The sequence below is a fragment of the Lepidochelys kempii genome, chromosome 6 (genome assembly GCF_965140265.1).
Source record: "Lepidochelys kempii isolate rLepKem1 chromosome 6, rLepKem1.hap2, whole genome shotgun sequence".
NCBI lineage: Eukaryota > Metazoa > Chordata > Testudines > Cheloniidae > Lepidochelys > Lepidochelys kempii.
Genome location: NC_133261.1, coordinates 133,680,347 through 133,752,435, shown reverse-complemented (window position 1 = coordinate 133,752,435; position 72,089 = coordinate 133,680,347).

Here is a 72,089-nt window from a genome sequence, read left to right as displayed (position 1 = left end):
TACCCACCAGCAGAGTGTGTCAGGGATGAGATTTTTGCTGAAGGGCTGATTGAAGAGGAATGTTGCAGCAACAATAAGTAGAAAAGTCTGATTGGGAACATGTCAGTCTTATCCGGGCTACAAGGGGAATTTTTGAACATGTCCCATGTGGCCCTGTTAAATGGTGCATCCTATGCTGTGAGTAGGCTCACTTATGTGTGTTACATATAGTCACCTACCAGAGAGTCTCAATTTCCTGGTCTTCATCTTAATTTACTGTAATAAATTAGGGATCAGATGCGGATGATTGAAATGGAGTAACACTGATCTACACCAGTGGATGATCTTCACCTGTATCCTCATGTACAGGAGTTGTGTGTGTGGGGGTGGGGGAGACTTCAGGGCACCATACTCTAACCCTCTAACTTTGTTGTGGATGGGGGGGGGGGTTGTAACCTAGTAACCAAATGGTCCATCTGTTTGAAATAAGGACTTGCTGCTGATTTAACATCTCTAAAAATGATGTCAAGTTCAGAAAAATTCATTCCAACAATTTAAATGGGCTGAGTTTTTAATAACCAGAATTATTTCCTGAGGTTTGAGTCATCCCTCATTTTATTTCAATGGGGGTGTTCACCACTGATAAAGGGGGAAAGGAGAAGATTTACATTTGCAAAGTTACCCTAGGAGATTAGTTTAAATATTGAAGAGATTTCCTAGAAAGCTTTGAAATTAAATCTATTTGTCATCTTGGAAGCAAGTAAAAAGCCAGGAAAAAGTTTTATTTTATTAGTCACAACATTTCCCCCCATATACATAGAATCATAGAACCATAGGGTTAGAAGGGACCACAAGGGTCATCTAGTCTAGCCCCCTGCCAAGATGTAGGATTTGTTGTGTCTAAACCAGCGGTTCTCAAACTGTGGGTCATGACCACAAAGTGGCTCGCAACTTTGTTTTAATTGGGTCACTAGGGCTAGCACTAGACTTGCTGGGGCCTGGGTCCAAAGCCTGAGCCCCACCGCCTGGCACTGAAGCTGAAGCCTGAGCCTTGCTATCCAGGATGGCAGGGCTCAGATTACAGTCCCCCCACCCGGAGGTGAATCATAGAATCATAGAATATCAGGGTTGGAAGGGACCCCAGAAGGTCATCTAGTCCAACCCCCTGCTCGAAGCAGGACCAATTCCCAGTTAAATCATCCCAGCCAGGGCTTTGTCAAGCCTGACCTTAAAAACCTCTAAGGAAGGAGATTCTACCACCTCCCTAGGTAATGCATTCCAGTGTTTCACCACCCTCTTAGTGAAAAAGTTTTTCCTAATATCCAATCTAAACCTCCCCCACTGCAACTTGAGACCATTACTCCTCGTTCTGTCATCTGCTACCATTGAGAACAGTCTAGAGCCATCCTCTTTGGAACCCCCTTTCAGGGAGTTGAAAGCAGCTATCAAATCCCCCCTCATTCTTCTCTTCTGCAGGCTAAACAATCCCAGCTTCCTCAGCCTCTCCTCATAAGTCATGTGTTCTAGACCCCTAATCATTTTTGTTGCCCTTCGCTGGACTCTCTCCAATTTATCCACATCCTTCTTGTAGTGTGGGGCCCAAAACTGGACACAGTACTCCAGATGAGGCCTCACCAATGTCGAATAGAGGGGAACGATCACGTCCCTCGATCTGCTCGCTATGCCCCTACTTATACATCCCAAAATGCCATTGGCCTTCTTGGCAACAAGGGCACACTGCTGACTCATATCCAGCTTCTCGTCCACTGTCACCCCTAGGTCCTTTTCCGCAGAACTGCTGCCTAGCCATTCGGCCCCTAGTCTGTAGCGGTGCATTGGATTCTTCCGTCCTAAGTGCAGGACCCTGCACTTATCCTTATTGAACCTCATCAGATTTCTTTTGGCCCAATCCTCCAATTTGTCTAGGTCCTTCTGTATCCTATCCCTCCCCTCCAGCGTATCTACCACTCCTCCCAGTTTAGTATCATCCGCAAATTTGCTGAGAGTGCAATCTACACCATCCTCCAGATCATTTATGAAGATATTGAACAAAACCGGCCCAAGGACCGACCCCTGGGGCACTCCACTTGACACGGGCTGCCAACTAGACATGGAGCCATTGATCACTACCCGTTGAGCCCGACAATCTAGCCAGCTTTCTACCCACCTTATAGTGAATTCATCCAGCCCATACTTCCTTAACTTGCTGACAAGAATACTGTGGGAGACCGTGTCAAAAGCTTTGCTAAAGTCAAGAAACAATACATCCACTGCTTTCCCTTCATCCACAGAACCAGTAATCTCATCATAAAAGGCGATTAGATTAGTCAGGCATGACCTTCCCTTGGTGAATCCATGCTGGCTGTTGCTGATCACTTTCCTCTCATGCAAGTGCATCAGGATTGATTCTTTGAGGACCTGCTCCATGATTTTTCCAGGGAATCCCTTGAACTTTGGCTGCCCTGCGCAGGGCAGCGGGGCTCAGGTGGGCTCAGACTTCGGTTCCCCTCCTGAGGACATGTAATCATTTTTGTTGTCATATGGGGATCGTGGTGCAGTTAAGTTTGAGAACCACTGGTCTAATGGTCTAAACCATGCAAGACAGGTGGCAACCCAGCCTCCTTTGGAAAACCTCCAGTGAAGGAGCTTCCACAAACTCCTGATGCAGCCTGTTCCACTGGCCTGCTGCTCTTCCAGTTAGGAAGTTTCTCCTAAAATTTAATATAAATCTGCTCTGCTGTAGTGCGAACCTTTTCCCTCTTGTCCTGCCTTCTGTGGCAAAAGAGAACAATTTTTCTCCATCTTTTTAATGGCTGCCTTTAAAGTATTTGATGACTGCTATCATGTCCTCTTTTCCAAACTAAACATACCCAGTTCCTTCAGCCTCTGCTTATATGGTTTGATCATCTTTGTCACTTGCCTCTGGATCTTTCCAGTTTCTCTACATCCTTTCTATACATTGGTACCAAAATTGGACACAGTCCTCCAGCTGAGGCGTAACCAGTGCTAAGGAGAGTGGTGATATCACCTCCTCTGAATTGCATGCTAAGTCTCTGTTAATAGAACCCCAAATTGCATTTTCTTTTTTTACAACAGAATCACATTGTTGATTCATGTTGAGGTTGTGATTCTCCAAAGTCCTTGCAACCTCTCCCAGCTTTGTATCATCTACACATCTGATATGTGTACTCTACACTCCATCATCCAGGTCATTAATGATAATACTGAATAGTTCCGGACCCAGGACTGACCCCTGTGGACCCCACTAGATATGCCTTCCCAGTATGATAGCAAACCACTGATAACTACTCTTGGAGTACAGACTTTCAACCAATTGCGCACCCATCTTAGAGTAGTGTTCAGAGTAGCAGCCATGGTAGTCTATATCTGCAAAAAGAAAAGGAGGACTTGTGGCACCTTAGAGACTAACGAATTTATTTGAGCATAGCTTTCGTGAGCTACAGCTCACTTCATCGGATGCATGAGGTGGAAAATACAGTGGGGAGATTTATATATACAGAGAATATGAAACAATGGGTGTTACCATACACACTGTAAGGAGAGTGATCAGGTAAGGTGAGCTATTACCAGCAGGAGGGGTGGGGGGAGGGACGCGGAAACCTTTTTGTAGTGATAATCAAGGTGTGCCATTTCCAGCAGTTGACAAAAATGTATTAGGAACAGTAGGGGGGAAATAAACATTGGGAAATAGTTTTACTTTGTGTAATGACACATCCACTCCCAGTCTTTATTCAAGCCTCAGTTAATTGTATCCAGTTTGCAAATTAATTCCAATTCAGCTGTCTCTCATTGGAGTCTGTTTTTGAAGTTTTTTTGTTGAAGAATTGCCACTTTTAGGTCTGTAATCGAGTGACCAAAGAGATTGAAGTGTTCTCCAACTGGTTTTTGAATGTTATAATTCTTGATGTCTGATTTGTGTCCATTTATTCGTTTATGTAGAGACTGTCCAGTTTGGCCAATGTACATAGCAGAGGGGCATTGCTGACAAATGATGGCAAATATCACATTGGTAGATGTGCAGGTGAACGAGCCTCTGATGGTGTGGCTGATGTGATTAGGCCTTATGATGGTATCCCCTGAATAGATATGTGGACACAGTTGGCAACGGGCTTTGTTGCAAGGATAGGTTCCTGGGTTAGTGGTTCTGTTGTGTGGTGTGTGGTTGCTGGTGAGTATTTGCTTCAGGTTGGGGGGCTGTCTGTAAGCAAGGACTGGTCTGATTCCCAAGATCTGTGAAAGTGATGGGTCATCCTTCAGGATAGGTAGAATAATTTCATTTAATGCACATTTCCCTAGTTTGCTTATGAGAATCTCATGTGGGACCATGTCAAAAGCCTTAGTAAAAATCAAGCTATATCATGTCTACTGCTTCCCCCCTATCCATTAGGCCAGTAACTCTGTCATATATGGAGATTAAGTTGGGTTGGCATGATTTGTTCTTGACAAATCTATGCTGGTTATTCATTATAACCCTATTATCCATTAGGTGCTTACAACTTGATTTAATATTTTGTGCCAGTATCTTTACAGGTATTAAAAATTAGGCTGACTGATTAATAATTCCTTGGGTCCTTTTTGTTCCCTCTTTTAAAGATAAGTATGTTTGCCCTTCTCCAGTCTTCTGGGACTTCAGCCATTCTCCATGAGTTCTCAAAGGTAACTGCTAATGGTTCTGAGATTGAATCACCTAATTAAGTCCCTAGGATGAATTTTATCAGGCCTTGCCATCTTGAATGCATTTAATGTATCTAAATATTCTTTAATCTGTTCTTTCCTTATTTTGTCTTGTGTTCCCTTCTCCCATGTTGTTAATATTAATTGTGTTGAGTATCTGGTTGACATTAATCTTTTTAGTGATGACTGAAGCAAAATAAGAATTAAACAACCCGGCCTTCTTGATTTCATGCATTATTAGCGCTCCTTCCCTGCTAACTGGAGGACCTATGCATTCTTTTGTCTTCCTATTGCTCCCAAAATATTTTGAAAACCTCTTTGTACTGCTTTATGTCTCTTGCTGAGTGTAGCTCATTCTGTGCCTTAACCTTTCTGATTTTGGCCCAACATGCTTTTGTTATAGTTAGTACTCCTCCTTAGCAATTCATCCATGTTTCCACTTTTTGGAGATTTTATTTTATTTTATTTTCAGGTCATTAAACAGCTTCTGATGGAGCCATATTGCCCTCTGACTATTCTTCCTATTCTTCTTTCACATTAGGACATTTCATAGAATCATAGAATCATAGAATATCAGGGTTGGAAGGGACCCCAGAAGGTCATCTAGTCCAACCCCCTGCTCGAAGCAGGACCAATTCCCAGTTAAATCATCCCAGCCAGGGCTTTGTCAAGCCTGACCTTAAAAACCTCTAAGGAAGGAGATTCTACCACCTCCCTAGGTAACGCATTCCAGTGTTTCACCACCCTCTTAGTGAAAAAGTTTTTCCTAATATCCAATCTAAACCTCCCCCATAGAATGATCCTCATAGAATCCTGATAGATCCTCATAGAATCCTGGAATCATAGAATATTAGGGTATATAATGATCATCAAGATATATCATGTCCACCACTTTCCCCATATCCACAGAACCAGTTATCTCATCATAGAAGGCAATCAGTTTGGTCAGGCATGACTTGCCCTTGGTGAATCCATGTTGACTATTCCTGGTTACCTTCCTCTCCTCCAAGCACTTCAAAATGGATTCCTTGAGGACCTGCTCCATGATTTTGCCGGAAACTGAAGTGAGGCTGACTGGTCTGTAGTTCCCCACGTTCTTTGTTCCCGTGCTTTAACACTGTCTCTTTGAGAAACTGGCATCTCTGATTAAATTCATTACCCCTTAGATTTTATGCTCATGGTACGTTACCTATCAATTCTCTGTATTTTTAAAGTCTGCTTTTTTGAAGTTCATTGTCTTTTAATTTGCTGCTCTCACTCCTTCCTTTCCCTAGAATCATGAAATCTCTCATTTCATGACCACTTTCATCCAAATTGCCTTCCATCCTCAGATTCACACCCCATTCCTCCCTGTTAGAATCAAGCTGGAAATGGCTGTCCCACTGATTACTTCCTCCGCCCTCTGGAATAAGCTGTTGCCCCCACCACATTCCAAGAACTTATTGGGCATTTTGTTTTTTCCATGTTACTTCTCCAACAGATGTCTAAGTAGTATTGTATTGTATTTTTGATATTTCTGTTATTTGTCCTAGAAATGCCTCATTCAACTCCTCTTCCTGACTTGGTGGTCTGTAATAGATGCCTACCCTGACATGACCCATATTTTCTCCCCTTTTAACTTTATCCAGAAACTTTCAGCTAGTGTGTGTCTCACATCCTTTTGGACCTCAGAATAAGTATAACTGTTCCTCCCTTTTTTGGCCTCTCTGTCCTTCTTGAACAAGTTATATCCTTCTATACCAATACTCCAGTCATGTTTTATCTCACCAAGTCTCCCTGGTGCCAATTAAGTGATATTACACTATGACTGAACAGGAGAAGGAATAACAAAGAAGCTAATTTTGCTTCTATGGGGCGAATTATTTAGCCAAACATCATTCCGAAAGTGTATTAATTGTATTGAACCTCCATCCTATATATATATATATAATACACACATACACACACCCTGAAGATTACCACCAGTTTGAATACAATCAAGCCCATTAATTGTTGAGTTCACCAATAGAATATGTGAAGAGTATTTTAATAGCTGCTAATTTATCACAACACTATAGCTTTGATAGGAGAGTGATTGAAGAATAAATTCTCATTGCTATTAAAACAAAGGAACGGATAGTTTTGTCTTGTATTGCTCTTTAGTTACATTTTGTCTTGAAAAGCTGTTCTTCCTGTGTAAATATGTGAAAATTTCTATCTTGTTCCATTTTTTCCCCAAAAAGAGAGGCATTTGTATATGAAAGTTCACAAAATGTTTACATGTAAAATATATTAAGAAAAACTGATAATTTGCTCAACTATTTGTGATGCAAAAGACTCCCACAAATGTGTATATAGAATTGCCAGTGCAACTAGCAGGGTGCAACATTCCTGTGTTTCTTCACATGGTCTTCTATAATTTGAACCCACATTCGTGGCTGCCCATCGTGACATCAGCATCAATACAATCTCTCATCACCCTGAGGTTTCTGCCCCTTTCCTGAGGGAATGGTTGATAGAGGAACCAGGACCCTCCCTCTCCACCAGCCCCTGGCCCAGGACCCTATGAGGGGCAGCAATAACAACCATCCAGAGTATTCCAGGACTGCCTTCTTGGGCCTCTTGCTACCACTTACTTTCCCAGTCCAGGGCGTGACCAAGAGCAAATGATCCACCAGGAGTTAGAGCGAAGGATTCCCTAGTCAGAGGGAAAGGCTAGTTCCTCTTCTGCTTGCTGGGGTAGCTGCTGCTTGCTGACCTGTTCCCTGCAGCCAGGACTGCAGCTTTGTCCTTACTCAGGAGCTCCCAAAACAGGTCTTTCCTCCTCCTGTCTGCTCCTCTTCTGCCTGGCTCTCTTTTAGGCTCATCCTTCAGCTCTGCAGGAAGAACCCCTGGGCCCAGAACGGCTTCTGAACCCCTTCCGTTTCAGTGTGGGGCTTATACACCCCCATCACATCCTACAAATTATCACCCCGCTGAGTTTCTGTGACAACTGCAGGTTTTCCAACCCAAAAGGTGGAGTTTGAGGCCCGCAAACAGGTGTGTCTGCAAAGGTTACATTTATAGAGACCCCCTACATATCTGACCCAAGAGAGGTCTCCTGTTAAGGAGATCTCTCATGCTTCTCTCTACTGTCCCCCCTGTTCATAGCTAAAGGGATTCTCTGTTCCCATCATCACAGCATTAAATATTTACCAGGATGAGAGTCAGGAAACCGACCTACAGGCTCCATGTCAGTGGAGGCTGGGAGAACAACGTCCACCCCCTCATGGTGGGAGCTGTAGTCAATAGATCTGCCTGTGGGGAGAGGCCAGGTTCAGTGTCCTCTTCTCTGTGCTGTTACTATCCAAATGCTCAGAACCAGCACGCCAGGGCCAGCCTCAGGAGGACACCGAGGGGTGCCAGGGCCACCTGAGCACCTGCTACAAGGGGCCCTACACAGCAGGGAGAATTTCACTCACCCCTGGGACATTTTATCTGCAGCTCACATAGGGCTCGATCCTGCAAAGTGCTCAGCACTCTCAGCTGCTTCTGACATCTGGACGTTTTTTTTTTTCCTCCGATAAACTAAATAACCAATGGAACAGCAACGTAGAAGCAATTCCAACATCTATATAAACTATCATTTGTTCATCGTTCATTTCAGGGCATGGTATGAAAGCTGCCTTGTCCAAATTAGACCTCTTGGATGTCTCATAGACCACAAGTTGACACAAGTCTTGTTTCCACCCCCATCTGGGACAGCACTCCCAGCCACACTTCCAATTTACACCCTACTTAGGTGACTGTTTGCTCTTCATTCCCTTTTTTTGATTTGGTCTGACTGGCTGCAACCAGTGTGGGACAGGAGGCTGTTTTCACGGACAAAAGCCTAGGCACGGAAAAGAACACTCTAGGTGCTGGAAAAATTAACAAAACCCACAAAGAACCAAAATTCACTCTATCAGTGGATGTTCTACTTCCCAAGAAAAATAGGACTGCCAAATCACCTGTTTATAGTTTTGCACTGTAATATCTGCTTGTAGCGAGTTCCTGTACACACTTGCCATCTACTGTGTTTATGTATATACGGAATACTATAAATACCCTATTGAGCATTATTGCTAATAATCAGTAATCATTGAAACAGTTAAAGATGGTAACAGCAGGAGTTTAAAAGTCTGATACAAAAGCCCTTGAAGTCAACGGAAAGCCTTATTTTGACTTCAGTGTCTTTGTCCTTCCCCTTATGCCTGCCCAGTGAGAACCTGCTTCCTACTCATTAAGAATTGGAGATTTTAATCTTCTTTCAAAATGATTGTTGACATTGGTGAGTCATAGAAACATGGGAATGGCCAGATTGGATCAGATCCGAGTTCCATCTAATTCAGTATCCTGTCTTTGAGAATAGCCAGTATCAGATGTTCCGGTAATGAATCATCCAGGCAACACTTCTGTTCTTTAAGAGGGGGTGACCCACATATGGTGAAATCCAGTTAACTTTAGCCCTGTCTTGGATTCTATAGTACACAGTGGGAAAGTATTTGTGGAATTAGGGGAACATTCTCTTTAAACTTGAACAAAATCTATGAGAATTCTACATCTCATCTCCCAAAGTAACCCTTTCCTCTCAATGCTGTGGAAATACCATCAATATCTGCTAGTGATGTGGGACCCAAGCTACTTCAGGCTTTTTCTGATAGTACAGGCTTCACTAATTGAAAAGGACTTCAGTGATGATTCTGTCACTTTAATAACGCTGCCCTTATCAACACATATGCCATGCGATTTCTGTACTACCCGCAGTGAACCTTTGTGTAGCTCCTTGAGCTTTGTTACATGCCATGAATAGCCTTTAGTTGTATTTATTTTTAAAGAAATTAAGCTGTAAAGATCTCAAAATCCTTTGGAAGAGTAATTCAATAAATAAAAAAAACTTTGTGAAAAGAACATCCAGTGGGCACAGTGATCCAGCTCCAAGTCCAAGCTAAGGCTGATCAATACGTCTTCAGTAGATGCAGGGTGTAACAAGTTCATTTTGCTGGTGGAACTGGAGCATGCTTTTGCACCCCTTGGCTCATGCATCGCAGTACTTAAACCTGTGTGCAGGGCCAAGGGACTCATCTGAGAGCAGCTGCAGAGTGAGGCCCAAAGGAAGAATCTGCCATTTTGCACCGTTCTCTGCCCTGTGGGCACCACTGTGATTTTTCAGGCATTATCCCCAACCAGACACTTGCCATTGTTTTATATTGAAAATAGCTTGTTGTGGCCAAATAACACTTTCCTGCCTGTAAAAAAAAAAAAAAAATCCTTTCCTTTAGAACAGAATTTGAGGCAAAAATGACAAATGTTCATTTTTCATAAACCCACCATAGAGTGATCTGGTAGTTTTGACACCAGCAAGACTCAGACAGAAACGTCAAGCCACAAATAACATCCTTTGACCTTACTGGAAAGCAAGCCTTGACTTTAGTTAGCTAGCAGTGCCATGCTCTTCTCTGTCTCAGTGGATTTATGGGCTCTCTTATGAGTCATTTGAATTGAACCTGGCATGAGAAAAGCAATAGCACCATCTGGCCTGCCCATTATCGGCTGTAGGTGATGTCTCAGGTGACTGAGAGCTGCCCAAATCAAAGCATATTTTGCAGGATCAGGTAGAACATGAGTGGTTGTAACGAGGTGTGACTCACTCCTGCGGCGCCTCCTGCTGGCTGTCTGGGAATTAGCTTGTTTTCCAGCTCCGGAGCGCCCTCTGCAGACCAGTGTCATTGCCGCCGCTGGCCCCCATGTCCCTTCCAGACCACGATGCCCCTTTGTCTGGGGGTTCTGCCCCAGCAGTATCCCCTCAGTCTCTGGGTCTCCTATCCCTAGGGAACCCCTAACCCCCTAATCCCACCTTGCCTCAGTGCCCACTGCCAGTCATCATTTAGCCCCTGCTCACTGGAGCTGACTGCAGCCCATAATGGCCACTCATCATTGGCAAGGGGGTTAGGACCTGCTGCCTCTGCCTAGTCCCCGGCTGCCCCTTTGCAGCCTCAGCACCTGGTTTAGGGCCCGCACAAGGCCCTGCAGCCTGGGGGGTTGTCAGGCTGGAGCTCCCCAGCCCCTCTTGCCTTTCCCCCAGCGCTACCCTACCTCAGGTCTCTGCTCAACTCCCAGGCAGCCAGGTCCTTCCCTCTCAAACGCTAGAGAGAGAGTCTTAAGCTCCTAGCTCACTGGTCTTTTACAGGGCCAGCTCCAACCTGATTGGGGTGTGGCCCCAGCTGTGGCTGCCTTCCCCATCAGCCTAGCCACTTCTCGCAGCCCCAGCCCTCTCCCAGGGCTGGCTTTAACCCTTTCCAGGGGTGCAGCGGGTAACCACCCCGCTACAGTGGCGTGTATGCTTCTCTGCACAGGGGCCAGCTTGAATCGAAACTGCCAAAGTTCTGTTCTGGAATTCACTTTTTCTTTTGAAAAGTAACCAGTGTGAAATTCTGGGTGCTCTTCCCTTTTGAAAATCCGGTCACTTATTTAAATGCCTAAATATGGCTTTAAGAGCCTAACTTTAGGTTCCTATTTTTGAAAATCTTGGTTTGGGTTGTCCCAAATTCCGGGTCAGGATGTGGGAGGGCTGACATGACATTTGCATACACTATAAAAGAAGTGGGGGATGCTACCTTCCAGGAGAAAGTTAAAGTGCCACAAATTCTCACAAAGAGTTCAATATCATAATGGCATAAAGTTTGTCCTTTTCCTTTAGTCTCTGAGACAGCTAGTGTGAGTGCAATACCATAACTGGCTCCTTTTAATGTAAGCCACTGTAGGTGAAATTTGTCCAGTATTTACCATAATGGAGTGGATTTCTATTGCATCTGTGCAATACGTTTTTTAAGGAAGATCTACATGAACTGAAAATGACAATTGGTTATAATCACTCTTTCCTAATAGTTTGTATTAAAAACGTATGAGATTATCTGGAAATTATATTTTCTTTAAGATAAGAAGTATTATGTAATAAGCATGGTGATTGCATGTTTTACAGTCTGACTTGTTTTATCTTCCAACATAATATTATGCTAAAGTCTTCCCTTATATAGCTTTTATTTCAAATGTAACAGAACAGTTCTAATCTGTTTCTTCATTTATATTAATGACTAGAAGATCAGTCAGGTACCACAGGAGTGAAAGAGCTAGAAGAGTGGACCTCTTCTTGCTGGAAACTATTAACATATTACCTTGGAGGAAGTAGGATGCTGGAAAGTTATTTTTTTAAAAAAGCTCAAACATAACCAAGATCAGCTCCTCTGGTTAAATCCAGTGTGTTTCTTATGTTAAAATCACATGCACGAGGGATGACGAATTTTTATCTGCCCACTGTTGCTGGGATATATTGCAGTTAACCTTTTCCCCTCAGCCTAGTTATCTTGTGTGATTGAGTTTCCCTAACAGGGATCAGGAACTAGCACAGAAAGAACAATTGGATGTTTTCGTGCTATATCCTTATATGAAAGTGCCTCATTATTTTTAAAAAGAAAAGGAGTACTTGTGGCACCTTAGAGACTAACCAATTTATTTGAGCATGAGCTTTCGTGAGCTCACGAAAGCTCATGCTCAAATAAATTGGTTAGTCTCTAAGGTGCCACAAGTACTCCTTTTCTTTTTGCGAATACAGACTGACACAGCTGTTACTCTGAAACCTGTCATTATTTTTAGTCACTCGTTGGTGTTGTCAGCCAGCATCTCCAGTCTGTAACGACTACTCCGAGCAGTCTGGTTGATATCTCAGACCACCATTGTACTTCACATGGTTTGGGGCTGCTCACAACCAGCCTTGATTCCCTTGATCTGCTAGTTGCTTGGGAGGAGGATGCCGAGTCAGGAGCACCGTCAATGCAGTAACTGGTGGTGGTGAAAGGAAGATGCTCCTAGATACTTTAGTGCCCTGTTGACCTCCCTCCTCATTAAGGCTGCAGAGGGCTCCTCAATTTCCACTTTTAGTCTCTTCCATGTTGGTACTTGGCTGCTGTCCCGGGTCATAGCTCTGGCCAGTCCATCAGGACCTCTGAGAAGCCGTAGAGCTTGGGCTGTGCAAGATTTGATCTACTGGACACTCCAGCCTCACAGAGAGAGGGAAACATCCTGCCACAGACATCTGTGCCCCTGCTCCACAGTTCCTGCTCCAGCCCCACAGCAATGTACTTCCCTCCACTGGCTTAAAGTCTGTCAGGGCCAAAGTCATTTTCAGACTTGGATTCCCTTTTTAATCGTTTGCATATGAATGAGTCATAAAATGCTTAACGGATTAGAAACCACTGATCCTGCTCCCTTCTTGCAGGTTCTCCATCTTCTATCAGTAGCACTAGTGCGATTGCAAAATACATACCAGGGTGCGGAGCGCAGCCTCTCGTCAGTGACTGGCCGGGTACCTTTCAGAACATATTGAGTCTTGAATGAAAAGCTGAGGTGAGATCTGCATCAACTGTGTGAGCACTGAAGAGCACGTGGTGTATATTGGAGTAAACCATTGTCTGACTCCCTCACCAGAATTACTTTACCAGTCATTCAAGTATCACACTCAACAAGGAGATTGGAGGCAAGAACGGTCTGTACATAGACCATAGCTAGAGTTTTGGATTAGGGTACTTTTTCTGATTCAGTGTTTATTTCTAGGCAAACAATGCTTGATTTCTTTTAGGAAACTTTTATTTTTTAGCTTTGTTCAGTGGTTTTCATTCAATTATATAAAAAATTCCAGCCCCACTCTCAGTAGCTTTTTCTTCCCAGGATGAGCCGTGAGCATGCAGGAAGATCTCCTCTGGTTGTAGATGTCTCCTTGTGTTGAAGGTGCACACGCACAATTGATCCATTCAGTCTGTCATTCTGCAGTGATTCTGGATTCCATGCTGATGCTAAACAGCGTCTGGGATTAGTGCTTTGTACCATCCCCGATTGGTTTAGGAGACCCCATCCAATCCTGGTGATGCTGACCTGGCCTAGCTTATACACACTTTTGTTACCTGTTTGCTGCTCTGGACTGGAGCAACACAACATACCTGGGCATGATGCCATCAGCTCTTAGGAAACGCCAGCTAAGAATGCAGTGCATCTCCTCAGTAGCACAAACTACGGTGAGCATGTCACTCCTGCCCCCCACTCTCTATGCCGGCTCCCATAGAATAGTGAGTGAACTTTATCTTCAAGGTGTGTAAGGGCCTGGGCGCAGTGCGTCTAAAGAACCTACCAGTCTAGCTCTGATAGCTTTGTTCCTCTGGCCCAATGGAACACTCCACAAGAAGGGTAAAGCTCATCTACACAGGAGAACTTTCTCGGGGATCGGCCTGAGGCCAGGCACCTTCACAAACCTCACTACCTTCTGCTCAAAGTGCAAGGCACATTTCTTTCACTTGCCTTGACTAATACAGATACAAAGCAACGTGCATAGAACCAAGATGTACATATTCATTTAATAAAGAACCCTCACAAAACAAAACACTCTACTTCACCTCCAGTTATACCCCTGGGGCGCAACTGATGGAAAGAATGAACCACACATGAGAGACATTAGTCACATCCCAGAATGCACTGCGGGAAGGTGATCAGACAGTGTGCTGATGAGGGTGGTATAAGAACCCCGACAGAACGGAATAGTATAAGCCCCTGAGGAGCGATCGTCCGTGTGATACAAACTTCATATTTGGGGCCATTTGATCTTACCTGTGTAGAGCTTGGTGAGCATGGCTGGCTTACCGCGCAATGTGTGCTACAAACTAATAAGGGGTGATATTACCTGCCACCTGCTAATTCCGGGGTACGGTCATTATACTAGCTTTGTTCTCTTGTTATGAGAAAACATTTACACTGAGGCTGTTTTTCTGTTAAGAGCTGAACACAGCACATTCCTCTTCTAGAGCCATTCAGATACGAAACAATTTTTTGTTCTAAAAAAAAACACCTCCACATGGGATGGCCCTAAACGACTCTTCACAGGTATTTGGATTTACTGCCTGTTTAAACTTGTTTAAAAAAAAAAAAACCCAAACACTCTCCTGTGATTTCACTTCCGATACAATGACTGCGGTCGACGGAACCATGGTTCCTAGCAGCCCAAGGAAAAAGAAATCAACTAAAAAAGATTTGAAAGAAAAACCAATTGCCACTTCTCAAGTGAATGGGGCCACTGGTATTGCTCTGAGTGCACCCTGGGCAGCTGGGAGAGGCCTTCCCAGCCCACTCCATCGAGGTCCTTACTCCCATCATTGAGCTCCTCCGAAAGCACAAAACTAAAATCCCCCTAGGCCAGCACCACTTCCCCCTAGGCCAGCACTGTTACTCTTGTAGTCACTGATTTCCTCTCTCCTCCTCCTCCTTGTCTTTCTTCCTTCTTGCCTCCCCCTCTTTTCCTTCCTCTCTTGGTTTCGTCAGCTTTGACCTGCAGCTGTGGGGGAAGCTGAGGTGAAGCAGTGAGGGCGACCTTCGGCCCTGAAGGCTGTGAGACTCGCGTTCGTTATTGTCTCTGCTGCGGAGATCCAAAGCCCAGGCCCTGCACAGCTTCAGAGTCCCCAGGGAGGGAGCTCATCCTTGTGAAGAGAGTGCCACTCTCTGAGGTATCTTCCCTGGAGGGCCTTTAGGGTTAACTCCTACAATCTATGGGTAGCCAGTGCAATGAGTGGGGATATAGGGGTGATGAGCTGCCCATAGGTGGTGTATCTCAGTCAGGACCCCATTCCCAAACTGCCTAGAGTTGTGGTGTCTTTGCTGCCTGTGACACGTCCCTTTCTGTAGCCAGGAGTTGCCCCCGTGCACGCCCTCTGCCTCAGTTCCCCTGCAGCCCAGGAGAACATGAAAGTGCTCCCAGTCTCTCCCCAAGAGACCAGGATAAAGAACAGGGAATCCCTAGCCAAAGTCGCTTCTCTGATCCCTTACTCACAATGGGATTTCACCAGAGGGTTATGTCTGCACGTCCCTTTGGACACAGGTGCCCTGAACTAGCTCTGTTCTGACTCAGCCCTATTGCACTCATATTTGGGCACAGCCCAAGCCCACAACCCAGACATTACCGTCCCTTCTACCCACACATCCCTGGGGGAGATGGCCCAGGGGACTCTGGCTTTGCATTGCCAATGACAGGGAAATATAGCAGGTCATGGTAGAAATTAACTGAGCAGGAGTTCCGAGCGTAATGCGGCAGCTAAGAGAGTAAAGTGATTCTCAGAGGTACAAATGGGCATGAAACTCAGGAGCGGGGAAGTCTTATTACCGCTGCATACAGCACTAGTGAGACCACTGCTGATATCTAGGTGTCCGCACTGGTGTCCACACTTCAAAAGGGATGTTGGAAAATTGGATAGAGCTCAGAGAAGAGCTACAAGAATGATTCAAGATCTGGCAAACCTGACTTAGTGAGACTAAAGATGCTCAATCTTTTTAGCTCACCAAAGAGAAGGTTAAGAGGTGACTTTATTATGGTCTAGAACTATTTATTTGGGGGGAAGTTTCTGATAGCAGAAGGCCCATTAATTTAGCAGATCCAGTGGCTGGAAGCTCCAAAAAGACAAGTTCAGACTAGAAATCAAGTGCACATTTTTACGAATGAGGGCAGTTAGCCACTGGAATGACTTACACAGGACATGGGGTGGATTTTCCATCACTTAAAATATTTAAATCAAGACTGGATGATTTTCTAAAAGATACACTCTAGTTCAACCTGAAATTCTGGGCTGGGTGCAGGAATCACCTGATGAGCTCCTCTGGCCTGTGTTAAACAGGAGGTCAGACAAGATGATCACAATGGTCCCTTCTGGCCTTATAATCTGTGAATAGTTCCAACATTTTTCCAATCAGTTTTGTAAAATATTTGGCCGACGCTGTTTCACTTTCTCCAAATGTACTGGTCTTCCCACTTCAACCTAAACGAGAACCAGGCTGATGCTAGTCAGAATTCAGGCTAGCAACTTTGAAGATGAAGAATGAAAACACAGAATACATCTTTATAAGTAAATGCTTTTGAAACATGGGGAACCATAGTTTGGAATAACTTGTAATGACATATTTATATTTGTTCGTGTATAAACAAACAGGATGCCACATAATCATAAATAAAGTACTTTTTTCAGTGTGATACTTAAATATATTGTTTCTTATTGTATTTTTAAGTTTTATTCTTAGACCATAAACAGTTTTTCTGTGTTGACTATAACCAGCAAATTAGTGTTAATAGGCATCGAGCCTGCATGCAGTTGACAAGAAGGGCATTTAGTTAACTTTGGCAACTCACAATTAATATTAAAAAAGACATTCCTAATTTATGATTCAACACACTCCCAGACTGAATGCACTGCATCTAGTACGTAAGTTACATCACATGGAAAAACCAAAACAAAACCTAATCATAAACTGCTGGGAAATGGCACGTCTGTGCTTTTGCCTCAGGAGCAAAGTAAATGATTTAAAATCCAACAGGTAGGAAGGAATAGGACATAAGAAAAATAACACAAGTTCAGTGTCATCAGCAATGCTTTTCCTATGCAGTCTTATGCTAATCTCCCTTTCAGCTGTCTGGAACGTGAACCTTTTTGTGTGTTCTTACCCCTCTTCCCAGAGCATGAACAGAACCGTCTATAACTCTGCCCTGGTGGACATCAGCCTTCAGTCTTTGAAAAATTATTCATAATCTGAATGTGAGATCCCTCGGGTGCAAAACAAAATAAACTTCTGATGAATAGCGTAGCAACAAAACTCGGATATAAGCACAAGACAAATTCAGACCCAGGACATGTGCAGATTTGGCTCTGTATATTTGACTCTATTTCAGGCTAATATCATTGAGGGAGGTGTCCCTAATCTCCTCCCTTCCAACTAAGTCAGAGAAAGACAACTGAGGGCATAATGTTGCTTTGGTGGTGTTCCTTTATTCCTCCATTTTCTGGCTAGCAGCCTCACTTTGTATATTTTGGGATTACCTTGGATTCTTGGATTTTCACCCTTCACGGTTCCAGACAATGACTCCAAAATAAAAGGGAATTAAAAATAGTTCAATATAAGTGACCAAGGACTGCAGTTAAAATGTCACATCCATCACCCATCTGTGTGCGGCCTTCGTTTGGGACCCCAGGCTATAAAGGGTGGCTTCCTGGTTGGCTGTAAAAAGCAGAATGGCTCGTTATCTCTTATAGTCACTTCCGGCTCCCTGGAAACTATGACTCAGTAACGGTCTCTGCAGCTGGGGTGGAATGGTTTCCCCACCCAAGAAAACGTCTGAGATTCCTTTTTTTTTTTTTAACCCTTCCACATTGCGAGTGGGGAAAGAAACCCCAGAAGAACCAGTAGCTCAGTGTAGACACAGGAGAGGGGTGGGCTTCTGAGTCTGAGCCGCAGTCTCAGCCACAGCGTCTACACCGGTATGTTTAGCACAGAAGTGTAACATCCACAAGCCTGAGTCTGCTGACCAGGACTCTGAGACTCATTGTCATTCGCTGTGCAGACATACCCAAAGTGGCTGTTTTCACATCTCCAAGGAATTCTCCTTCTCCAGTTTAATTTAGACCAGGCAGGAACTGTTTCTCATCTTGGAGTAAACACCTTATATTTCCCTTTCCACAAAAAGCTCTTCAAATAAAATTCTAGAAGTTATAATATAATAAAGTTCACAAAAGCAATGTCTAGACAGATCCTTTTGGAATGTTCTAGAGGAAACCCTAATTTCTTTAGGTTCTTCTTATTCCCTAAATTAATTGCAGTAAAAAAAAAAAACCCACCATGATGAGCTCATTTAATTTTATTTCAATATGAGCCTCTATATGAATATTTATAATATTCAGTATTAATTAATAGTTGAAAAGTTCCAGACTCACAAAATGTTATGGCAACCCGAGGGAATAGAAACTGGGTTTTTTTGTACCATTTCAAGCTAGTGCCAAACACCCTGCATTCCTAATGTGAAATCTCGCACTGAATATTTAAACAGTTTAAAATACTTTATGGTAGGTTTTGTATTAGATGAACTCAGAAAACAAAATCTGCATGCAAAAATGGAAGATTTCAAGAGGAATTCCCTATGAATCTGTGCCGAGAAGATACATTTTTCACAGTAATTTTCTGTTCACATCTGCTTTGCATCATGTCCTTATCATTTGGAAACACAAATGGAAATATATATTTATTTTTAGCTACTTTCACAATCACCAATTCAACCGCTCAAACCTATTAATTCCTCTCTTCCCCTAAAAATATTTTCCTTCAACAATTAAGTGCAATAGTAGGAAGCATTTCCTAGAATGCACGCAAACCATTCTGCAGGTGTGAAATCACAGGGGGCCGTTCTGTGAGCTCACTTTCAGCAGGCTAGCTCAGGAGCAGTACCTCTGAAATCCATAGGGTTACCCCATCACCAAGCAGATGTACGTGGAGAAGAGAGTTGTGACCTGGGCACTGCGTGTTCAGCAGACACCATCATATGACCCGCTAACCGTTGAAGGGCCACATCCTCGACTGGCGTGGATCCACGTCACTCCTTGGGAGTCAGAGTAGCTCTTCCAGCTGAGGATAAACTAATTTAATCCAGCTGAGGATCTGGCCCCTGGCTTGAACACCCTGCTTCAGAAAACAAAACAAGCCCAGAGTGGGAAAAAATCCCAGGCCTGGGGCAGATGGCTGGGGGAGGCGGCTGGGAGCTAAGACTGGAGAGGGGGGTTCTAGGGGGTTCTACTGCCTACCCCAGCTACCGTTCTGTGCCTGGTGACTGCAGGGCACAGCGGGAGCCTTCGTGTGGCACTGATGGCCAGGCTGTGAGGTGTGATGGGGGCTTTGCTGTGCCCACACCTGAGACCAGGCAGGACAAGGGGTACCTCAGACCCTGACTCTCTGGAGCTCAGGGCAAGGGGCTGAGAGCACTGCTCAGCCTCTCAGCTCCGACCCCTAATTCCTGGGCACTGTCCCCTCCTGTCACTGCCCACTGCCCCCTGCCCTATGCAGCTGGGCCTGTCGGCCACAGGGGCATACAGTCCAGAGCTCTTCCTTTGAGTGGCTGCAGAACAGCTCTGTAGCTGCTTCCCAAGAGAGGCCTCCTTCTCCAGGCTGCTGACAGAGGCTTAGAGCCCAGCCAGGCTTCAGGGTTGGGGCAGGGCTCTGCACCCCTGGAGCACCCAGAGTGGGATTCGTCACGCTATTATTCTGATGAATAACTGAGAGTGCGCCTTACACAGGCAGTACACAGCAAGAGATGCAGGACCAAGCATCACCAGCCATGTCTCTTCTGGGAGAGGCTCCCTGCCAGGAACAGATTTAGCAATAAACTTGCTATCACAGGAAATACTTTAAAAAAAATAAATTGCTTTGAATATGGAGATATAGTTTAAGTGATTATACAGTGTGCAGTTATACTATGTATCTCTGGTTCTTCTGCAACAGAAACATCCTTGTGGATCTTGTTTTAAATATAGGAATTGCCAGACCAGATCAGCCCAGGGATCCATCTAGTCCCATATCCTGTCTTCAGCAGCGGCCAGCACTAGGTTCTTTAGAGGAAGGTGCAAGAAATGCCACAGTGGACAATCTGAAAACAAATGATCCTGAAAGCTTATGGGTCAATGTCCTAACAGATAAAGCACAAGATGGGTTATTCACTGGTGTCTGCTACAGACCCCCAAATCAGACTAGAGAAGAGGATGGCCGCCTGCTTAAGAAACTATCTATAATAAGTAGGGGAAAAAAGCTGTGTGATCATGGGTGGTTTCAATGTAAGTGACACAAGCTGGAAGTCTCATGTTGCCGGTACTAAAACATCCTTGGAATTTCTATTTATAGAAATTTCCTAACTCAAAAGGTGTAGAGGTAATTATATTAGACCTGATCTTCACAAATAAAGAGGAATTGATCACAGAAGAAAAAATTAGTGATAGTTTAGGTACAAGTGATCATGACTTGCAATGTTATCTGCAAACAGAATGAATTCCAAACTGCTAATACTGTATATATAGTTGATTTGAAACAGAACAATTTCATTAAACTGAAAACAAGTGTGAGCCAAATCGGCTGGGAGAGCTAATTTAAACAGAAAAATATAAATGATAATTTGGAATTGTTTAAGAACATTTTATTAGATGCTCCAAAACCACAATCCCACATTCAAGAAAGAAGGCTACACTGGTTAAGAAAACAACCTGGCTTAGATGGGAAGTAAAGGCAGCAAAGGAGAAGCTGATAGTAATAAATAAATATAAATCCCAAGCTAAGAATTGTAGAAATTTGTAAGGGAAGCATAAAGACACAAGGAAACATCTGTGGATAGCAGAATTAAGGACAGCAAGAAGGACTTTTTAAAGTGCATTAGGAACAAAAATATCCCTAACTAGTATTGGTCCATTACTAAATGGAAATGACAGAATTGTCAATTACAATGCAGAAAAGGTAGAAGTGTTCAGTAACTTCTGTTCTGTATTTGGGAGAAAAAACAGATGATATAGTTTCATCATGTGGTGATAACACTCTTTCCATTCTGCTAGTATCCCTGGGGGAAGTTAAACAGCAGCTACTAAACTTAGACATTTTTAAATCAGTAAATCCAGACATTTCTCATTCAAGAGTTTTAAAAGAGATGGCCGAGGTGTTTATTGGTCCAGTTCTGGTTGCTATAATGCAAGAAAGATATTGATAAGTTGGAGAGGGTTCAGAGATGACCCACGAGAATTATTAAAGGATTGGAAAACATGTCTTATAATGAAAGATTTAAGGAACTCAATCTATTTAGCTTAATACAGAAAAGGTTAAATGTGACTTGATCACAATTTATAAGGACCTACATGGAGAATGAAAATTTGATAATGGACTCTTCAATCTAGCAAAGGCATAACAATATCCAAGGGTGGGGAGCTGAAACTAGACAAATACAGACATGTGAGGGTAATGAGCCATTGGAACAACTTACAAAGGATTGTGATGGATTCTCCATAACTGAGCATTCTTAAATCACAATTGAATATTTTTATTTTCGTCTAAAAGTTATGCTGTAGTTCAAATTGGAATTATTATAATTACGCAGGAGGTCAGGCCAGATGATCACAGTTGTCCCTTCTGGTTTATAATCTATGATTCTATGAATTATGTAATAATGTGCTGCCAGGGGAAATGTTTGCACAAGTCCCATTAGTTAGAGGTTGGTTTAAGCCCTGAAGTATGAGGATGTGCCTGAGGGTAGGATCATCAGGGTCTTTTCCTAGCTAAACTCATCTGCACAGAGGGGTTAATGCAATGACCTGGTGAAGCATCCTGCACATATTTGTTTCCCACTTACAGCAGTTTCCAATATACACAAATATGGATACTTCTGGGTTTCCCTTTCTTTCATGTGTCATTTTTATTCAGTCTACTGCACACTGAAATGAGAGTGGCTCAGCCAATCACAGAACAGTTCTTTAATACTTGAGCATAAAAGCCAGCTATGAGGCACATTTGAAACAGCCTTTTCCCCTCTAGTTGGCTGTGTTGTTGCCATGTTGGTCCCAAGATACGAGAAAAACAAAGTGGGTGAGGTAATATCTTCTATTGAACCAACTTCTGCTGGTGGAAGGTACAGATCTGTCAAGCTACAGAGAGCTCTTTTTCAGATCTGAGAAAGAAAAACGAGTGTCTGAGCTTATTTGTCTTTCTAGGTCACTTAGAAGAAATAGACTGTAGAAAAGAAGGAAGGGAAGAGAGAGGCTGCCCAGTTCTGTAATTCTGGTGTCAGAAACAGAGAGACTCATGGGAAATATTCAAAGTAGTGCATGCAAGTTAAATGCACAAATCCGGTTAACAAATAATGGGATTGTGCAAAGAACTCTTAAGTGCTACTTAGAGCTAAAATTCCAAAGCAACACATGCTCTGATGCAACCAAGCTCCTTAATGTAAGTACATTTGTATGGTGGGTGCTATTTTTAGTAGCACTCTACGGTATTGTAATGTTGTCAGGGTTTTCCTCAGAGGCACACAGTAAAAGAAAAAAACGAATTACTTTAGGAAACGTGTCACCTTTTATCATGTTTCAAAGATTCAAAGTACTGTAACTGCAGCTCACACAACCCCCCTTTGGAGAGCCAGTGCACCGTGGCCATGACACTGCGACACTCCATGTGATTTCATTGTGAGTCCTGTTCATGCAAAGCATGGCAAGGCAATTGTCGCATAGACCCTCAATGGCAGCTTCCTGACCACTCACGCTGCAGTTCAGCAGGGCAATTTCATTTACTCTCCAGTCCCTGAGACTGGGACTATATTCTGCACCGGGCGGAAACAGGACCCTCGTTTACAGCCCTGCCCGGGATACCCAGGCCTTGAGTCCAGGTGTGATGAGTACAGAGGAGGTGATGGGAGAGAGGCAGAGCTGGTGCATCCCCTCACCCACCATACTGGGTCGCGCAGCTGAAGGGGTGTAGGAAGCATCATGACCCCTTGTTGCTACCCAACCTTATTGCCCCACACAGGGATTACAGGAGATGAGGGGTGATCACAGCACTTCCTGGTGCTTTCACACCACCCAGGTGGACAGCATCTGTGGTAGGAAGGGAGCCTGAGACATGTTTGTATCGGCGTATAAAGAGGTATCTCAGAGGGAGAGTCTCTGGCTGGCCTAGGGGATAGCGGAAGGTCCCACCACTAACTGAGCTAGTCCATTGCAATCTGTTAGTGTACCTGTAACCATTGAGCCAGGGCATTAGGACCATGCTTCGTTGACAATAAACCTGACCAAGCGACTTCATGACCGAAACGGATCTTGTGGTGATTGGGTGGTTCGCTCGAGGTCTGCCGTGCCAGCTGTCTGTGCAGAAGTAGGGCGGCACGCAGGGAGAACACACATGCAGCCCACATCTGACAACAGCATCTAGCCCTCATTGTGCTGCTTTGTGACTATCCTGTAGGAGAGAATCAGCCAGAGTGGGAGTGCCCCGCAGCCGATTCACTACAAGGCAGCAGCACCTCTGGCAGACGCAGCCCCACGGCACATTTCCTTCAGCGCAGTCCTGGTCTGGGGTGAACCCCTGGGTCACTATGCTCTGCACCCTGCAGGCTGATGATGTTCTCTATTTTCTGCTCTGATGCCCAGAGGGGCAATGACCCAAGAACGGGCCCCTTTCCTACATAACTTCAAAGTGACTCCTTCCCAGGCCCTGACTCATGTATGAGAGACCCACGAAGTTGTCATAGCCCGAGCCACCTTGTCCCCTCCTCTCCTTGTTCTCCAACAACTCCTCTTAGTCTTTCCCAGCCCAGCCTAACCCCACTCATCCCACCCCCCAGGTTCCCTTATTGTCCCTTCAGTGCCCGACAGCTCCCCATCACTTCCTCTTTCTCCCTGGTAGCTCGATGGGGGACCCTCCTACATCCCCCACCTACCATGTCCATGGGTGGCTCTCTAGGCAGAAGAGCTTGGGAAGCCTAGGGAGTCATGTACTCCCAGCACGGAGGTGGCAGGGAGCTGCCTGCTCACAGATGCTCATCCCATGGGCGAAGGGAGGCTGCTTTGAATAAGCTATCTGCTCCTTCCCTCCTGTTATGGCATCAGCCCACACATAGGTTCATTTGTGAAGTGGGAAAAGACCTTCCCTGCTCTCACTGCCTCTCCCCACGATTGACACCTCACACCCTGGTGGTCCAGTCTGGCCTCTTGGCTTCCACTTGTCTTCCCCAACGGAGGCAGCCCTGCAGGACCCTTTTATACCTACAGGCCCAGGAAGGCTGACAGGTGAATGCAATGCCATTATTCCGCACCTCCTTGGAATGGAGGGCTTCAGGAAAGTAAAGGAGATCAATAGAAGCATTGCTGTGTAAGAGCCAAGCACTCCACCTCCAGTAATCTTGTTTCCTTCTCTCTTCTCTTCTTTCCATCAGGTCTAATTGCCTGATCTATAGTTCCAAATAAGAATCAATACAAATATATTACAACAAATTATTTTTAATACTCTTTTTCAAAGGATCAGAAAGTGCTATTTAATATGACATTTCTAATTATGTAAAGCAAATTAACTTTCTGTTGGAGCTTGTGAGCTAGTAGCCAAACTGATGTTTCAAATTCATATTCTGGAAAGGGGATTCCGTCTTCCCACTCTTCAAATATTTTAAAACATTAATGAGAAAAAATGAAGCATACACATTTCCCAATTAGGTAGTTTATGCTTAATTCAGTACCTAGATACAATCTCCATTGAAAGAGTCCACACACGGTGATCAAATTTATTAGTTATATATAGGATACTTTTTAGAGGAATCTCTTCACAGAGTGTGCTATTGCTCTGACTTGCAATGTGCACTATTAAAATAATTCTGTATTGATATATTTAGTGTCCATTTCTCCTAGTACCCACCCGTGCTCATCAAACACAACAGACAGCACAGTGGCTTCCCTAGAGCCCCGTTCCTGAATTGAGATCTGTGGGGGCATAGCAGGGGGCCTAAAAGACACAGAAAAGGATAAAAGGTAGGGGAAATAAGCATAACATAATAGTAAAGTGGCAAAACTTCAGTAATCCACAATCTTTCCACAGCAACATTGTGGCATATACCAAGACACACCCACTACAGGAGTAGCTGCCTAAAATGTAACAGATGGTGATTACCATATGTTATAAAAAGTAAGAATGAGCAGTTATCTTTAATTACCTTCAGTATGGCACAGAGGGTCCCTGATCTGATATTGGTCCTCTCGGCTTCACTATGGTACAAAGAATATTGCATGCAAAGCACTGTGTTATGTAGTCTTGGATTAATTTAAGTGCACCTGTCACAAATAACACATTCTTTCTCGGGCAGCTACTCAGGGTCAATTAAGAAGATGAATTTGGTGGAGCACACACAGACACTTTATGATCTTCAGTTAATAAAGACAAAGTTAATTGAAATCATAGAAAAAATCAATATAGAGAAGTATAAGAATAAGCTAGGTACAGTAAAGTGATTTCCTGCATTGTTCATACTTACAATCTTACATTGTGCGTACCTACCACCTTATGGAGACCATTAGAAGCAAAGACAGAAGGAAAAGGGGAGACCACCCCAAAAGGAAGGTGCTGCGCCAGGCTTCCTACCCAGTTGTCCCATGTCATTGTTCTGCTAAATTTTATAACACTAGGTCAAGCACATAATATTCATGCTAGCTTATGCCAGCTGCCAATTCTAATGGGCTTCTCTCTAAGCCCTTAACACTTAATGCTTAAGACATATGGCAAAGCCTATTTTTAATACCTATTATTTGGGTTCTTCTCCTAGCTGTTACAGCTTCAGTAATGTCCATTATTATTGCTATACACGTGCTTGGCAAATAGATTATTGCTACCCCAGAGCATATACCCGCCACAGTCAGGTTGGGGTCAGTGGTCAAAAAACCCATCATGGTCGGAAAGCACAGGCACTAAAAAGTTAGGCAATTCTGTAATTTTATCTCCGGTGTCTAAGTTACCCGTGCACACACAGAGCCTTCCCTCCAACCCACCTGCACATCCTGGGCACATGGCACAACCTAACTTGTTCCCCCAAGTCTGGCTTTTTTGTAAAATTATCCCTACAGGACAGGAAAACAATGCGGCCTGTACATAATCAACCAACGTTTAGTGTCAAAGATCCTTGTATCCCTGCAGCCAAATCCTTGCCCTGCTGTGCACAGCAGTAAGGAGTAAGCAACCCCTAAGCACCATAGGTATTGGCCCCAGGCTAGCCTGACTTGGCCCAGGGCAGAAAGGGGATGGGGAGGGAGCCCTCCATGCATGATGTCCTTGCTCTCCATGTTGGGAGAGGGACTCTGGGCACAAGGAGAATCCAGCCCTGTGTCACTGGCAGATCCTATCAGTAACAGAATATGGTTTATTTCAGTAAAGAGACTGGCTCACAGCTGGTGCCGGCTGGGCAATGTTGTGGCTCATGGCTCTGGACTGGGTGTGAGGAGCTGTGGGTTCTGTTCTTCATTAGGCCACTGCAATACTTACCCTCTTGGTGTTGCCTAGAAGTCGCCTGCACTCCAGTGCAGCTACTCACGTGAGTAAAGTTAAGCACAAATGTGCCATGCTGGGGAATGTCCATATTATTTGTTAGGAGTATGGTGCTTAGGCTGGGTTACTTAGTCTGGCGTTAGACCACCAGAGGTTGTGAGGAGCCGGGTAGGAGGGCAGAACGATGGCCTCGAAACAGAGCCACAGCAAACGCCCAGATACCCAGCCCAGCTCCTAGCCCGAAGGAAAGGCTGGTCCACCTCGACCCGGAGGCGTGATTGTTTGGCCAGGGCTGAGATGAGAGCGACCCGGGGGAACATCAGAGGACCGTGGAGAAAAGGGGGGCTGCGTGAGGGTCAGCGAAAGCTGGCAGCCTGGAGAGAACACCGGGAGACCAAAAGAACAGGCCACAAGCAGGATAGTCTGTGCCTCTCAGCCAGGGACGCAGTGTTAGGCGCTGCACACCTTGTGGCCATGACAACAGGCATCCAAAGACGACTGGTGCCTCCCCATCCTGGGGGGCACCAGCTAAAGGGGAGGACACGTGACCTCCCTATGTGACTCCTCCCCATCCCGCCCCCAGCACTGGGCCCCCGTGCTCTCCCCGTCCCCGCCCATCCCACGTTACCTGGCGGGGGGGCTCTGTCCTCTGCTGCGCCGGCTCCCCCGGCATGTTCGGCTGCTCTTCCTGGCAGCCAGGCCCCGGAGCCACCCCCGGATGCTGCCTGGGGCAGCGCAGCAGCTGCCTGGGAGAGTGTCTGGCTGCGGCAGCAGCGGGCTGCCTCCTGCCCAGGCTTGTGGGACAGCGGCTGAGCGAGTCGGAGCCCCCCGCCCTCCCTGGCATGCTCAGAGTCGGCTCCTGTCTCATCCACCTGCTTTGTCTTGTCTGCTAGAACGTGAACTCACTGGGGTGAGGACTGTCTTCACTGGATGCTCGTACAGCACCTAGCACAATAGGCTCCAAGCTGACTGAGGCCTTGAGGGACTACAGCAATATAATTGTTAAATAATAAACAGAACAGGAATTTCTGAAAATCCTTCGATCTCTTGAAATATTGGCTGGAATAAACTGGAACAGGAAAATGCCAGCCTCTGCCATGTACCGGTTCCAGTCCAGAATCCAAAGCAATGGAGTGCATTGGGTCTGAATCCATTAAACAGAACCGGGCAGAGGCAGCTGGTTCAAATCCCATCTCATGTCTATTATCCTATCACTGCTGGCTCATGGTGGAAATGGGAGGGAATAAAATGGACCCTCAGCTCAGCAGCTGTGTCCTGAAATTTGCTACAGGTGGAGAATAGGGGAGCAGTGGGGTTCTTGCGTCATTTACCCAGTGTGACCATCCCCGGCGGGGGGGCTGTTTGCAGGACGAGGTCCTCAGGGCCAGATTTTCAAAAGGTGTTTAGGCGCCTAAAGAAGCAGAGGAAACTAGTAAAATTTACAAAAGTGCCTTAGCAGGCAGGGCTTCCACATTTACATCTAAATTTCGACTCCCATTTAAATTAAAGCAAGTTGTGCACTAAGCGGTTTAGGCCCTTTTTCAAATCTGACCCCAAGCATTTGACTATTGTGTCAGGGCGGGGTCTGATCCTGAGATTCATATTTTAAGCGAAGAAATGTCATTATTTTTGTTGTTTGTACGAATATGCTATACCATCTTCCGAAGTTTCTATAAACTCACCCATTTTGCTTGAAGATCTGACACAGTTGGGAATCAGTACATAGGGAGAGTGCATCCTATAATCACAAGGTAGCTGCAGGAAGAAAGGTGAGAAAAACAATGGGGAAAAATTCACAAAAATAACTGTGCTTTTAATGTGTGGATGTGAAGGGAGTGTGATGCATGCACAGTGGTGCCTCATTTATTATGCATAAGATAGAACATGCTGAGCTGCTAATGAGATCGCAATTTGGAGGTTTTGGAAGTACTAGCTATGCTTCATGCTTACAAGAATCAATGAAAACTGAGGAGTGAAGTTTAGCAAAATTTCAATTAAGGAATTATGCAAACCGTTGTGTCCAAATTGAATGTTTAGATCTAGTAATGTCGGCTCAGTTTTTCCTGTGCTCATAACTGCATGGTGCTTGGCATATATGAGGTTTGTGCAGTACTTCAGTATGAATAATTGACGATAGATTGTCGGGCCAATCCATGCTTTTTATGTTCACTTGGTCCGATGTGTGTGTACTGAGAAAAAAAAAGAGGAATTATGATTGGAGGGAATGAGAGAGACAGGAGGCAGATAGATCGGACCACCAGCAGAGCATATATTACACGTCTTGGGTAACTTGCCTGCTCAAATCAAAGAATGAGAGTAACTTCTTTGTTGTGGGCTGGGCTATAGTTGTCCTTACTTCCCCATATCATCCCCTGGGAGGCGAATATGGGGAGGGAAAGGAGAGAAAAGCCTCACTGAAGGCACAGGAACAAACCATCCCAATGTGCAGAAAGAATAGTAAATATGGCAGGAGACCAGCTTGGCTTGACAGAGAAATCTTCACTGAGATTAAACACAAAAAGAAAGCTTACAAGAAGTGGAAACTTGGACAGATGACTAGGGAGGAGTATAAAGATATTGCTCGGGGATGCAGGGGTGTAATCAGGAAGGCCAAAGCACAATTGGAGTTGCAGCTAGCAAGGGATGTGAAGGGGAACAAGAAGGGTTTCTACAGGTATGTTAGCACCAAGAAGAAGTTCAGGCAAAGCGTGGGACCCTTACTGAATGGGGAGGGAACCTAGTGACAGATGATGTGGAAAAAGCTGAAGTACTCAATGTTTTTTTTTGCCTCGGTCTGAACAGACAAGGTCAGCTCCCAGACTGCTGCACTGGGCAGCACAGTAGGGGGAGGAGGTGACCAGCCCTCAATGGTGAAAGAACAGGTTAAGGACTATTTAAAAAAGCTGGACGTGCACAAGTCCACGGGGCCGGACGCGCTGCATCCAAGGGTGCGGAGGGAGCTGGCGGATGCGATTGCAGAGCCATTGGCCATTATCTTTGAAAACTCTTGGCGATTGGGGCAGGACCCAGGCAATTACAAAAAAGGCTAATGTAGTTCCCATCTTTAAAAAAGGGAAGAAGAAAAATCTGGGGAACTACAGGCCAGTCAGCCTCACCTCAGTCACTGGAAAAGTCATGGAGCAGGTCCTGAAGGAATCCATTTTGAAGCACTTGGAGGAGAGGAAGGTGATCAAGTCAACATGGATTCACCAAGCACAAGTCTGGATATGAGTCAGCAGTGTGCCCTCGTTGCCAAGAAGGCTAACGGCATTTTGGGCTGCATCAGCAGGAGCATGGCCAGCAGATAGAGCTAAGTGATCGTTCCCCTCTATTTGGCACTGGTGAGGCCTCATCTGGAGTACTGTGTCCAGTTTTGGGCCCCACACTACAAGAAGGATGTGGACAAATTGGAGAGAGTCCAGCGGAGGGCAACAAAAATGGTTAAGAGGCTGGGGCACATGATTTACAAGGAGAGGCTGAGGGAATTGGGCTTATTTATTCTGCAGAAGAGAAGAGTGAGGGGGGATTTGATAGCAGCCTTCAACTACCTGAAGGGGGGTTCCAAAGAGGATGCAGCTCGGCTGTTCTCGGTGGTACCAGATGACAGAACGAGGAGTAATGGTCTCAAGTTGCAGTGGGGGAGGTCTAGGTTGGCTATTAGGAAACACTATTTCACTAGGAGAGTGGTGAAGCACTGAAATGGGTTCCCTAGGGAGGTGGTCTAATCTCCATCCTTAGAGGTTTTTAAGGCTCAGCTTGACAAAGCCCTGGCTTCGATGATTTAGCTGGTGTTTGGTCCTGCTTTGAGTAGGGGGTTGGACTAGATGACCTCCTGAGGTCTCTCCCAATCCTAATCTTCTGTGATCCCATTGCATATAGAGAGCTTTTCCTACAGCTGAGAAAATAAGGCAAAAAACCTCTTCAGGGCTATTTGTTTGAATTTCCAAATTAATTGGCTGTGCCATGTTCATGCCATTTTATGGTCACTTTCCATGGGCATTCATGTGAATCAGCTTTTGGCGCAAGACGCTCACTGATAAATTCTGGCAGGCTTGTGTGCTCATTCCACTATAGAGCAGAAACAATGTCATGTGACTTATCTTCCCAACCAACCCTTCTCAGATTCTGAATATTCACAATCAATCCACAAAGTTAAATAGTCCCAGATTTTTTGTGTTGGAGGAACTGAAGTTCTGCTCACAGTTATTAATCAAACAGAAAATTAGGTCAGATTTGTTGAACAAATCATTGGCTATGAGTCATTCACCCAGCTCTGATGTTCTCCAGTACTGGGTCTCATTGGAGTAAGATTGGAGAGAGAACTTTTACCAGATTCTCCTGTTTAATTTAGACTCCATGGAAAGCCTTTGGTCTGGTATTCAAGTGAAGGTGAGTCACAGAGCTAACACTGGGAAATGAAGATAGGACAGGGACCAAAATCGCAAACGTGCAGTTGATTTTCATGGTTATTCAGCTGTCATGAGCCCTTACAACAAAAAGTGCAGCCGCCAAAGACCCAGAAATGCATCAGCAAAGCGAGGGGTGGAAAACAAAAAGGAACAGGAACTGTCTCTTAAACTCCGTCCTCCTCTCCCTGCCAGATCTGTAAGCACCCTCCAGTGGTGCAGAGTGCCAATTATTTCACTGCCCAGGCAAATCTTACAGCCACACACAACCACTTCAGCGGATCCCCCGCTTACACGGTGTAGCCTTGCCCTCTGGGAACAGGAGCGTGCTGGCAGGGGATTGGTCAAAAACATAGTTTAAAGTCACCTTTGCAACCCTCGCCTCACCTGAATAGTGCTGAGCATGCTAGGACACATGTCAGAACCTGGGCTGGCCTGTGTCTTTTATCTCTCATGGACCCAGAATACAGAAGTGCCTACAAAGTCAGCTCGTGGAACTGCTGGGGTGACGATGCAGCCTCAGAATTGGAGGGTGTCTGTGGCTACAGAAAGCTTTTGTCAGAGACGTATTAACTTCACAGTGGTGCATTTTATGATGTAACAAAGAGTCTTCTTGGTTCTGTGCCTTGCAGGAAAACAGAACGGTATTTCAGCCCTCCCTATTCAGTTGTCCGAATGCACAGAGCAGATTTTTGCACATAGGGATTTATGTTCCCTTGTCAGCATCTAATAAAGTAGAGCGATTGAGTCTGCCATTTATTTTGGTGCTGTTGCCTTTATCTCAGTGTCCTTGTGTATGCTGTGAGGGTGCTTGCCCTCAGGTTTCACTGAACAGTACGGCTTCCCTTGGTGCTTTTGTGACTGTGTCTGATTGCTTTGGCTGCAGTGCCCAAACTGCGAGGATTTAGTTATGTTTGATTAGTGTGGTCACTTTCCAGCATAGCCAGTGTTTAGCTTTCTACTTGCATGGCCTGGTCTGAACAGAGACTGTCTCTGCCCCTTTCAGAAGTGAAGATAAATGTCAAGTGAGTCTCCATTTGCCTAAACTAACCTATAATGACCTATGTTTATGTTCCTCTTTTATCCTTTCCACTACTGTGCAGATGGCCTTCTATAGTCCAGTTGCCATCTCTCAATGCAGGTCACCTCAGGAGCTGGAAAGACCCTTGGAATCCCCCAGAGATGGGCCCAGACTAGCACATACTGGGTCTGAGCTCCAGCAAACTTCAGTTAAGTTTAGGGCCAGACCTCACCACTGAAATTTGGGAACGTCTCTGGATTCCACCATAAACCAGACAGCAACAGTAAGGACTTGTTGCTTTTGACAATCATTTTCACCATTACTTCAAGGTGCTAAGGACTAACAGTGAGTTTATTTATTCTATTTAACATAAACCTAGAGCATGAACACTCATTTCCGACAGACAAAAGTGGCCAACTTTTCAACTGAAACCACCAGGAAGTACCTTGAAGTGAACTGCTCGCCTGTTGCGAAGGAGTTTCTCCATGCTGGGAAAGTTTGAGCTGAGCACCAAGGCCCAGTCAAGAAGCAATGGCTAGTGAGTGCAGCTTTTAAGCACATGGTTAAATTCCCTATGAGGTCAATGGGATTTCAGCACTCACATAAAGTTAAACACATGCATAAGTGCTGTTCTGAACAGACATGAATTTAAGGATGTGTTAGCGCTATTCTGAATCAGAGCCTAAATGAAGAGGAAGTGTCTCTTCGGAGTCTGATGTGTAAATACCTTTCATATTTTAAATTGTAAATACCTTGGGTCAAATCCGGTACCCTAGATAAAGGCCTAGAAACAGGCTCCACGTGTAGTATCTTGGTGTAAACTGGCTGGAGCCTTCTCCGTCTCCACAGGATCTGGAACACCAGCACAGCTGCCCTTGGGCAGTGTGGAGAAGTCGCTGCTGTCCCTGCTCAGTGCCTATATAGAGTCATGGCAATGCTGGGCTGGAAGGACCCTCGAGGAGTCACCCAGGGGTCCAGCCCCCTGCTCTGAGGCAGGACCAAGTAACCCAAGACTATCTGGGACAGGTGTTTGTCCAGCCTGGTCTTAAAAACTCCGAATGACAGGAATTCCACAATCTCCCTTGGAAGCCTGTTCCAGAGCTTAACTCCCTTGAGAGTTAGAGAGCTCTTCCTGATATCTAATGCAAATCTCCCTTACTACAGATAAACCCCTTTGCTTCTTGTCTGAACATCAGAGGACATGGAGAACAATTGATCAGACTCTTCTTTACAAGGGCCCTTAACAGATCTGAAGACTGTTCCCGTGTGACGGTGATACCTGTAGGAGCCCGCTGAGGTCACTCCATCAGGGTGAGCTGCAAACAGACCGAGGCAAACAAACCCCAAAAGCTGGTGGCTATTCCATTGCTTAGATTTACCCAGCCAGCCCAAAACAGCTTCTCTAGTACCTCCCTGGGTACTCAGACGTCCAAATAATGCAGTTCCCTTAAAGTGCCCAGCCGCAGGCCTCCATCCAGATACACATGTCAAACATATGATGATAAATTCTGAAAATCTTATTTCATCATAGAAAAGAAAAGGTTCTCCTGACCCCAAGGGACCAAGCCCCAGACCCCGGTCAAATGATAACTCAGATCTTATCCCAAATACATGCTTATAGCCAATTCTTATTAACTAAACTATGTTAGGATATAGATATTCAGGCCTGTCTGTAAAGGCCAAACTCTAAGAATTTAGGTGTATTCTTATCACTTGGCTAATTATAGAGATATAAAAGAAGAATCAAAATCACTGTCTGCCGGTGTAAGGTCCTTCTCTTACTGTGACAGTCTGAGGCCCTGTTCTTAGGCTAAGGCTTTTGGCTAAGCAGCAGAGGCAGCCATAAGCTGGGAAGCGACCGGTCACATCCTCACATTCCAAACTAGTCACATTGAAATCAGGTGCTATTGGGCTGTTAGGATACAATCCTGTCCTGATAATGCCCATCGCCTCCAGAGAAAGGGAAGTGCCTAGAAAATGTAAAAGGAAACTTAGTTTGGTAGCATCCTGTCTGGCAAGAACTCACTTATCCATAGCTAGGATATGAAATCCTCACTTCTGTACTGTTTTGTCATTATAGTTCCCACTTTGCTATTGTTTGTCTGTATAATCTCTGTCTGGTTCTGTGATTGTTCCTGTCTGCTGTATAATTAATTTTGCTGGGTGTAAACTAATGAAGGTGGTGGGATATAATTGGTTACATAATCATGTTTTAATATGTTCGGATTGGTCAGTTAAATTTCAGGAAAATGATTGGTTAAGGTATAGCTAAGCAGAACTCAAGTTTTACTATATAGCCTGCAGTCAATCAGGAAGTGAGTGGGTGGCTGGGTGGGGGAAAGGGATCAGGGAATGGGGATGGGGAAATTGGAATCATGTTTGGCTAAGGGTAGGAATGGGAACAGGGACACAAGTAAGGCTCTGTGGTGTCAGAGCTGGGAAGGGGGACACTAAGGAAGGAAACTGGACTCATGCTTGCTGGAAGTTCACCCCAATAAACATTGAATTGTTTGCACCTTTGGATTTCGGGTATCGTTGCTCTCTGTTCATGCGAGAAAGACCAGGGAAGTAAGTGGGTGAAGGAATAAGCCCCCTAACAAACTAAATTTTATTAAAAAAGAAAAGAGAGAGAGCGTTGGTTAAAAGATCAATATACAGACAGACTTGAGTTCAATTCTTCAGGTTCAGGGATGTGGGAAGTTGGTCATAGGGATGGGTGGAACCAGGGAGTGAAAGCTGGAGAAGAAAGGGCTCCAGTGGGTAGATTTGTAATCAGAATTGTTATAAGCAAATTCTGCAAAGAGTAAAAGTTGGCCCCAATCATCCTGGTGATAACTAAAAATTAATTAATTAATTAATTAATTAATATTAATAAATAAAACAGCACAAATACAAGAGCTCAGTGTAGCAGTCTGCGCAACCGGTCAGGGGGTCTCTTGTTTGGAGATTTGACTGCATTTAAATATGGCTCTTGAAGCTCTATGTGAAGCAAAGCTAAAGCTTGGCTGGTATCATGCTGCCAACTTTACAGAGCTGGGGCCACCTGGTGCCTGTTTCTCATAATTAGGTGTAAATTCAACACTAGATTGGGGTCACATGTGTTTGATTCTATTACTATATCTCTTCCAAACAACTCAACTGCGAACGGTTCCATTTAAGATGATCACAAGCTGCCCAGGGAATACATAATTCTGAAGAAAAAATACAGGTAATGGGACAGAATGCTTCTGGCGCGTGTGCTTGGATTCCAAGGGTTGCAGGGATGCTGACTGCATCATTTCACTTTGCATTTCAACGTTGATTAAACCTGCTTTTGTCCCCAGACTCCTCCACAAATCTGTCTAATTCAAACCATTGTAACAGGGCATTACTGCATGAGGAACAGTGGGTCCAAAGATCAAAGGGAATATTCCATTAATAAGAAATTCAGGCATGTAGAGGTGTTTGGCAGAGGACCTATAAATAGCTTCCACAAAGTATTTCCTGATTTTGCCCCAGATTCCGAAAAGCATCTCCATTCAGGAAGAGGAGTTTAGACATTTGCTTAACTTAAAGCACATGCTTAAGTCCAATTAAAGTCCACAGGACATAAGCATGTTCTTTAAGTTAAGCCTGCACTTAACTGCTGTCCTGAATTGAGGCCTATATGAAAATGGTGCATGATGCCTGAGTGACCAGTGCATTACTCCAGTGTTATGGTGGTGTAAATCCCTTGTTTGATATGGATCTACCTCACCAGACAGTAGCGTCCTACCATGCTAGCCGGGGAGCTGCAATTAATGTGAAAAAAGGCATTTTAAAATAAAATCTCAAAATATTCAAAAGCTGCTGCAGATGTACATATGTTCTCATTACTCTGTCAGCCTCCCCTCCTCCTCCCATGCTCTTAATTATCTATGCACCATGCAGTGTGGTACAATGTGTAACAATTCCACGATGCAGCCCCCGAGTGACTCCGTAGGTTCTCCCTGTTGCATATTAGGTTACTGACCACACAGTGCCACGTGGCGCTGGAGAATGTAATGGGGAGGAAGGACAGTCTTGGGACTCTGGAGAGCTGGGCTCAGTTCCTGCCTCTACCAGACATTCTGTGTGACCCAGAGCAATTGATCTTCCTTTCTCCCACCGTTGGTCTGTCTTGTTTATTTAAACTGTAAACTCCTCAGAAAAAGGACTGTTTCTTGCAGTGTCCATGTGAAGCACCTAGCGCTAGGTGGTTCGGATCTCAAGTGTGGCCTGTAGATGCTGATAACAGCATACAGACGTCTTCTGCACACGCTCAGTCCACAGTTTCCGTACTGATGGTCATACCCAGGGCAAATCAATCACAACAAGCCGATAATAGAAAGGCAGCATTTTCATTTCTAGTAATGATAACTACCAACTATGACGCATAGCTGGACAACCAGTCCCATTCATGTGACATTTTTTTGCAGGATGAAGGACAGAAAATTTCTAATCCAAAATTAATCAAAAGAATAGATGGCAAACCTATGCACAAAGTGATAAGAACTGGATTTCACATTTCGAAGGGAGAGTTTGAACTAAGAGTCACTCATAAATGATGCTCTAGTTGAAGCAAGAATTAATTCAGGGAAGTCCAATGGCCTGTGTCATAGAGAAGAACAGACTACATGATCTCAGGGATCACTTCTAATCTTCTAATCTATGAATCTATAATTAAGGACAAGATAGCCTCCCCCTCCCCCCACTGGAGAGTCCTCGTTCACAGGAGTGGTCCCATTGACTCCAAAGGAGTTACATGGGTAAGTGTTCACCAACATGTCACACAAACTTGAGATTAAGGTCTTGCTCAAGGAAATGGGCATTGCTAGGGACTGATAATATTAAAATTAGGATTCTTCAATCCTGCATGTCAGAGATTGTTTTCAGGTAGCATTGCTTCAGACTCATGAATTCTGTGTTTGAAATAAATTAATCTGGAAGGAAATCAAAAGAGAAGGAGGGGAAATAAAAATGGTCAGTTTGAAAGCCATTTCCCTGTTCTTTCTCCCTTAACTTTATCTCACAAATAAAGACGCCACACAGGTGTCAAGTGAGAAGGCTGCTCATAATTACCCTCCTTAAACACTTAATAACATTTCCATAAGTTAATACACTCCCTGTCTGTGTAGCATTTAAGACATCCAGCTCATAATATTGGCTAATTTATCAGTGTCAAATGACACATATTTAATCCATTGGAGAATATTATGAACAGATAGAGGCCTAATGTGCATCACTGCTCATTCAGCTAATGAGCATGACTGGAGTCGGTACTGATCATTAATAACAGAACTGAAAACCAATGATAATGCTAATGATAATTGAGGCCATGTTTGCATGGGGCAGCTGTGCAGGTGTTGTGAGAAAACTGATAAGGAGGGACCTCTTGTGTATGTTGGAGGGGAGCCACTTTATTCCGGATCTGTCACCATGCAGAACCTCATCGGAGCTGATCCAGAGCCCAATCCCGCTCCCAGTGAAACCAAAGGCAAAACTTTTGGTCACTGGGAGCAGGGCCGGGTCCTTAAACAGCAAGAGAAAAGGCTGCCACAGAGGACCAATAAAATATTAAATTGGATCATGCGTAATAAATTAATGGGGGAATATCAGTGCCCATGTGTGCACACATGCACAGGGGCAGTGGTGAGCTGGGCAGACTCCTAAGTGACTGTGTGGACACAAAGGAAACTTGTTCATAGATCCACAGAGCTTTAAGGCCAGAAGGGAGCACTGTGATCACCCCCTCTAACCTCCGGCCTAGCACAGGCCAGAGAACTTCCCCCAGGAATCCTTGCAGTTGGGGTGGGTCTATGCACCTGGGAGGGGTGATTCTCACAAGGGGAGCAGCTGCAGGGCTGGGTGTTCTGTGTCCCACAGGGAAAGGGCTCAGCACACGTCGCACAGGCAAAGGGCGGTCCCGTGTATCGGAAGTCCTCACCCCCCGAAGTGTGATGATATTAGAGAACGGAGGGAGCTAGTGAGGGAGCAGACATCTGCGACAATCAGAGGGGCCTGAGGTAATCACAGGGGCCCACTCCCCCGGCCATGCCCTGACTGCACTGGAGGGTACGAGTAAGTGCCCCTGGAGCCAGACTGTCCTTAGCCCTGGGGCGCAGCGAGGGCAAAAGCGCATGCCTGGGACAATCCCGTCTCCTGCACTCACGAGAGCACAGGGGCTGTGTACAACCCCAGGGCTATGGATTTGCCACGAAGAGGGCAGGGAGATGCAGGAAGGAGACACAGCAGTTAGCCTGGAACTCTAGGCAGAGCTGTCTGCGGTGTCCCCAGGGAGCGTGCACTGTGCTTGTTCCCACTGCGTGGTGTTCAGTAATCACTCAGACAGCTCTGCCTCATTCAGTAGCTGTGCACAATAAGCCAGTCACAGATCCCAGCCCAGGCTTTATGTCTGGGAAGCTCAGCCCTTAAAGGTATCATCCCCCACTCTCTCCTAGAAAGGAGTCACTGACCATTACCACTCTTTGTTTCCTCTTGGGAGTGGTGGCCACTATCCTCCCAGCCTTGGGGTACATGGCTTCTCCTCCTTCACCTTTGGAGGGAATATCTCATCCCTTGTTCACAGGGCAGCATACTGGGTTTTTCTCTCTCTGCAGTGGGTTGGGAGCAGGAGTGGAGCACTGCCTGCCACCAGGAGTAACCAGCAGCCAGTTTCCTCCCTGTGCACTAGGGAGGTGTTGGGGGGATCGTGATTCTTGGCCAATGTGATCCTCATTAAAGACACACTTCTCTGAAGCCATTTCTCTGCCACTGTTCCTGAATGGGAATGACCATGGACTTTAAGCACACATGTCCTCACTGCTTTGGTAATGCTGTGTATGGGCATGGCTTAATGCTGTCAATTTGAACCCTTTGAATTGAGGATACAGGGCAATTGGTCATACACCGCAGAAGAAAGGGCTGCAGTATTGGTATGAGTGAAACTCCCTTCCAAATGCCCTAGCGTACTTAGACATTGCCAGAGGCACACATCTGCCTGGCTGGGTTGTGATCGAGCCACACAGCAGGGTGTGGTATGGAGAGAGAATATCTTTCTTTTGGTTGGTTTGCTTTGGATATTCAGTGTAGCAAAACCTTAATGCATTTGTGTCCTTCATTATTCATACATTGCTGTGCAATTAAAATGCATCCTTCATTTACAGCATTTCCATCCAAACTGCTCCAGCTCTGTGCCAAACACAAACAGAGTATCATTAAAATGTTCACTTTCTTTTCCGCACCCACTGGCTTAGCCTCTGTCCTTCCTTTTCCATTACAGAAGATATAAATGTCGGGGGTTCAAGTGGTCATGACTCCCTGGCAGGATATCGGACTACATTTCAACTCAGCTGAGATTAATTTGTGTCTGTGGAGATGCTGTGCTTGCACTTGCAAACCAGCTGGGAGCCAGCCTATTTGATTCTATTTCGTTTCCCAATCCCTTCAAGGGTTTTTTGTTTGTTTGTTTTTTGTTGCTGTTTTTTAAATCAAGCCTTCAGTATTTAATGCTAAAACAGACCAAATGCAAGCACGTTGTTGAATAGCATCCCATTGTCAGTTGCCCTGCTGTCTATGCTTTTAGAATCAGAGGCCCCATCATTGGCTACATAGTTGTCTTCTTTGGTTCTTAGCTTTGCTATTATGAAACATTCTCTCAGCTTCCCTTTGAACAATTAATATTTAATTGGACCTTTGTTTCAGCTTAGAAAACAAAAATAACTTTTCTTCAGGATGGGATGGAGCATTTTATAGGAAACAAGCAGTTTATTGCTTTTGATCCCATGAAACTGTTGGCCTGAAGATGTGGTTTTGCTTTATTTCTAGTGAAATCAAATTTCCTCTCATTTCCCTGGTAACACTATGATTACATGGCTCCTTTATTAATAATTTTTATTATTATTTGTATTGCACTAGAGGTCCCAAACTTATATTGGGGCCCCATTTAGCTTGGCCCCGTACATACGTATCATGCTACATTGTCTCTGCTCTGAAAGGGTTATGCAGATAGCCAAGAAAGAAAAACGGTTTGAGAAAGGGAATATAAACTCTAGCTAGCACTATCCCTGTCTGACTCCATTGCACGAAGAGTTATAGTCACACTCGCCAGAATTCAATTTTAATTTAATTCAATATAATGTATATGGAAATATTGATGTTTGCTTTTTAGCAATTTTTTAAAATTACTGATTGTGGGAAATTTTGGGGGTCAAACAATGGGGGAGTCAGACAATTGTTTAATGACAGCAGATGTTGAGATTCAAAGAGTTAAAGCTTTAAACACAAAGCATCACATGTCGAAATATACAGAGTAAATATCCTTTATGCCAGTGTTTCCCAAACTTGGGAGGCCACTTGTGCAGGGAAAGCCCCTGGAGGGCTGGGCCAGTTTGTTTACCTGCCGCGTCCGTGGGTTTGGCCGATCACGGCTCCCACTTGCCACGGTTCCCTGCTCCAGGCCAATGGGGGCTGCGGGAAGCTGAAGCCGGTACGTCCCTCGGTCCATGCCGCTTCCCGCAGCCCCCATTGCCCTGCAAGGGTGAACCGTGGCCAGTGGGAGCCGCAATCGGCAGGTAAACAAACCGGCCCGGCCCGCCAGGGGCTTTTCCTGCACAAGTGGCCCCCCAAGTTTGGGAACCACTAGGGTCTAGGCAAACTCTCATAAGTTCTCAAGCAGCATTTCTCTTACTTTGCCTCGCAGTACATTTTGATTATTATCAATTGAAATTTGCTTCGTCAGTTTGTGTGTATGCAGTGAAATTGACGTTTAATGACATTTATCCTTAAAAGTCTAATCCTTCTGAGCCTCGTTATATCATATAACATATTACACTGCTTCCAGCTTTGGAAGCAAGAATGTAATTTTATTTTATTTTTAGAAACTTTACTCTTGTTTCTCCAGCCGAACTTATGAGAACAGATCTGTGTAGGTGACTGATGGTGTTTAATAGCCGAAGCTCAGGAAATGTGTTGTATTAGCTGAACTGTCTGCTGGTAACATGCAACCCCCCCAAAAATGACCGACCATTGGAATGGTGAACTAAGAACTGTCTCTCTCAGTCAGTCTCCTATGAGTGTTTAGCTGCTGAACTCATTCTAAAGCTGTGGCCTGTCACATACAAGGTTGTATTATAAATCAAACTGCTTCAAACATTTGTGTTAACCACTAGGGAAAACCCAGGATGCTTTTCACTTGCACATCTGAGTCTTCACGTTGAGCTAACCCTGCAGCTCCACACGAAAGAACTGACAGGAGGATTCCACCCCAAACTGTAACCATAGCCTAGCTTCTTAAATGTACGTTTCTGCACCCTGGCCATTGATTTTTCGCTGCAATCATTTATAACAATAGAAATTCTGGCAGGCTATCTATAATCTACTTTGATTTGGGGTTTGTTGGAGGGAGGGAGGAACAGCAGTGTATTTTTGATTCTCTCTCTTTCTTTTTACACTGCTTCTCTCTGACTGACAAATAGCAACAGGGAAGATTCTCAGGGAAACTGGGGCAGGTCTCTTTTTTGGTGCTGTAATCACAGACACTTCTGCGGCAGAGCTCAGACTCCAAGCCAGGCATCACTCCCTTTTCAAACCAGTAAAAAGTTCATGTATCTGTCTGTTGCTCCAAGGGGAAAAGTTAAACAAAGTCAGTGTCAGGAAAGTTATCACTCAGAAAATGCTGACTGGACTCTGTTCCTGCCAGAGGACAGACGCTACTTCACGACGCACAAGTCCTAACAAGCTGAAGAATTGCTCCATTAAGGCGCTGCTATTAAGTAGGCACTCGGGAGACGTTTCATAGCACTGCTGGCACCCCCAGAGATCCTTTGTGGCGATGATCATTAATATGAAATCTGCACTCCGTGAGATTCACTATGGAGCTTATTTGCTGTTACCAGTATGGTGTGAATTTGAATGGATACCTGTTTCCCCCAGGGGATCTGATTTTGTATGTAAGTGGTGGTATTTTCCCAGACCCTGGCCACAGCATGAGTTCCACCAAAGGAGACACTATTCCCCACAGACTGAGCAGCTCTCAATCATGACATGTTGCTTCTTCCTTCCCGTGGCCATTGCAGTTACTAGGTTTCAGAGTACCCCCTCACCCCTGAGATAAAGGAAGGCGCGCATCCTCAGAACCACAATTTCAGGCTCTCTGGACATCCAGGCAGGCATTAGTGCATCTCTTCACACTTAGCTCACATTGTGAAGCGTGTTTTTTTTTTCTCCAGAGCAATCTTAGACTCTGCAGCACCAGTGAAGAGCAGTTTCCAAATAAGAACTGCCCCAACATGACACCTTTTGGCCTGTCTGTTTTTCTGGCATGTCACTAGATTTAGGAACATTGCAGACAAACACACAGGACTAAAGCAAAGGCAACTTATAAAATAATCAGAGAAAAACTGTATTGAAGACAAGGGACCTGATTACACTGGTGCAAATCAGGGCTAATTCAGTGAAGTCACTGGCATCATACCAGTGCTGCATGGAAAATTCAATTTGCCTACGAAATAGGCACTGGGGGCCAATGGATAGTGTATTGTCTTGAATTCAGGTGACTTTGGTTCTATCTCATACCTACTACCGACTTGTGGCAAGATATTTCACTTCTGTTTCCTCTCCCACATCTGGTCTATTTAGACGGCAAGCTCTCTGGGGCAGGGACTGTCTCTTACTATATGTTAGTACAGCACAGCTTATGTACCAATCTGTTGCTCCAAGGGGAAAAGATAAACACCGTGTCAGGAAAACTATCCTTATCACTCAGCGCTGGGCCACAATATCATCTCTACACACGACTGTAATAAAATAGATAAATCACCCTCGTCATCTTGCTCTCCAGCCCTGCACTACACTTGCTGCAATGGGTTATTTATTATACTTCACTAACACCTTCTTTACTCTTAATTTAATTGAAATCCAAAGGGTATTTCCCAATCATTTTTTCTTTGTATGGCCTTTAATGCATAATAACTGATATCGTGAGTGATCACTGGTTGAACCCCCTGACTACTGGACTAAGAGGGGCTACAGATTTAATTAAAATGGAGCTTTCACCTGGGAATTAATAGAGACTTGTCAAGAATATGCATGATGTCAATTACTTGAAGCTCTGGAGACTCTCTCTAACTTTAACATGCACGTTAGAGCAGCGCGGCTCACTGTGTTGTCTATTTACAGTGCAGGACGGTTTTAAGCTCCTCTGTTTTATGCATTAACAACACTAAGAAAGTGAATCCTCAGAGAGGCAGGGATCTAACAGCATGACTCCCATTTACTTAAATGGGAGGATTAAAGCTAAAATCTCATTCAGTGCTTTGAAGATGTACATACATAATATCTTCTGTGCCACGAGATGGCCCTCCTTTACCCCAGAACCTGCCCCCCATCTTGGTGCCCTCACCCCCCCCACACACACACATACACTTTCTGCTCCTGCCAGGGTCCGTCTCCTACCCTCCACCCCACACATACACACCCGCCCAAGCCCCGGATTCTCTCCCCTGACCAACAGTGCACTCTTGCTCACCCCTTTTCAAGAACACTGCAGAACTAGAGAGAGTTCAAATAAGAATGATGAGAATAATTAGGGGCCTGGAGAAACCTCTTATAGAATAGAATCATAGAATCATGGAAGATTAGGGTTGGAAGAGACCTCAGGAGGTCATCTAGTCCAGCCCCCTGCTCAAAGCAGGCCCAATCCTCAACTAAATCATCCCAGCCAGGGCTTTTTCAAGCCTGACCTTAAAAACCTCAAAGGAAGGAGATGCCACCATGTCCCTAGGTAATGCATTCCAGTGTTTCACCACCCTCCTAGTGAAATAGTTTTTCCTAATATCCAACCTGGACCTCCCCCACTGCAACTTGAGACCATCACTCCTCGTTCTGTCATCTACCACCACTGAGAACAGCCTTTGTTTGGGGATTGGGGGGGGATGTCTGAAATAGTTTTTTGTCACAGAGGGTAAGAAGTTGGTGAACAAGCTGATGGCCTGGATATGACAATACATGGACACAGCCTCTTTATGACTAAGACTTACAGTGACGAGAAAACAAAGCAATGCCCAGGAATTCAAGCTGAAATTTCCAAAACCCCAGGTCAGTAACAAAAGAAACTTTGAAACAGAAACCGCCTGCAGAGGAGCATTCGGAAAGGAGACACGAGAGTCCTGCCCTCTGCAGAGATGCAGCTATAAATGCAATGGCTTGTGTCTGTGCAAGATCTTCCATCCTCAGTGCACCATCGCCAAGTTGTGCGGGAAAGAGGTAGGTCAACCCCCTCTTTATTTGCTGAGCTGCTATGGTACAAAGATTCACAGCTAAAGAAGGGTTTGCTGTACCATCCTCTATCAAAACCAAAGCATTTGGATTGGGATCATGATTACGTTTTTACTGAAGTGTAGCAAAAAGAAATACAATGGAGACGCACATACACATTACAATTAGCATTGTGTAGGAGGGACCTCAGTAGGTCCATTTAGTACATGTCCCTTTGCTTTTACCTGTGGGATTCTAGGAGATCAATAGGTGCTACATAACTGAGTGAAAACATTCCTTCAGAAGCAGAAAACAAGCATTTGGCATCAATTCCCAGCATGATGCAACTTAAAGTGGAGATAAACTCATCCCAAAATGTGGAATGAATTGCTAACAATGCTGTGCAGTGTTGTTAGCTCTGTTATTCTAGCAGCAAATATGATACTCTCTGGGCTAAATTATTTCTGAGTTGCACAAACATAGGTCCTATTGGATAGGTGCATACAATTCTCACCGGCTTCAAGAGCCAAATTTGGCAATAAATTATTAAAGGTCGGCTAGACACAATTCTTAGGCCAAGATCCCTCTAGATGGACACACACGCTTCAGCGTAAGCTGTCTTGCTGACTCAGAAGTTAAACTTAGATTTCACATTGAAAACTTGAAGACACTACATCACAGTCCTTCTAGAAGAAGACATATTTGGCGAGCTGTGTCATGACCAACACTGATTGTCCAAGCCTGGTGACATTCCAGTTTGAGCTTCATGATGGCAGGAGCCCTGCTGAAGAAGCTTTTGCCTCAAGTGGAATAAGTTAGCTCATGATGGATGGAGCTGTGAGCATAAAATACAAGCTAAAACATTCTAATCGGAGAGAAAACATGATTGCAGTGTTGAACTAGAATTGCAGGTGGTAATCCGTTTACAGAGACATGAAAGGTTAATAAAGTCAGGGAACACTGGAGTCAATAGTGTCTGTTCTGACTATTGAAAACACCCTGTTAAATGTTTAAACTTCTGCAGCCAAATTCCTCTCCACAACCTTGACTTGAACGAAATGCCCTACACCAGCCATGTGTCTAGCTCCTGTTGTAAATTGGGCCCAGAGGAGCAGTCTCAGCTGGCAAGCAGTGAAAAGGTGAGAGACCTCCAGGTGGACAGAGAAAAGAGCAGCACAGGCTCAGTGTGGTCTCTGTACACATAATCCTTGCTATTGTTTTGATCGGACATGGACAAAGAGTGAAAAGCCCCTGCAGAATTTGCATATACTTAGCTCAAGCAAGCAGAGCTCAGGGCCTCAGGAGATAGGCGGCAAAGGTAATTTATTATGACAGCACCGAGATGCCCCACCTGAGACTGGCAACCTGTTGTGCAGGGTGCTGTACAAAGACAAAGAGGGAATCCCCAAAGAGCAGCTCCCTCTATTCAACTGAGTCCCAGTGCAATGCCAGGAGTCAGTCTGTAGGGATCAGCTAATGCGTGGCAGAGCCGGACCTGGGAAGCTCCAGCAGGGTATGGAACGAGAGCTGCTCAGAAAATATGTGAGAGTGTGTGAGTGAGGGGGGAGTCGTCCATGGAACATTTTTACTTTTCTGTGAAATATTTCAGGCAAAAACAATTGCCTGAAAACTGAAATATGTCAAGTTTCAAATTTTCAAAAAAATCCATGGAATTTTCCATAGGATGCAGCCACATTTGGCAGAAAATTTCATTTAGTAAAAAAAAACATTTTCCATCGAAAACCTGCTTTGGTGGAAACATTTTGACCAGCCCTTTCCGGGTTCCCTCCCCACTCTGAACTCTGGGGTACAGATGTGGGGACCCGCATGAAAGACCCTCCTAAGCTTATTTCTACCAGCTTAGGTTAAAAACTTCCCCAAGGCACAAATCCTTCCTTGTCCTTGGATGGTTCTGCTGCCACCACTAAGTGAGTTAGACAAAGATTCAGGAAAAGGACCATGTGGAGTTCCTGTTTCCCCAAAATATCCCCCCAGACTCCTTCACTTCCTTTCCTGGGGAGGTTTGAGAATAATCTACCAACCAAATAGGTAAACAAGGTGAGCACAGACCAGACCCTTGGGTTTTTAGGACGCTAAAAACCAATCAGGTTCTTTGAAGTAGAACTTTATTATAAAGAAGAAAAGTAAAAGAAGCACCTCTGTAAAATCAGGATGGAAGGTAATTTTACAGGGTAATACGATTTAGAACACACGGGACTCCCTCTAGGCAAAATTTCAAAGTTAGAAAAAACAGGAATAAACCTCCCTCTTAGCATAGGGAAAATTCACAAGCTAAACAAAAAAAAAAAAAATAACCTAACACATTTCCTTGCTATTACTTACAATTTCTGCAATTTTAGATGTATCATTTCAGTAGAAGCTGGATTACTTGGTTGGTCTTTCTCTTTGTCTTGAGAGGGAACACATAGAGAGCACAAACAAAAACATCCTGTCCCGTCCCCCGATTTGAAAGTATCTTCTTTTTCCCATTGGTCCTTCTGGTCAGGTGCCAACTAGGTTAATGGAACTGATTTACCCATTACAGGTAAATGATTCTGTACCTCTGGCCAAGAGGGTTTTGATATTATTGCTGCCATAAACCTAAAGGGAAGGGTAACCACCTTTCTGTATACAGAAATATAAAATCCCTCCTAGCCAGAGGCAAAACCCTTTCACCTGTAAAGGGTTAAGAAGCTAAGATAACCTCGCTGGCACCTGACCAAAATGACCAATGAGGAGACAAGATACTTTCAAAGCTGGGCGGGGGGGGGGGGGGAAACAAAGGGTCTGTCTGTCTCTGTTATGCTTTTGCCAGGAACAGAACAGGGATGGAGTTATTAGAACTTGTTAGTAAGTAACCTAGCTAGAAATGCGTTAGATTTCCTTTTGTTTAAATGGCTGGTAAATAAGCTGTGCTGGATGGAATGTATATTCCTGTTTTTGTGTCTTTTTTTAACTTAAGGTTTTGTCTAGAGGGATTCTCTATGTTTTGAATCTGATTACCCTGTAAGGTATTTACCATCCTGATTTTACAGAGGTGATTCTTTTACTTTTTCTTTAATTAAAATTCTTCTTTTAAGAACCTGATTGCTTTTCATTGTTCTTAAGATCCAAGGGTTTGGGTCTGTGTTCACCTGTGCAAATTGGTGAGGATTTTTATCAAGCCTTCCCCAAGAAAAGGGGAGTAGGGCTTGGGGGGATATTTTGGAGGGAAGACGTCTCCAAGTGGGCTCTTTCCCTGATCTTTTCCTGATCCCACGCTTGGTGGTGGCAGCATAGGGTTCAAGGACAAGGCAAAGTTTGTACCTTGAGGAAGTTTTTAACCTAACCTGGTAAAAATAAGCTTAGGGGGGCCTTCCAAGCAGGTCCCCACATCTGTACCCTAGAGTTCAGAGTGGGGAAAGAACTTTGACAACTGCATATATAAAGGTTGTTACCCTTCTCTTTATATTTATGACCAGCCCTATGTGGGACTTTCCAGATACCCAGGGTTCCACAGTGCAGCCAGCCCCAGCTGCAGCCAAACACACATGGCAGATGGTAGGACATTCATCGCATGCTCCCAGATCTGGGGAGCAGCTGGAGTCGCCTTTTCACATGCTGCATTGCCATTGGTCACTGGCCCCCCATCATGGCACCCCCCTCTTTTAACACAGGAGATCTCCATCTGCCCAGCCCTCCACTCCCTGCTCATCATGCCCCACACCCACCTCTCCATCCTTCCCTCTTCTGTCTCTATCCCATGTCCCTCTCCCTTTACCCACGCTGTCTCTATCAGCTTCCATATGTGGAGTGAGTAATAAGACTGGGACTTTTTAGCTTGGAAAAGAGACGACTAAGGGGGGATAGGATAGAGGTCTATAAAATCATGACTGGTGTAGAGAATGTAAATAAGGAAATGTTGTTTACTCCTTCGCATAACACACAAACTAGGGGTCACCAAATGAAATTAATAGGCAGCAGGTTTAAAACAAACAAAAGGAAGTATATTTTTTTTAACACAGCACACAGTCAACCTGTGAAACTCTTTGCCAGAGGATGTTGTCAAGGCCAGGACTAACAGGATCCAAAAAAGAAAAACAAACAAACAACCTCCCTCCCCTTAGATAAGTTCAGGAAAGACAGGCCCATCAATGGATATTAGCCAGGATGGGCAGAGATGGTGTCCCTAGCCTCTGTTTGTCAAAAGCTGGGAATTGAAGATTAGGGATGTATCACTTGATGATTACCTGTTCTGTGCCTTCCTTCTGGGGCACCTGGCATTGGCCACTATTGGAAGACAAGACACAGGGATAGATGGACCTTTGATCTGACTCAGTATGCTTAGGATTGCCAATTTTGGTTGGATGTTTTTCTAGAGATTTCATCACATGACATCATCTTTAATTAAAGATGAATTTTTAATTCCTGGAGACTCCAGCCCAATTCTGGAGGGTTGGTAACCCTAAGTATGGCCATCCTTATGTTCTCCAATAAGCCTTCTTCTCTCTCTGCTTCAACCCCAAATAAAAACCACCCCTCCTCCACACTCAAGCTAGCCCCTGCTATAGAAATAGCCAGATCCACAGTTAAGGAAAGGCACAGAATGTCCTGCCATTCTCATCCTCCACCCTTCACCTGAGTTTTGCCTTTTTAGACTGCAAGCTTTGAGAGGCAGGGACTGTGTGTCTGCACAAAACCTAGCATAGTCAAAGCTGCATTCCAGCTTGGGCCCCACAAGAACCAATGCGACTGGGCTCCCTTTTCATGATATTTAACATCTCCCTGAGCAAAGCAATCACCTCCGCATACATGTTTTGTTTCCGTGCTGATATACATATTTTTTCCTATAGTGAATTACCCTAAATATGTCAAATCCCATCTGCTCTTCTCCACTCCTGGTTTCTAACCAGGTTAAAAAAGCAGGCACTCCTTAAAGAAGAGACAATGAGATCAATAAGTGCCTCCGACAACTTTGCAGCCTGGAGAGATAAATAACCCTTGTGCAGGAACTGTCAGGATGCTCTGGAGATTTGTGCTGACCTGAGGATACCTGTGTCCCTTGTTTTGCTGTAGGATTGGAGGAGGATACACTTCACAAGAGAAACAGCTCAATGCAGCACTAAAGCACAGGGCTTGTTTGTCCCCATTTTTGCACCTTTCACATATATGTGGGCACACTGGTCAGGGACAAAATCCAAACTCTTCCAGTAGTTCAGGTACAAAGTGGCTGTTTGCCCATCGGTGCTGCTCTTGTCCTGAGCTATGTTTATGAGAAGGCATTTTGGAAAACGAATGAATGGATTCCCTGTCTCCCCCCACACCCCTTCCCGGCCTTCTCTGCAAACACACGGAGTTCATCAAAGCCTCAGGGGCCATGCCCATGTAAATATATTGCAGCATTTCACGCTGTAGTCTTCCGACAAGCCTCCCTGTTTGTTTCCAGTCCTCTTCAGACTCCCTAGCAGTAAGGTTTCAGAGTAGCAGCCGTGTTAGTCTGTATTCGCAAAAAGAGAAGGAGGACTTGTGGCACCTTAGAGACTAACCAATAAGTACTCCTAGCAGTAAGGCGTCTAACATGGCGTTTCAGCCTGACCTTCATTTCTCTTTACAAACGGCAGTAACAATGTAACAATGACGGATGCTGTCACAGCCCTCATTGGTCTCCCCCGTCACACACCACCAGGCTGCTGTGTTTGGATCCCAGCACTGGACCTGGGTACTCTTGGCTTTCTGAGTCTGGGAAGAGTCCAGGTACTCCCTCTGTTGTGGATCACTAGGCCCACTCCTGGGGTGCAGATACTTCATCTAGCAACCTCTTCTAAGAGATGGGACTTGACAGCCCCACTGCCTAGCCCCCTAGACTAGAGCTGGCTCCTGCAACTCCCCAGTTGCTTAAGCACTCTCTCCCCAGGGCTCCATCATGTGGGCACTCTGGATAACATTTTACCCCTTCAGGGACACATCATAGTTAAAGCAAATTGACACACACTTTGCATGGGGTATTTAACAAAGTCACTCTTTGCTTGAGACAGCAGAAGAGAGATACGGCTCTAGAAAAACAAGAAACACCTGCATGTGGCTCCCTGCCTCGGGTTCTCACCACTCTTGAGCATTTTGTGAGTTAGGGTCATTGTCCTTTCAAGCTGCAAGTGCTCCTCCAGGACTCCAGTCCTCCAGGTCAAGCTTTTCAGTGGAATCATGGTGTTATTCTTGGACCTTTTCAGTCAGCTTCCTTGAGCCTTGGTTGGCCTTGAAGTCACAAGTTCCTTCTCCCTCCACAAGCTGGTCTCTTTGCTCCTTTCCCCCGGACCTTGGAGAGTCCTTCTGAATATTTTCAATGCTAGCACTAACATCTGTTTTGCTGGGGCAATTCCATTGCTCCAAGCCACCCCCTGCAGACAACTTTGGTCCAATGGTTTTCCCGGGGTTTCAGCTACCCATTGTCCTAAGGTGTTCATTCCCTATTGCATGGCAACTCTTCATGTTAATGACAATCCATTGTCCTTGGTATGGAAGGAATGTGATGCCAGTTCAGATAGCAGATGAATGACTTATACACTGAGACATTCAATGGTACAGCAATTTAATAAAATCAACCAGAACACATAAATGGTACATGGACAGATCCACCAAATAGTCACAGATGGTATAGCTGATCATATCTCATTACCTGTTGTTAATGGGACACACCATGGTACAGGGATCTCTCTTGTGCAAGTACACCTGCTCGACTTCACCTGATTCGTAAGGGCCAGATTGTGATATTTTTATCCCTGTTGAATAGCATGTTATACCTTGAGCCGTCCATTGAAGTCCATAAAGTTCTTGATGGAGCAGAATACTTCTGAGTGTGAGTAATTGTATCACACTCTAGCATGTTGTCATTAAGGTTTGCTCATAACTGGATGCAGACCCGTGAGGATGTGAAATAAAATGGTCAAAAAAAATTAATAGCATTGAACTCCCTAATGGGTTCATTATGGGTTCATAATGAACACACCACCTACCCATTATCATCACCAGGCTAGAATGTTTAACAGAAAAACTCTTTCCCAAACTAGCTTGGGAAGAACAAATATTAAAACAAATATTCTGCATGAAACCTGCCAAGGCTTCCCATTGGCTGAGGTCCTAAACCCCCTGTAAGAGAGCTTCACAGATTACCATTGCAGGTTGCCTCTGACATAATGGATAGAAAAGTCCCAGGATTTTCAACATTATTATTGGTATCACCATAGCACCTAGGAGCCCAAATCGTGGACCAGGACCCCACAGGGGTAGAAGCTGCACAGAGAGAGAACAAAAACACAGTGTCTGCCCAACGAGCTCTCTATCTAAGAATAAGACAAGAGACAACAGATGGACACAGACAGACAGATGGAGGGGAACACAAGGAAATGATATTGGCCAGCATGATAGGCAGTAAGCTTTGCACACCAGCCACCTAACCGCTCATAAAGGCTTATACAAATGGGTTAAAAAGAATTTCTAAAGACAAGTCTGTTCCTGGGGTTCTGTTAAAACAATAGATATATATTTTTGAGGGGGATGGTGGTGAGGATTGTTTGTGAGTTGAGGTATTTTCAGCCCAAAGCTGCTATTGTTCTCTGGAAGGAAAGGAGCAAACTAGGGTAAGAGAAGAAGAATACAGACGAACATTTTAAAATAGTGGCCCTAACACTCAGCAGTGTGAATCAGCGTCTTCCTTGACTTCCACAAAGCTGACACCGGCGGAGAGCATAGCTCAGTATTTTTGAAAATGGATTCATTTCGGCACTGCTGTTTCACTCTATTTTTAACGTTCAAGTTGTTGGTGCTTGTGAAAAATGCAGCAGGTGCAGCAGAGAGTAATCAGCCACTGGAATATATCTGAGCCATGGGCTACATCTTCTGTAGTTCTTGTACAGGGCCATGCACGCTGAAGGGAGTCAGAGAGTAAGAATGGATTATTACCATTCGCTGCACTGCTACAGCAGTCCCTTCAATTGACACGTCTATGCCTGAGGAATTCCTGTCGAGCTACGTCTGTCCTGAGCTAAATATTACCACCGTGAGCAGTGATGGGGAATTCCCTAGGGTGGGCAGGAGTATTTAATTTCATACATCATTTGCAGTACACTGAAGTCAGCAGGCTAAGCAAAGTTAATAAGACAGAAGAGTATGTGGGTAAATATTAAGTGTGGTGCACAAAGATTTAGCCACATGGGTATAATTAACATTCGATATTTTGGCACGTTGTGCACTGCCAATGGAGTTTATTTCTCCCCAATGCATCATACTGACATCCGAGTTATTTCTCTCTGAGGTATTAAGGAGAAAGAAAGAAAGAAAGAAAGAAAGAAAGAAAGAAAGAAAGAAAGAAAGAAAGAAAGAAAGAAAGAAAGAAAGAAAGAAGTTTGTGGTTGGCATGAACACTGATTTGATTATGGACTGTCACTTATCTCAGGTTTCCCTGTTGCACTGTTCAGACAGCGCCCCCTCCCCCCCGCCTTTCTCTTCCAGTGTCCACATAAGAAATATCTGAAACCACTAACATTTGAAAGGGTTATTCATGTATTTATCGGAACCTATCACATAATTCTCTCCCTCTCTCATTCTAGGGGATGAAGAAAGGAGTACTTGTGGCACCTTAGAGACTAACAAATTTATTTCAGCATAAGCTTTCGTGAGCTAAAACCCACTTCATCAGATGCATTCAGAGTTCCACTCACAGATCTGGGTGCAGCTTCAACCAGGAGCATTTGATTACGTTTTCTGACAGAAACAAATAAACAAAAAAAACAGTTCACCCAACTTGCCCCAGCCCCACCTGGCAGTGCTTTCCAGGAGCTTGATGGGATGTTAGATGGGGTAGGATCTGAGTTACTACAGAGAGTTCTGTCCTAGGTGTCTGGCTGGTGAGTCTTGCTCACATGCTCAGGGTTTAGCTGATCACCATATTTGGGGTCGGGAAGGAATTTTCCTCCAGGGCAGATTGGCAGAGGCCCTGGAGGTTTCTTGCCGTCCTCTGCAGCATGGGGCACGGGTCACTTGCTGGAGGATTCTCTGCACCTTGAAGTCTTTAAACCATGAGTTGAGGACTTCAATAGCTCAGACATAGGTTAGAGGTTTGCTACAGGAGAGGGTGGGTGAGATTCTGTGGCCTGCACTGTGCAGGAGGTCAGACTAGACGATCATAATGGTCCCTTCTGACCTTAACGTCTATGACTCTATGGCACTCCGCTGCTGCAACCACACCTTGTCCACCAGATCCATGTCCTTTTTGGGCACCGGAAAACCTAGCCTTGGCATTCCATCCAGTTCTGTTTAAAACAGAATCTTTGCACCCCCCAAAACAATGCATTGAGACTAAGAGAGACATTCTCTCTGGTGAGTGCTACACAGGCGCAATGCCCACATTTAATAGAAATGCCTGTAAAGCTAAAAAAACAAATCTCAAATAAATTGTTAAAAAAAATACAAGCAAGGACTAGCTGTCCCAAATGTCTCTGATTCTGTTTCCAAATATAATGAGATATCTTTATTCCAAGTAATTTCCATTTATGTTTGTTTTCATAACTTATTTCACAGCTTCATTGTTTTATATTGTTTATGCCCTGAGTATCATCTATATATGAGCATCTGCTTACTGAACAAGGGGGATCTAGCAAGATAACTGCAGTCCCAATCCTGGAGCTGGCTCTGTATGCCTTGGCCTGGCATCAGGCATCTGCCTATCATGGACTAGTTGCAGGATCAGGGCTTGTGAGTTTGGGAAGATGAAAAGACGTGCAATGTTCTCCTTTTTCAAGGAAGAAGAAGAGAATTCTGCTGTCTGAAAAGTAAGCTGATGGCCACAGTGGTGGAGAAAAAACATGATGTGGAAACACCAGTTCAAACATGGTGCGGTATGCAAGAAAACAAAGACTTCTTGGACAATCACCTTCAGAAATTGTTGCCGCACATGCCACAAGGTGAACGATCACCAACAAGGGAAGGGGAGAGTCTACACCAAAGAAGCAGACCTGTGTTCTGTGACTGTGAAAGAGAACCAGGAGCCATTCAACCCAGCTAAAGACATCAAATCATTATCAGACATTCAGCAAGTCAACTACGGAGGAGCCTGTCTTTGGAGGAGCACAACACAACGCTATAGGCGACATACCTGATGGGTGTCCTTGTGATATGAAGTAATCAGCTGCCAAGAGAGGTTCTTCAACCATCCTAAAAAGGTAAGCAATCACCATTGCTGACTGAGTATTAAGGAGAGTGGATAGAACATTCACAAGCAACACAAGGACAACAGGACAATGTGCTGTTTCCCTGGAGTAAAAAAAGCAAGATGTAAACCTAGGACTGGATGGAATTATGAAGTCTGGCAAATCTCTTTGGTGATGAAATACAATGGAACCAATGGTTTTACATCACACACAATGACAGAGACGTCAGGAACCTTGGAAGGGAGCTGAAGAAGCAGAGAGTCCAGGTGGCATTCTGGGAGATCCTTTGAGTCCCACAGCTGAGGGAAGGGAGAAGGGAAAGAATACTGATGCCCAATGGCTGCAAAGCTGATGTGAAACTGATGGTTTTGGTTTGGCGGCGCAGTGAGCCACACTGCAGTGGGAAAGAGGGCTGCATGAATGGGACGGGCTCCACCTCTCAGGTAGGAGAACTAATCTCATTGATTGAAGACGAGCTGGAACAGCCAGAAAAGCGTTAAACTAACAATGCCAGGAACAGATGATAAAAAGGCCAATGTGGTACAAACTCCAACTCAGCATGTCATAAACAAATTGATCTGACGTAACAAAGAATGTAAAGTGAAGAATCTTCTGAGTTGCTTCTATACTAGTGCTGAGAGTCTGGGAAACAAGCAAGAGGAATTGGAAATTCTCACCGAGGAGAAGAAATCTGATATAATTGGCATTACAGAAACCTGGTGGGATGATTCACATGCTTGGACTGTTATAATTGCCACTTATAAACTGTCCATGAAGGATAGAGTGGGTAAAAGGGGGGTGGCACTCTATATTAAAGGCACCATTACCAGTTTTATAGCTACTGGTAACTGAGAACCCACCGGATCTTGAATGCATATGGATCAATGTTCTAACTAACAATGTCCAGGAGGGTGTACTGTAAGGGATGTGCTAAAGACCATCAAATCAAACTAGAGAATGGGATGTATTACTCTTTAAGCACCTCTCTATAAAGTGTGGAAAGGAATTTTTTATTTTTTTAGGGGGGGACTTCGATCTGGGAGACATATGATAGAGACTGCATGCAGCCAGGAGTAAAACATCATTTGAATTTCTAAATATTATGGATGACGATTTTCTAACACTGTCAAGGTTCCTCCCCCACTCTGAACTCTAGGGTACAGATGTGGGGACCTGCATGAAAACCTCCTAAGCTTACTTTCACCAGCTTAGGTTAAAACTTCCCCAAGGTACAAATTAATTTTATCCTTTGTCCCTGGATCTCCACTGCCACCACCAAACTCTAACTGGGTTCACTGGGAAACGTAGTTTGGACACGTCTTTCCCCCCAAAATCCTCCCAACCCTTGCACCCCACTTCCTGGGGAAGGTTTGGTAAAAATCCTCACCAATTTGCCTAGGTGACCACAGACCCAACCCTTGGATCTGAGAACAATGAAAAAAGCATTCAGTTTTCTTATAAGATTTTTAATAGAAGTAAAAAGAAAAGAATCCCCTCTGTAAAATCAGGATGGTAGATACCTTACAGGGTAATTAGATTCAAAACATAGAGAATCCCTCTAGGCAAACCTTAAGTTACAAAAAGACACACAGACAGGAATAGTCATTCTATTCAGCACAGTTCTCTTCTCAGCCATTTAAAGAAATCATAATCTAACACATACCTAGCGAGATTACTTACTAAAGTTCTGAGACTCTATTCCTGGTCTATCCTCGGCAAAAACAGCATACATACAGACACAGACCCTTTGTTTTTCTCCCTCCTCCCAGCTTTTGAAAGTATCTTGTCTCCTCATTGGTCATTTTGGTCAGGTGCCGGCAAGGTTACCTTTAGCTTCTTAACCCTTTACAGGTGAGAGGATTTTTCCTCTGGCCAGGAGGGATTTTAAAGGGGTTTACCCTTCCCTTTATATTTATGACAAACACAAAGGCTGCACTCAACATGAAGTAACTATCTGGAACCTCGCTATGATGGATAAAGATGAATTAATCATGGGATGGGGTTGCCTGTGAACCAGTGATCATGACCTGATTATATCTAATACGGACAAGCAGAGGACAGTCCCAACCAGTAATTTATAGACTGGGTGCATCAAAAGGGATACTTTCCCAAAGCTGGGGGAAATTATGAAAGAAACTGATTGGAAGAAAAAAATTACTCAGAGACCTATGGATGACAGTTGGGAGTTCTTTAAGAAGAATTTTTGAGATGGCCAAAAATCCATGAGTCCATAGTCAAGAAAGAGGACATCTTTAACTGAAAGGCCAACCTGGTTCAGTGGTGATGTTCGTTGCGGCAGCAATTATAAATGAAAAAGTAATATATAACATGTGGAAAAGTGGAAATTAGATATCAATCAATGTCACTTAAAAGTTACAGGTATAAGGTGTAGAAAATTGATATTTGAGGTGAAAGGCATCCCAAGATGAACTGCCAGGACAATGCTCTGCAGGAAGGGTCAATGCGAACTTTGGATGTATAAACAGGGTAGTAGTGAGTGGGTAACAGGCAGTGATTATTCTTCTCCATCCAGCATTGGTGAGATTGATTCTGGAATACTGAGTCCAGTTCTGGGGGCCACGTCTGAAAAAGGATACTGAAATATTGGAGAGGGTGCAGAAAAGAACCTCAGAAATAATTCAAGGGTTGGAGAAAAATACCTCACAGTGAGAGACATAAAGATTTCAATCTGTTAATTGATCACAAAAGAAGACTGAGAGGTGACTTGATTCCAGTTTACAAGTACCTTCATGGGGAGAAAATACCAGGTACTAAAGGGCTCTGTAATGGCATGGAGAAAGGCACAGTTAGAAGCAATGGCTGAAAGCTGAAACCAGAAAAATTCAAAGTAGATATAAGACTTTTTTTTTTATGAAGGTGATTAACCATTGGAACAAACTACCAAGGGCAGAATCATAGAATCATAGAATATCAGCGTTGGAAGGGACCTCAGGAGGTCATCTAGTCCAACCCCCTGCTCAAAGCAGGACCAATCCCCAATTAAATCATCCAGTGGTGGATTCTCCAGCTCTGGGTGTCTTCAGATCAAGTTTTGATGTCTTTCCGTAAGCCATGCTTTAGTCAAACAGAACTTGTTGGGATCAGTACAGGGGTAACTGGGTGAAGTGTAATGTGTTATACAGGAGGTCGCACTGGGTGATCTAATGGTCCCTTCTGGCCTTAAACTCTATGGAACTGTATGAATCTATTAAAGCAAAAGGTTCAGAGTTCCTGAGGCCTCTCACTCCCCCTGAGGTACAGCTAGCAATGAGAGCAGGGCCCCACCATCTCTCCTTGTGCCCCACAGCAGCAGATACAGCCTTCCCACTTTCTTTCTCCACTCCGCAGATTTTTTCTGGATGCTCCAGTGCCCAACCCTGTACCAAGCAGGGGATTGCCCCATGGTACCTGGGAAATGCTTTGGGTCTCCCTACTGGCCAGGCCTGCCTGAGAAAAGCCCTACCATTAAAATAAAATGTTGGGGTAGAGGAACTAATGTTGCTCACTTGGATGAAAACGTCGCAGCTCTGGGAAAACAGAGGCTTTTCTGTTAGAGGTGAGCACCTTACAAACACCCTGGTGAGGTCACACCACTGTCAGCAAAGTATGCTGTGAGGAGAACATGGGAAAACTGAGAGAAATTGAAAAACAAGATTGCAAGTTTCATGATCTCAAATAAATAAATAAAATAAAATAAAATAAAATCCTGCCTTGGAAATGTTACTTTCTTCCCCAAATGATGCTGGCCAGAATCCCAGCATAGGTAATATCCCGCCTTCAAGCAGTGACAAGTTTGAGGTCTCATATCCTGTGACCCTCAATTGGGATTTGTAAATCATTAATTGCCCCTCAGCATGTGACAATATTGACTCAGCCCTGGGAAATCCTGCAGTACTGCAGCTTACTGGTGGGGCACTTTTATGTGTATTTCAGGTTATTTTTTTCAGATGTCCTCCAAGATCTGGAGAGTTGGTTTCATGTTGGCTAAGACACAATTTTATAGATGGAGAATTACAAAATATAGTCACAGGTGAAAATTTGGGGAAAAACAACAACTCACTGTAATTTACGTGAAAAATGGGAAAATATGCAGTTGAACTGGGCAGCAAAGCATGGGGAGGAGGTGGCCAGCCCTCTGTGGAGAAAGAAGTGGTTCAGGACAATTTAGAAAAGCTGGACGAGCACAAGTTCAGGGGTCCGGATGCGCTGCATCCGAGAGTGCTAAAGGAGTTGGCGGATGTGATTGCAGAGCCATTGGCCATTATCTTTGAAAACTCATGGCGATCGGGGGAAGTCCTGGACGACTGGAAAAAGGCTAATGTAGTGCCCATCTTTAAAAAAGGGAAGAAGGAGGATCCTGGGAACTACAGGCCAGTCAGCCTCGCCTCAGTTCCTGGAAAAATCATGGAGCAGGTCCTCAAGGCATCAATTCTGAAGCACTTAGAAGAGAGGAAAGTGACCAGGAGCAGTCAGCATGGATTCACCAAGGGCAAGTCATGCCTGACTAATCTAATTGCCTTCTATGAAGAGATAACTGGCTCTGTGGACGAGGGGGAAGTAGTGGACGTGTTATTCCTTGACTTTAGCAAAGCTTTTGACACGGTCTCCCACAGTATTTTTGCCAGTAAGTTAAAGAAATATGGGCTGGATGAATGGACTATAAGGTGGATAGAAAAAGCTGGCTAAATCATCAGGCTCAATAGGTAGTGATCAATGGCTCCATGTCTAGTTGGCAGCTGGTATCATGCGGAGTGCCCCAAGGGTCGGTCCTGGGGCTGGTTTTGTTCAATATCTTCCTTAATGATCTGGAGGATGGTGTGGATTGCACCCTCAGCAAGTTTGCAGATGACCCTAAACTGGGAGGAGTGGTAGATACACTGGAGGGTAGGGATAGGATACAGAGGGCCCTAGACAAATTAGAGGATTGGGCCATAAGAAATCTGATGAGGTTCAACAAGGACAAGTGCAGAGTCCTGCACTTAGGATGGAAGAATCCAATGCACAGCTACAAACTAGGGACCAAATGGCTTGGCAGCAGTTCTGCAGAAAAGGACCTGGGGTTACAGTGGACGAGAAGCTGGATATTAGTCAATAGTGTGCTCTTGTTGCCAAGAAGGCTAATGGCATTTTGGGATGTATAAGTAGTGGCCTTGCCAGGAGATCGAGGGATGTGATCGTTTCCTTCTATTCAACATTGGTGAGGCCTCATCTGGAGGACTGTGTCCAGTTTTGGGCCCCACACTACGTGAAGGATGTGAAAAAATTGGAAAGAGTCCAGCGGAGGGCAACAAAAATGATCAGGGGGCTTGGGCACATGACTTATGAGGAGAGGCTGAAGGAACTGGGATTGTTTAGTCTGCGGAAGAGAAGAATGAGGGGGGATTTGATAGCTGCTTTCAACTACCTGAAAGGGGGTTCCAAAGAGGATGGATCTAGACTGTTCTCAGTGGTGGCAGATGACAGAACAAGGAGTAATGGTCTCAAGTTGCAGTGGGGGAGGTTTAGGTTGGATATTAGGAAAAACTTTTTCACGAGGAGGGTGGTGAAACACTGGAATGCGTTACCTAGGGAGGTGGTAGAATCTCCTTCCTTTGAGGTTTTCAAGGTTAGGCTTGACAAAGCCCTGGCTGGGATGATTTAGTTGGGCATTGGACCTGTTTTGAGCAGGGGGTTGGACAAGATGACCTCCATTATTTTGATTTTGGCACTCATGAGAAAGGATATGAATTTGTCATGGAGGTCACGGAAGTCATGTATTCTGTGACTTTCAGAGACTGCTGTGACGTTTTCTGCTTCAGCCCTGTGCCTTGGGGTGGCAGGAGTGAAGCTCTCAGTCACCAGGGGTGATGGGGGCCCTGGAGCTCCCAACTGGAGCTGTCATCTGCCTCCAGAGCTCCCAGCTGCTGCAGGTGACATACCGCACAGCTCTCAGCAGTCTTCCCAGGCTTTGAGGGATGGAGCCATTAGTCCTCCCCACAGCAGTCAGCCCCCATCCTTATTTTTAGTACAAGTCACAGGCAGGTCATGGGCTTCTGTGAATTTTTATTTATTGCCCGTGACCTGTCCAAGACTTTTACTAAAAATAGCCATGACAAAATCTTAACCTTACTCATGAGTAATGTGTCTCCAACTCATGCTGAGACAATTATTATCCCTCAGCACCATGTGTTACATGCAGTGTGCGTGTGTCTGTGTCTATGAAAACAAGGTACATACGTGCACATGCATGAGTAATTACTGCTGACTAATGCTATGACCTTTATCTTCCCCTTTGAAGGGAGTAGCCCAGTAACGCACTCGTGAGGTGTCCCTCTCCTGCCTAGTATACAGTCTGCAAGCAGGTTGCACATTAAAGGGAAGATGCAAACCTGTTACTTGAAAATTTCTCTTCATGTGTTTATGTACTTAAGTCATTAAAATGTAATTCTATTTCCAAACGGCTTTCTCATTGTGCAATCAGATAAGCATGATTGTAATCACATAATTCATTTTTTTGGATTGTGCACAGCAGCGAATTAGCCTGCTAATGGGATTCTCGGGTTCAGAATCAGTGCCACAATATGTTCTCTCCGTGATCACCTAAAAATGCATTTTTTAATTTCTCAAAGGAAATGCAAATTCTGTCTGAAAGTAACAATAATTTCTTCACCGCTTCCAATACAGCATCTGAGATTGCAGCTGCTGGTCTCTGACAGTGCAGTCAAGCAGAGGGGTGTACACAGCCAGCAGCCACTGGAATTGCGTTCAGCCATGAAATAGTAGCTAGTCAGCACTGATATTTCACAATAGCGACACTGTCAGCAAATGGAAGCCACGGGCATGCTCCCCTGCAGTGTGGCAGCAGATAGCAGCCAGTGACTGGCCTCCCACCGTGTATCAGCATATCTGCAGTAGCAGCCCTTGCCCTGCTCATTGATAACTGGCATTAAATAAAGCTAATTGGCATGTACCGCTCCATGCTGTATTATCCTGGCATAATTAGGCAAACTAAACCATTTCTTTCTCAAAACATACGCGCACATAGCAACAAGCAAGAAAGGTCTTATTTTCCCTCTCACAAGAAAATCATTCATTATTGCAAAATCCTGCTTGGCACTTGCGGTGCAGCTAGCCATGGGCAAAAGGAAGGAGCCAGGTTCAATCCAAGTTTAATTGCTGCAAGTGCTACTGTAGGACCCCGTGGAAAGAAGGTGGTTCATGCGTACTGCAAAGCTTTCCAAGCAATCACCATCCTAAATGAATGAAATAGATTTAAAAATGAAAAGCAACAAAGCAGAAAGTTTAAACCCAAACAAAATGTCAGGCACCAGACTTTGATATCAGTTATGCTGGAGTAAAGCCAAAGCACCTCCTCTGATTTTGCATTTACTCAGGTTGAAGTGAGATCAGAATCTGGCCCTATAATAATTACAATGGAGACACCCCCAGCTCCAGCTTGCTGTACGGTGAGCAGTGTCCTCCAGAGAATCCCATTGGACGTAGAGCGAAATGAGCACTGTGAGGATGGTAATGTTAATGTTACAGTGACATGTGCAGGAACAACTGGGAAAATAAAATGAATATTCCCTGGTCTGTGGTAATGGAAAAAGGAGAGTGTATTTCTTCACAGCTGAGAGTGAAGAAAAGAATTGAGAAAACCAGGCATGCCAGGCAAAATCCGACAGAAGAGGTGGAATTGGACTGAACAGAAGAGCAGCAAAAGCCATATTGTGCAATCAATTTTGAAGCAGAATTTGCCATGATCAGACCCAGAGTATTCAGTCATGAAAAACAAATAAAAGCAGACAAAAAGGAAATCCAGGAATTCATCTGAAGAAAGAGGTGTCCCAGTATAAGAGGGAAATATGGAGGGGAAGGCAGCTATACTTGGAAACGGGTCTGTAAAAGTGAAGGATAAAGTAGTATTTTTTTCTTGTACATGTTCTGTGAAAATAGCAAGAGAGAGGGAAATGCTCGGCTTTGCATGACCATGAAAACCGCATTCCTTGTTGACTTCGGAGCACATGGCTACTGACTCAAGTGAAAAATGTCGGCTTATGTTTATACACCCAACATAGAGAGCGAGAGTACTGTATACAGCTCAGACTGGCTTTTATAGATCTGGGAAGTGGACAGACATTCTGATTTGTGAAGGATTTTGAGATTTCAGCGTTTGACTTTGTTGCAAATGGGAAGAAAATCTCAAAAATTATTTTTTTTTTCATGAAGGAAAATTCTAGAAGGGAAAAAAAACATTTTGGACCATTTCAAAAGTTTTGTTTCAATTTCAACTTTAATAAATAAATAATTAAATAAATGTAACATAATATAATATAATATATATTTAAAATTTTAAACAAAAAGTGATTTCAAAATTAAAAAACAATCAAATCTTTTCTTTCTAAAAATGTTTGTGCTTTTCATTATTTCTGAAACAAAATTTATGTGCAATTAACATTAATTTCATTTTCCAACAGAAAATATGTGGATAGTGTAAAATAAGTGAACGTATGCTGTAGCAGGAAGCCCAGAGGTGCTATCGGCCTGTTCATCTGCAGCTCAGGCAAATACGTACAATAAGTAAAAGTGACCATTATGCTATCTCAGACGATGTACTGTTAATTGCATGCTGTATTTGTGAGCTCTGTTTTCCCAAGAATGAATGATAAACATTGATAAACAAAACAAAATTGATTTTAACACCTGGGTGCTGCAGCTTTAACTACAAGAAAGAATCCAGGCAGGAGTCTGTCTGTCTCTCATATTTTTAAAATGCCAATCTCCACAAATGTGCCAAAATACAGAGTTGCATTAGAATATAATTAGACGGAGACACCAAAGACAGGAGAGGAGACAGCTCCACAGGACAGGTGCTGCCTAAGATACTAGTAGAGATCCAGAATCCAGGTCAAATCTTTTCTTTTGGGAGAGAGTCTCTTATAGTGAGGAACTGTGTGATCATAAAAAGCTACAGAAAAACTGTCCTGTCTTCTTGAAGAGGGGATTGTGACAGATAAAATATGCTTGAAATTTGAAAGAAAGCAATGCTGGCAGCAGGCTTGGCTCTTGCAGCAAATGTCAGATGCAGCGAGGTGCATCCACGTAAGGAGTCAGACTGTCTGGGATTCAAGATGCTTTTTTTGAGAAGCCAAAGGTGCAGCAGAAAGGACAAAGGCATTTGTAGCTGTAACATCTTAGCATTCAGAGAGGAGAGAAATAATCAGTGGGGTATCACAGACATCAGCCGTAGGATGGATGCTTTTCACTGGCAATGGAGAGCATTGCCTCTGCAGATGGCACAAAACTAAGCAGGCCAGCAAATGAGGAAGAGGAAATGGATCCACGAGAGGGGGGACAAAAGTGTGGATGGAAGGATGGCTCAGATGTTACACCCTTTGTAACCATCAGGCTGGAACTCAAAAGAGGAGAGAGAGAGAGGCAGGCCTGGGATGAGCGGATCCTGCCGGACAGAGTGGGGGCACCCTGGGCCGGACAAGAACAGATCAGCACAAGGGGCTGCTGAACTCGAAAGTGGAAGGCCAGATACCAGGATGGATGAGACAAGGCACAGACAGTGCAGTCCATGTTCCCCTGAGAAGCTGATAACGCAGCTGGAGCAGGATGGATCCCTGTGGATGGGGAACAGCCTTCCCTAATCTTCGAGGGCAGTGGTGTCCCTGCTCTCGGGGTAGCTCAGAAGCTGCCAAACTCCACCTTCCTGGGAGCCCCAGACTGGAATGAAGAGAGGAGAATGCGCTCCCCCCACGCCGGCCAAGTGTGCTGCCCCCTTAAAGAGATGACACATATTCCTGCCCTCCTTACCTCCCTCCATCCCCACTGGGGGACTGCCGCTGCGCTGTCGCCATGTCAGGCCTCTCACTAGATGCCTCACCATTAGTCACGTCCAGTAGCCTCTTCTTGTGTGAGAATTCAATGGAGCTATGCACAGAGAAAGTTACTGAAATCCTGGCCCCACTGACACCAATGGCAAAACTCCCCGGGCCATCGATAGGTCTGGGAAGTCACTGCAGGTGAATAAGGGGAGTGCAGCAGAAAAAGGCAAAGTAACAGCAAAATAAAATAATAATGCAAGGGCTAGACAAGTCAATGCATGTAAAACACTTAGCAGGAAGATGTGACCGAAATCCTCAGGGAGTTACAGGGAACAGTGTGGAGCTAATGATAATGAGAGAACCACAACGTTTAAATAGAAGGAACTAGCAGGAGAAGCAAGATTTAAAGTAGAATTTAATGGATCTATTTTTGGAGAGAGTCCAGGACATCTCTGCAAAGCCACCAAACAAGGCAATGTTCAAAAATGTGACCAAGAAAATGTACTACAGAGCCAAAGTTTTCCGTCTGCAGAGCAGATCCTGAGCTGGTGTAAATTAGTGTAAATCAGTGAAGCTAGGCTGAGCTGGCCATGTTTTGGACACTAGCTAATAAAAGGGCTCACAAGCCTCTCTTTCACCAAGTGTTTCCTTATATTCTTAAAGAAAACCAGTACTTTTAAAATAAAATTAACAGGAAATACAGGAATCAGCCTTAAAAATCACCATGTTTCCTTTCTACAAATAAATAATTAAGATTGCCTTGTTATTTCCAATATTAAACTCTTCTCTGCTTTTTATGGAGAATACCTAGAATATTGAAAGTAGTAAAGCAAAGTTATTTATTCAGCTAAGGCATGAACTAAGGCAACTGACAAGTTTTTTAAGGGCAGGGTTGCAGTGATGCATGTAATGGAAAAGAATCCCACTCTGAGCCTGTCTTGTGCTCACACATGAACCAGAACTGCTTCAGGGACTGTGTGGTGATGAGCTCTGGTTGGACTGGGACACCTGTCCATGATTTGCTGTGGTTTGTTCTGCACAGATGTCGGTGTGATGCAGGGACGTCTGGTGATTGGATGACACTACATCGATGTCAGGTTGTGATCAGCCTTTATAAACATATATATATATTGAAATAGGCTTATGATGAGTCCTGGCAACCGATGATTTGAGACACAAACACCTGGATCCTTTCATAGTCACAAGCTACTGAGCTACCCTGAAGTACAACAGACGCCTGGAATAAATGGCTTAATTTTAAAATGGGCAGGAGAATAAAGTGGGGTATTAGAGTAGCTGGCATTTCCCGCTGTCTTCTTGCTCTTTCACTGGTTCCTTTTCCTTGTGCTGATGGCTTCGCTTACACTTGGATTTTCAGAAGAAAAGAAGCAGAGAGGAACTATACTGAGAAAGCCTGAATTGCTTGATACCTAGCACATGAAAAAGATGGTGTTCTTTTGATACTCTGAGTGGCGATCAGTCTTCAAGCCCCCGCTGCAGGGCACATGCTACTGAAATACTGGTATTGCTATTTAGATAATGTGGCGATCACTCACTCAGTTGCGTGTTCCACTAGGACACAGACTTGCCTCATAGTGGTACCGAAAGCGCGATGACTGCAGCTTCTGCCACACCTCCCCAGCCGTCGTTTCTCTGTGTGCGACTTATGTTGTTATACTTCTAGTCTAATGAATTGCGTAACCACAGCAAAACAACTTCAGCTCTTCTGTCACAGTGACCTTGCAGCTACATCAAAATCGTGCGGAACCATGTGGCAAATCTCTCTGTGATCTAAATCTTTCTCAGTTTGCTGTTATACATCATCAGGAAATGACCATTTGTTTTTGCTCAAGAGGCTGCCTGGGGGATATTGGTGCCAGGTTAACTCTTTGGGAAAACAATGTTTTTCTTGACCACAGTTTCGATAATGGAGAAACACTTCTGTGCTATTGAAAACCAGGGACTCATGGGTAGGGGAGAGGTATATTCTTAATGCAAAATCCTTGTGCCAGTACCCAGAGCAAAGATCTGGGCAGAGGGGATGAATTCCCTCCCCAGACAGAAGAGTGTTCTGGAGCCTCCCCCCTTTACCTCTGTGGCACCCCCAGTAGGGCAAAGTGCACCGCTCCCCATGACCTGCACAGCACACAGATTTGCACTGGTTATGTTCCTAGGACCACGTTTGATCCCAGAGCCAAGGGCAAGATTTGCCTTAATGTGTTTGCCAGCAGAAATAAGGAGCACACCTGTTTTTGACATGTAAACTGGGTAACTGCATTTGCAGATTGACCTTGAGGTGCCAGAATGCTCCACGTCCATGTTACCCACTGGTCAGTATGTCCCGCTCTGTGCCCGACCACCAAAGCTGGTACCGCAATGTGACTCTGTGACAGCCCCCAGTCACAAAGCCTGGCTCTTGAGCTGACCTTGCAGAGGGCTCATGCGCTCAGCTCTGTAAATGTGGGTTTTTAATTGCTGCATTGGCCAATGTGCTGGCTGTCACACATGCACCCAGCTGGTTGATGCGTGCAGAGGACTGTCGGGTCTCAAAAGCAGGCTTACACTAACTGTCCCATTTGGTAAGTCTGGCAGCTTATTCTCTGAGCCAGGAGAAGCAATACAAGCTGATCAAAATGTATGTTTCATGAAAAATTTGAAAACAAATAGGGGGTGACTTCAACATGTGTCATTTACTGATGGAAAACTTTGAAATTATTTATTTTTTTTCTTTGAATCAAATGCACAGAACTGGCAATAGGTATATCCACAACACCCTCACTGACGTTATTAGTTTGTCTCTGATGCATTTCTACGTGTGAACCCACAAGTTTTGTACTGAGGCATTTGAATTTGTTTGGCCCAAAGAAGGGGAGAGAAGCAATGAGGAGGAGACATGGGGTTTAGTTGGATACTCTTTGACTCTGCACATGTGCTGAGTACAGGTCACAGTAACTCATCTACAATGGCCAAGAAACATCCGGAAATAGGGCATGACCATTACTCAGTAGCTGTTTCTGAGGCTGTATAGAAAGTTTTCATTGTGGGCAATCTGCCTGGCAGGTCCCACCCAGTCACCCTCTGAGCGCTCAGCCAATCACAGTATGGGAGGGGGGCAGGGGAGGTTAATAAATATAGGCATTAAAGACAGATCTGTGCACTTAGTGGCTCATCTACACAGGTCTGCTGTCAGGGCTGGGTCCCTGGGCCATGTTGGAAACAGGCGAGTGCTGCTCCAGCTTTACATGCCAGGGAAGCGCTCCGTCAGAAGAAGGCTTTCTCCACCATGGTGTGTTTTGTAGATCTAGTGGGAAAGCTGGGGGCTGGGACGTTTGTTACCCCTAGAGCCCGTGGAACTTACATTGAGCAATCTGCTCCCTGCTCTCTACTGGGATGGCGTCTCAGGTAAAGGGTGTGAACGGGGCAGCACTAAGTGAGGGGAGAGTCTGTAAATTCTTGCCTGACTTAGATGGACTTATGGGCAGAAGAAAGTGTCCTTTTGTGTGAGCCGTATAGAGATCCAGGGAATGGATGTTCTGTACACTCATCCCAATCCCTGCATCACTTTGGATACAGGCATGTTATCTGATCACTTGATTATATTGATTACTTAAGAATCCCCAACTAACAAATTAAACATCTGAGGTTTGATAAATTCTAGTCTCAAAATCAGACACAGTAGTGTTAGAATTGTTGTTTGATTGGGAACCCCGATGTGCAGAGTTGCAGCGCTCACAGTTAGGAAAAAGCTTTTGAATTTGCAATAGTTTCATTTACATTGCTAACAAACAAAGGTTCTGATCCAAACAAAAATGTTACAATAATGCAATATTGATTTGATGACCAGTGTCATATCATACGCATACTCACACAATTCTTGTGGCGACCTAGAGGTGTGAAGGCAGGTAGTGGTCCACGGGGGTCCTACCCTGTCTCTGGCCTGCCAGGTGAGTCCAGTGATCAAGGTGTGGACTGTGGTTGGCCCTTTAATAGGATCTGATAGCTACCATGAATATTCATAAGTAAGGCTGCGAGTCTGTCACAGTTGTCACACAAGTCACAGATTCTGTGACTTTCTGGGACCTCTGCGATTGCTGCAGTGGCTGGTGCGGCTGGCCTGGGGGCCATCTGAGCAGCTCGGGTGGCCCCTGGTCCAGCCGCACCAGCTGCTGCTGGGGCAGTCTCAGGCCACCGCGCCCCTCCCACCCAGCAGCAGCAGGAGTTTGGGTGTGGGAGGGGGCTCAGGGCTGAGGCAAGGGTTTGGGGTGTGGGAGGGGGTGAGGGCTCTGGGCAGCACTTACCTCAGGGGTGGAGGGGCTCCCCAGAAGTGGCTGTCATGTCTGGCTCGTAGGCGGAGGAGCAGCCAGGTGGCTCTGCATGCTGCCTCCATCCACAGGCAGCACACCCCCCCCCCCAGCTCCCATTGGCCACAGTCCCCAGCGAATTGGAGCTGCAGAGCGGGCGATCCAGGCAGGAGCAGCACGCAGAGCTCCCCTGGCTGTGCCTCTGCCTAGGGGCCACAGGGACATGCTGGCCACTTCAGGGAGCCGGGTAGGAAGCCTGACAGTCCCCCCCCCTTTCAGCACCAGGTCACGCACCGCCCCCCGCACCCTCCCAGCAGCAGCGGCAGCCTCGGGCCACCCCCTCAGAGCACCGACGGTGCCCTCACCCCACCCCAGAGCATCCAAGTTTTAGTCAAGGGTATATAGTACAAGTCATGGACAGGACATGGGTCGTGAATTTTTGTTTACTGCCCGTGACCTGTCCATTACGCTTCCTAAAAATACCTGTGACTAAAATGTAGCCTTATTTATAAGAGTGTTTGGCCTCCTTTGCCCAAAACTTCCTCACCCCCTAACGTTGGGGTTTCATTTTCCTATCGATTGGTATATTAAGTATCCCAAATGCATTAGCATATAGATCACTTGGTGACTATGGCAATCTTGCCATTATGCATCTGCTGATGTTCTTATCCCCAAATACCCAAACTAGCATCAACTGTCTTGTTGTTGTTACCTGTCAACATTGCATGCAAAAAATATTTCAAAATAAGCAAAATAATATCTTCTGTCATCTTGTGATGTAGCATAAGTAAGTTGACCAGCAATAACCCCAATGGCTATGGGCCTGACATCCTTATGCTAACTACTTAAGCTAATAACCTACAGGCTTGGGGCTGCAGATTCCTTGCATTACTGCTGCCTGCTATATCTTATCTCTGCACTTACGCTAAATTAAAATCTTTAATGTATCCCATACGCTACAGACTTCTGTTTCACAGTAGCTGAGAGGACCCGTCACCTCTTAACCCAAGGGCTGGAATGCTGGTAGCTGTGGAAATTCCAGAGTATCTGCTGCCTTTTTCCTAGCTTTGAAGAGCTCAGGTGACACACACCACACATTGTTATCATGCTATAACAATTAAGAAATTATATCTGAGAGAAGATCAGAAGGGAATGTGTTGTTAGATGGGTGTGCTAAAGTATAGAAAACACTAAGCACAAAATACTGTGTTGAAAGCTTACATTTGCTCTGTAACCACAACAACAAAAGTTTGTATGAAGAACACGTAGATTTACTGTTTAGTATATTTTGTTTAAAAGGTTTTCATAGTATTCCAGATACTATTTACAATGTTTTCTGTGAGCATTAAATGTCTGTTTACTAGAGGAGATTATGGAACCAATTTAATAAATTAAACAGCAATAAGATACCAGGACCAGAAGATATTCCCCCAAGAATTGAAGAAAATCAAACATGAAATTGCAGAACTACTAATGGTGGAAGGTAACTTGTCACTTAAATCAGACTCTATAACAGGTGAGTGGAGGATAGCTAATATAATGCTATTTTTTTAAAAAGGTATCAGAGGCAATTACAGGCCAGTTAGACTAACTTCAGTACCAGATAATTGGATTGAAATTATAGTAAAGAACAGAATTATGAGACACCCAGATGAACATAATATGTTGGGGAACAGTCAACGTGGCTTTTGTGAAGGAAAATCATGCCTCACCAATCTATTAGAATTCTTTGAGGGTTTCAACAAACATATGGGAAAAGGGGGATCCAGTGGATATAGTGAACTTCGACTTTCAGAAAGCCTTTGATGAGGTCCCTCACCAAAAGCTCTTAAGCAAAGTAGGTAGTCATAGGGTAAGAGGGAAGGTGCTCTCATGGATCAGTAGCTGGTTAAAAGGTAGAAAACAAAGGCAGGAACAGACGGTCAGTTTGCACAGCAGAGAGAGGTTAATAGCAGAGTCTCTCAAGGATCTGTACTGGGACCAGTGGTGTTCATCAAATTCATAAATGATCTGGAAAAAGAGGAAAGCAGTGCGGTAGCAAAGTTTGCAGATAATAAAAAAAATTACTCAAGATAGTAAAATACAAAGCTGACTATAAAGAGTTACAAAGGGAACTCACAAAACTGGGTGACTGGGCAACAAAATGCAGATGAAATTCAATGCGGATAAATGCAAAGTAATGCACATTGGAAAACATAATCACAACTTTACATACAAAATGATGGTGTCTAAATTAGCTGTTACCACTCAAGAAAGAGACCTTGGAGTCATTGTGGATTGTTCTCTGAAAACATCCACTCCATGTGCAGCAGCTGTTAAAAAAGCTAACAGAATGTTAGGAAACATTAGAAAAGGGATAAATAATAAGATATAAAATGTTATAATGCCATGACATAAATCCAGGGTATTCCGACACTGTGAATACTGCATACAGTTCTGATCACCTCACTACAAAAAAAGATATCTTAGAATTAGAAAAAAGTACAGCGAAGGGGCAACAAAAAATATTGGGATATGGAACATCTTCCATCTAAGGAGAGATTAAAAAGACTGGGACTGTTCATATGAGAAAACAAATGTGTTATTTACTCCTTCACAGAACCCCTGACCAGGGGTCACCCAATGAAACTAGTAGGTAGCAGGGTTAAAACACACATAGGGAAGTACTTAACGTGACACAGAGTAAAACAGTGGACCTCATTACCAGGGGATGTTGTGAAGGCCAAAACTTTTACAGGGTTCAAAAAGAATTAGATAAATTCATGGAGGATAGGTCCAGCAATCGCTATTAGCCAAGATGGTCAGGGATGCAAACTCATGCTCTGGATGTCCCTAAGCCTCTGACTGCCAGAAACTGGGACCGGGCGACAGGGGATGGATCAGTTGATAAATTACCCTGTTTGGTTCATTCCCTCTGAAGCATCTGGCACTGGCCACTGTTGGACGAGAGGATATTGGGCTAGAAGGACCATTAATCTGATCCAGTCTGGCTGTTCTTATGTTTTATGTACTAAGAATCTGTGTGGTACTCTGTCTTTGAAGTTGGATGGGAAGCATTAACGCTTTCTTCTCAGGATTTTACATACAATAATCCTGAGATTTAATTCTGTGTAATGCTTTCTAAAAAGTTTGAAAAGACAGAACTCTGGCCTTTGTCTTAGGAAAGAGTTAAGATTTCATGCAGGAAGATGGGGAGTGTAATAGTTATATATAATGTTGCTTTTGCCACCTTTGTCTCAGACATTATCTAAACTAAATGTCATGGTTTAAACTTCGTAGTAATGTAGCTCTGTTGGTCCCAGAATATTAGAGAAAAGGTGTGTGATGTAATATATTTTATTGGACCAACTCCTGGTGGTGAAATCGGCAAGTTTTCAAGATACACAGAGCTGAAGAAAAGCTTTCTGTAGCTAGAAAGCTTGCCTCTTTCACCAACAGAAACCAATAAAACCTTCATGGTTTAAGCTTTCATTTTAGACGAATTTCATATTGTTTAAAAACTTTTTATTGATATTTTACAAATGTGGATCATTGAAGTTTCTCACTTTATTGAA